General features: G+C 42.0%; 5 protein-coding genes across 6 annotated transcripts; 4 read left to right on the top strand and 1 right to left on the bottom strand.

The window, feature by feature from the left end:
- Positions 1-10,634: 10,634 nt before the first annotated feature.
- On the top strand, positions 10,635-29,037 carry LOC135503916 (TBC1 domain family member 22B-like). Of its 2 annotated transcripts, XM_064922103.1 has the most exons (13): positions 10,635-10,901; positions 12,975-13,031; positions 14,274-14,641; positions 14,809-14,976; positions 16,635-16,705; positions 17,246-17,374; positions 19,838-19,903; positions 23,304-23,418; positions 24,270-24,376; positions 24,531-24,606; positions 24,723-24,850; positions 24,991-25,086; positions 26,219-29,037. In XM_064922103.1, exons 1-13 carry the CDS (start codon positions 10,846-10,848, stop codon positions 26,345-26,347), a joined length of 1,566 nt encoding a protein of 521 aa, XP_064778175.1. In that variant the 5' UTR covers positions 10,635-10,845; the 3' UTR covers positions 26,348-29,037. The 2 variants fall into 2 exon arrangements, with proteins under 2 accessions (XP_064778175.1, XP_064778176.1); XM_064922104.1 differs by lacking the exon at positions 12,975-13,031.
- An 8,684-nt stretch (positions 29,038-37,721) lies between these two features.
- LOC135503915 (small nuclear ribonucleoprotein G) lies at positions 37,722-42,065 on the top strand. Its single transcript, XM_064922102.1, has 4 exons — positions 37,722-37,818; positions 41,213-41,235; positions 41,602-41,726; positions 41,861-42,065. Exons 1-4 carry the CDS (start codon positions 37,787-37,789, stop codon positions 41,909-41,911), a joined length of 231 nt encoding a protein of 76 aa, XP_064778174.1. The 5' UTR covers positions 37,722-37,786; the 3' UTR covers positions 41,912-42,065.
- A 297-nt stretch (positions 42,066-42,362) lies between these two features.
- LOC135503913 (pyridoxal phosphate homeostasis protein-like) lies at positions 42,363-53,438 on the top strand. The gene is made up of 8 exons (XM_064922099.1): positions 42,363-42,495; positions 45,655-45,762; positions 45,863-45,898; positions 45,983-46,058; positions 46,355-46,495; positions 52,295-52,437; positions 52,549-52,647; positions 52,793-53,438. Exons 1-8 carry the CDS (start codon positions 42,406-42,408, stop codon positions 52,946-52,948), a joined length of 849 nt encoding a protein of 282 aa, XP_064778171.1. The 5' UTR covers positions 42,363-42,405; the 3' UTR covers positions 52,949-53,438.
- Positions 53,439-53,790: 352 nt separating this feature from the next.
- Positions 53,791-56,216, bottom strand: LOC135503914 (transmembrane emp24 domain-containing protein 4-like). The gene is made up of 5 exons (XM_064922101.1): positions 56,028-56,216; positions 55,621-55,721; positions 55,350-55,475; positions 55,091-55,237; positions 53,791-54,908 (listed from the first exon to the last, which is right to left on the bottom strand). Exons 1-5 carry the CDS (start codon positions 56,164-56,166, stop codon positions 54,759-54,761), a joined length of 663 nt encoding a protein of 220 aa, XP_064778173.1. The 5' UTR covers positions 56,167-56,216; the 3' UTR covers positions 53,791-54,758.
- An 89-nt stretch (positions 56,217-56,305) lies between these two features.
- On the top strand, positions 56,306-68,925 carry fam50a (family with sequence similarity 50 member A). Its single transcript, XM_064922098.1, has 13 exons — positions 56,306-56,625; positions 56,792-56,876; positions 56,992-57,091; positions 57,244-57,380; positions 57,481-57,557; positions 66,504-66,570; positions 66,725-66,786; positions 66,927-67,003; positions 67,328-67,382; positions 67,470-67,518; positions 67,679-67,749; positions 67,861-67,971; positions 68,527-68,925. Exons 1-13 carry the CDS (start codon positions 56,515-56,517, stop codon positions 68,533-68,535), a joined length of 1,011 nt encoding a protein of 336 aa, XP_064778170.1. The 5' UTR covers positions 56,306-56,514; the 3' UTR covers positions 68,536-68,925.
- The last annotated feature ends 973 nt before the right edge of the window (positions 68,926-69,898 follow it).

The following is a 69,898-nucleotide window of genomic DNA, read 5'->3' as shown; positions in this document are numbered from 1 at the left end:
CACGTTGTGTCATTATCGTGTTGTTGTCGTGTTGTGTTGCTACCATGTTGTGCTGCTACCACGTTGTGCTGCTACCACGTTGTGTCATTACCGTGTTGTTGTCGTGTTGTGCTGCTACCACGTTGTGGCATTACCGTGTTGTTGTCGTGTTGTGCTGCTACCATGTTGTGTTGTTGTCTTACGTTTCTCTTTATGCAATGTTGTGGTGTCTCTCTTGTCGTGATGTGTGTTTTGTCCGACATTTTTTATTTTTAACCCCAGCCCTCCTCCCTCCTGGAGGCCTTCTGCCTCTTCGTAGGCCGTCATTTGTAAATAAGAATTTGTTCCTAATTGACTTGCCTACTTTAAATAAAGGTTCAATTTAAAACTAAACTAAACCAGAATGTAAGCGTGTGAGATCAGGATCATTCATATGAGGCTACCATGTTGTACCCCCAAATGAAAACCGAAAAACCTAACGTGTCAGCAGCACACGACATGTTCTCTGCAATGATGACGTTATGACTGGGAGGCGAATGGCCTCTGAGATTATCCTATCCTTTATGATCATATCTTGTACCAGTGACATACTGTACGCACATGAAGGGCAATGGCCTATAGAAATTATGTTAGAGAACAGAGAAATGGAGCAGATGGGTAAATGAATTTCCACTCACAAAAAGAATGCTTATACTTGACACACACAGACAAGAATTGGTCATTATAGCAACAATTTACTTTATTTTTAACATATGGGTTTGCTGCTCTTTGCCAAGAGTATCATCTTCTGATTCTTGTTGTTGGGTATGTTTACAGTACATCAGCACAAGGATCCTACCTATCTCGGGTTAATTCACAGTCCTCCATGACCTGGGCAGAGTCCTCTATGACCTAGGCAGAGACCTCCATGACCTAGGCAGAGTTCTCCATGACCTGGGCAGAGTCCTCCATGACCTAGGCAGAGTCCTCTATAACCTGGGCAGAGTCCTCTATGACCTAGGCAGAGACCTCCATGACCTAGGCAGAGACCTCCATGACCTGGGCAGAGACCTCCATGACCTAGGCAGAGTCCTCCATGACCTGGGCAGAGTCCTCCATGACCTAGGCAGAGTCCTCCATGACCTGGGCAGAGTCCTCCATGACCTAGGCAGAGTTCTCTATGACCTAGGCAGAGTTCTCCATGACCTAGGCAGAGTCCTCCATGACCTAGGCAGAGTCCTCCATGACCTGGGCAGAGTCCTCCATGACCTAGGCAGAGTCCTCCATGACCTGGGCAGAGTCCTCCATGACCTGGGCAGAGTCCTCCATGACCTGGGCAGAGTCCTCCATGACCTGGCCAGAGTCCTCCATGACCTGGGCAGAGTCCTCTATGACCTAGGCAGAGACCTCCATGACCTGGGCAGAGACCTCCATGACCTAGGCAGAGACCTCTATGACCTAGGCAGAGTCCTCCATGACCTGGGCAGAGTCCTCTATGACCTGGGCAGAGACCTCTATGACCTGGGCAGAGTCCTCCATGACCTAGGCAGAGTCCTCCATGACCTGGGCAGAGACCTCTATGACCTGGGCAGAGTCCTCCATGACCTGGGCAGAGTCCTCTATGACCTAGGCAGAGACCTCCATGACCTAGGCAGAGTCCTCCATGACCTAGGCAGAGTCCTCTATGACCTAGGCAGAGTTTCCATGACCTAGGCAGAGTCCTCCATGACCTAGGCAGAGTCCTCCATGACCTGGGCAGAGTCCTCCATGACCTGGGCAGAGTCCTCCATGACTTGGGCAGAGTCCTCCATGACCTAGGCAGAGTCCTCCATGACCTAGGCAGAGTCATCCATGACCTGGGCAGAGTCCTCTATGGCCTAGGCAGAATCCTCCATGACCTAGGCAGAGTCCTCCATGACCTGGGCAGAATCCTCCATGACCTAGGCAGAGTCCTCCATGACCTGGGCAGAGTCCTCCATGACCTGGGCAGAGTCCTCCATGACCTAGGCAGAGTCCTCCATGACCTGGGCAGAGTCCTCCATGACCTGGGCAGAGTCCTCCATGACCTAGGCAGAGTCCTCCATGACCTGGGCAGAGTCCTCCATGACCTGGGCAGAGTCCTCCATGACCTGGGCAGAGTCCTCCATGACTTGGGCAGAGTCCTCCATGACCAGGCAGAGTCCTCCATGACCTAGGCAGAGTCCTCCATGACCTGGGCAGAGTCCTCCATGACCTGGGCAGAGTCCTCCATGACTTGGGCAGTCCTCCATGACCTAGGCAGAGTCCTCCATGACCTGGGCAGAGTCCTCCATGACCTGGGCAGAGTCCTCTATGACCTGGGCAGAGTCCTCCATGACCTGGGCAGAGTCTCTGCGTAGTGTTACAGTTGAACCCTTAACCTTCAAATTCAGCTCGGCATCACCGACCGACCACCTGAAGAGAAGACACATGAAGTAAACTGTTCTGTTCTGTGTCACAACTCCTTGCACTGCCCCTGTTGTACAGGCTAGTATATTTGAGATTCTTCAAAGTAGCCACCCTTGGCCTTGATGACAGCTTTGCACACTCTTGACATTCTCTCAACCAGCTTCATGAGGTCGTCACCTGAAATGCATTTCAGTTAACAGGTTTGCCTTCTTAAAAGTTAATTTATGGAATTTATTTGAGCCAATCAGTTGTGTTGTGACAAGGTAAGGTTGGTATACAGATGATAGCCCTATTTGGTAAAAGACCAAGTCCATATTATTGCATGAACAGCTCAAATAGGCAAAGAGAAATGACAGTCCATCATTATTTTCAGAGATGAAGGTCAGTCAATGCGGAAAATTTCAAGAACTTGAAAGTTTCTTCAAGTGCGGTCGCAAAAACCATCAAGCGCTATGATGAAACTGGCACTCATGAGTCCTCCATGACCTAGGCATGACCTAGGCAGAGTCCTCCATGACCTAGGCAGAGTCATCCATGACCTGGGCAGAGTCCTCTATGGCCTAGGCAGAATCCTCCATGACCTAGGCAGAGTCCTCCATGACCTGGGCAGAATCCTCCATGACCTAGGCAGAGTCCTCCATGACCTGGGCAGAGTCCTCCATGACCTGGGCAGAGTCCTCCATGACCTAGGCAGAGTCCTCCATGACCTGGGCAGAGTCCTCCATGACCTGGGCAGAGTCCTCCATGACCTAGGCAGAGTCCTCCATGACCTAGGCAGAGTCCTCCATGACCTGGGCAGAGTCCTCCATGACCTGGGCAGAGTCCTCCATGACTTGGGCAGAGTCCTCCATGACCTAGGCAGAGTCCTCCATGACCTAGGCAGAGTCCTCCATGACCTGGGCAGAGTCCTCCATGACCTGGGCAGAGTCCTCCATGACTTGGGCAGTCCTCCATGACCTAGGCAGAGTCCTCCATGACCTGGGCAGAGTCCTCCATGACCTGGGCAGAGTCCTCTATGGCCTAGGCAGAGTCCTCCATGACTTGGGCAGAGTCTCTGCGTAGTGTTACAGTTGAACCCTTAACCTTCAAATTCAGCTCGGCATCACCGACCGACCACCTGAAGAGAAGACACATGAAGTAAACTGTTCTGTTCTGTGTCACAACTCCTTGCACTGCCCCTGTTGTACAGGCTAGTATATTTGAGATTCTTCAAAGTAGCCACCCTTGGCCTTGATGACAGCTTTGCACACTCTTGACATTCTCTCAACCAGCTTCATGAGGTCGTCACCTGAAATGCATTTCAGTTAACAGGTTTGCCTTCTTAAAAGTTAATTTATGGAATTTATTTGAGCCAATCAGTTGTGTTGTGACAAGGTAAGGTTGGTATACAGATGATAGCCCTATTTGGTAAAAGACCAAGTCCATATTATTGCATGAACAGCTCAAATAGGCAAAGAGAAATGACAGTCCATCATTATTTTCAGAGATGAAGGTCAGTCAATGCGGAAAATTTCAAGAACTTGAAAGTTTCTTCAAGTGCGGTCGCAAAAACCATCAAGCGCTATGATGAAACTGGCACTCATGAGGACCGCCACAGGAAAGGAAAGCTCAGAGTTACCTCTGCTGTGCTGCAGAGGATAGTTTCATTAGAGTTAATGGCACCTCAGATTGCAGCCCAAATAAACGCTTCACAGAGTTCAAGTATCTGACACATCTCAACATCAACTGTTCAGAGGAGACTGCGTGAATCACGCCTTCATGGTCAAATTGCTGCAAAGAAACCACTACTAAAGGACACCAATAATACGAAGAGACTTGCTTGGGCCAAGAAACACGAGAAATGGACATTAGACCGGGGGAAATCTGTCCTTTGGTCTGATGAGTCCAAATTTGAGATTTTTGCTTCCATCCACTGTGTCTGTGAGACATGGAGTAGGTGAACGGATCATCTCAAGTATGTGTGGTTCCCACTGTGAAGCATGGAGGAGGAGGACATGTGATGGTGTGGGGTGCTTTGCTGCTGACAATGTCTGTGATTTATTTGGAATTCAAGGCACACTTAACCAGCATGGCTACCACAGCATTCTGCAGTGATACGCCATCCCATCTGGTTTGTGCTTAGTTGGACTACCATTTGTTTTTCAACAGGACAATGACCCAAAACACACCTCCAGGCTGTGTAAGGAGTATTTGACCAATGAGAGTGATGGAGTGCTGCATCAGATGACCTGGCCTCCAAAATCACCCGACCTCAACCCAATTGAGATAGTTTGGGATGAGTTGGACCACAGAGGGAAGGAAAAGCAGCCAACAAGTATTCAGCATGTGTGGGAACCCCTTCAAAACTGTTGGAAAAGCATTCCAGTTGAAGCTGGTTGAGAGAATGCCAAGAATGTGCAAAGCTGTCATCAAGGCAAAGGGTGCCTACTTTGAAGAATCTAAAATCTAAAATATATTTTGATTTGTTGAACACTTTTTTGTTACTACATGATTCCATATGTGTTATTTCCTAATGTAGGTGCCTTCACTAATAATATACAATGTAGAAAATAGTAAAAAAGCCCTTGAATGAGTAGGTGTGTCCAAACTTTTGACTGGTACTGTAGGTTCTCAGTTTTACAACAAAGCTTTCACTTTCTCATACCAACAAAATATTTTTTTTTTCTCCTAAAACCACATCTGACACTTCCCCCTTCCCTCCAAAACATACATTAAACTTACAGTACAGTTAGCTGAAGTGTAGTTAAATGTTCAGTTAAACAGAAGGTGTTGTCTGTCAACAAATAAAATAAATGTAAACTTTCCTTTAAAAGCTTACCTCGGCTGTGGTGGAGGCTGCTGAGGGGAGGACGGCTCATAATAATGGCTGGAACGAAGTCAATGGAATGGCATCAAACACATGGAAACCATGGAAACCATGTATTTGATACCATTCTACTGATTCCGCTCCAGCCATTACCACGAGCCTGTCCTCCCCGATTAAGATGCCACCAACCTCCTGTGCTCGGCTGATTTATTTTGTGAAAAACTTGAACGTTAATTGCCACTTGAGGGAAAAACGTTATGTGATTTCTTCACTCTGTCTTCACACTAAACCATGGCTAACAACATCCAGCGTAGTAACCTAACAGGACAAAATAAGAAAACGTTTTAGTATTTTCTGAAAGAACGCTGTCAGAGTGGTTGTGTTGGTAGTTAAACATTCAGGAAGAGAAAGTCCCAATGCTTTCCTTTCAGAGAGGAGCGTGAAAGAGAGAGAAACAAGGGGCTCACACAACCCAAAACATGTCTGGGGGCTTTAATGCTACTGAGCATGTCTCTTCGAAAAGAAAAGAAACCCATACAGAATCCACCTCTTCATAGACCAAGACCCCCACAATTCAAAATCCCATCAAGCCTGAACTACACAAAGTCATGTTTTAGTTCAGGCGAACATGTAACAACAGCTGGTATTGTATTGATTTTTGTCTCTAAACTTCGAAAGCAAAATGACTTAATTGACACAGTACAACTTGGCTGTGATTCTATGACATTTATGGAACTATAAAAGGTGTGATTGTACTCGGATTATATTATACATGTGGGCCTAAATATGTTCTCGTAGTATGTCATAGCTCTTAAAAAAGAAATAGAATGAGTAATATGTCATCATTTCCTCCCTAAAAGACAGTTATAAAGACCGTTATAAAGAACGTTATAAAGACCGGTATAAAGAACATTATAAAGACCGTTATAAAGACCGTTATAAAGACCGTTACAAAGACTGCTATAAAGACCGGTATAAAGAACGTTATAAAGACCGGTATAAAGACCGTTATAAAGACCATTATAAAGACCGTTACAAAGACTGCTATAAAGACCGTTATAAAGACCGTTATAAAGAACGTTATAAAGACCGTTATAAAGAACGTTATAAAGAACGTTATAAAGACCGTTATAAAGAACGTTATAAAGACCGGTATAAAGAACGTTATAAAGACCGTTATAAAGACCGTTACAAAGACTGCTATAAAGACCGTTATATAGAACGTTATAAAGACCGTTATAAAGACCGTTATAAAGACCGTTACAAAGACTGCTATAAAGACCGTTATATAGAACGTTATAAAGACCGTTATAAAGACCGGTATAAAGACCGTTATAAAGACCGTTATAAAGACCGTTATAAAGAACGTTATAAAGAACGTTACAAAGACTGCTATAAAGACCGTTATAAAGAACGTTATAAAGACCGGTATAAAGAACGTTATAAAGACCGTTACAAAGACTGCTATAAAGACCGTTACAAAGACTGCTATAAAGACCGTTATAAAGAACGTTATAAAGACCGGTATAAAGAACGTTATAAAGACCAGTATAAAGAACGTTATAAAGACCGTTATAAAGACCATTATAAAGACCGTTACAAAGACTGCTATAAAGACCGTTATAAAGGACGTTATAAAGACCGGTATAAAGAACGTTATAAAGACCGTTATAAAGAACGTTATAAAGACCGGTATAAAGAACGTTATAAAGACCGTTATAAAGAACGTTATAAAGACCGGTATAAAGAACGTTATAAAGACCGTTATAAAGACCGTTATAAAGACCGTTACAAAGACTGCTATAAAGACCGTTATAAAGAACGTTATAAAGACCGGTATAAAGAACGTTATAAAGACCGGTATAAAGAACGTTATAAAGACCGGTATAAAGAACGTTATAAAGACCGGTATAAAGAACGTTATAAAGACCGTTACAAAGACTGCTATAAAGACCGTTACAAAGACTGCTATAAAGACCGTTATAAAGAACGTTATAAAGACCGTTACAAAGACTGCTATAAAGACCGTTATAAAGAACGTTATAAAGACCGGTATAAAGAACGTTATAAAGACCGGTATAAAGAACGTTATAAAGACCGGTATAAAGAACGTTATAAAGACCGTTACAAAGACTGCTATAAAGACCGTTACAAAGACTGCTATAAAGACCGTTATAAAGAACGTTATAAAGACCGTTATAAAGAACGTTATAAAGACCGGTATAAAGAACGTTATAAAGACCGGTATAAAGAACGTTATAAAGACCGTTATAAAGACCGTTATAAAGACCGTTACAAAGACTGCTATAAAGACCGTTATAAAGAACGTTATAAAGACCGGTATAAAGAACGTTATAAAGACCGTTATAAAGAACGTTATAAAGACCGGTATAAAGAACGTTATAAAGACCGGTATAAAGAAAGTTATAAAGACTGTTATAAAGACCGTTATGAAGACCGTTACAAAGACTGCTATAAAGACCGTTACAAAGACTGCTATAAAGACCGGTATAAAGAACGTTATAAAGACCGTTACAAAGACTGCTATAAAGACAGGTATAAAGAACGTTATAAAGACCGGTATAAAGAACGTTAAAAAGACCAGTATAAAGAACGTTATAAAGACCGTTATAAAGACCGTTATAAAGACCGTTACAAAGACTGCTATAAAGACCGTTATAAAGAACGTTATAAAGACCGGTATAAAGAACGTTATAAAGACCGTTATAAAGAACGTTATAAAGACCGGTATAAAGAACGTTATAAAGACCGGTATAAAGAACGTTATAAAGACCGTTATAAAGACCGTTATAAAGACCGTTACAAAGACTGCTATAAAGACCGTTACAAAGACTGCTATAAAGACCGGTATAAAGAACGTTATAAAGACCGTTACAAAGACTGCTATAAAGACCGTTATAAAGACTGCTATAAAGACCGTTATAAAGAACGTTATAAAGACCGGTATAAAGAACGTTATAAAGACCGTTATAAAGACTGTTATAAAGAACGTTATAAAGACCGTTACAAACCATATTCCTGTATCACTCTAAAGCTCAACCTGACTTAGTGAGGAGCCTCATTCGGGCTCAGGCACCACTAACAGTCCCTCGTTTCAGAAAATTTGTTAGCTATTGCCATGTCATGTGACATTCTTCCCAAGCACATTTTTGTTAAGTTAACCCATATCAAAAGGAAAGAAGGAAAGAGATCACAAGACCTGTTTGAGAAAAAAAACATTGAGAAAGTTTTCAAAAAGTTAACCCAGTTAATTTACATAGAGAGTAGGCTACTGAGTCAGGCAGAGGCACAGTAAAGAACAAACTTAGTCTGAGAAGGATGCTGTAAATTACCCTAAAACACACATAACAAACACATTAGTATTTTTGTTTGGAGGCTACATTAGCTACTCTTCTCAATGTGTACGAGAAATAAAAGGTTTCTACCGAGCTACAGTAGGTAGTAAAAACAGGCTCACCTGCATTTTGCCAGTTGAAGGCCGTCAACAGAATAAAGGGAAGATGTGTAAGATTGGAGTGATTTTCCTTAGCAACCAGACAGAGAGGTCTACCTGACATTTCCCTAAGCAACCAGACAGAGAAGTCTAGCTGATATTTCACTAAGCAACCAGACAGAGAAGTCTACCTGACATTTCCCTAAGCAACCAGACAGAGAGGTCTACTTGACATTTCCATAAGCAACCAGACAGAGAGGTCTACATGACATTTCCCTAAGCAACCAGACAGAGAGGTCTACTTGACATTACCCTAAGCAACCAGACAGAGAGGTCTACCTGACATTTCCCTAAGCAACCAGACAGAGAGGTCTACATGACATTTCCCTAAGCAACCAGACAGAGAAGTCTACCTGATATTTCCCTAAGCAACCAGACAGAGAAGTCTAGCTGATATTTCCCTAAGCAACCAGACAGAGAGGTCTACTTGACATTTCCCTAAGCAACCAGACAGAGAAGTCTACCTGACATTTCCCTGAGCAACCAGACAGAAAAGTCTACATGACATTTCCCTAAGCAACCAGACAGAGAGGTCTACTTGACATTTCCCTAAGCAACCAGACAGAGAGGTCTACTTGACATTTCCATAAGCAACCAGACAGAGGAGTCTACATGACATTTCCCTAAGCAACCAGACAGAGAGGTCTACTTGACATTTCCATAAGCAACCAGAGAAGTCTAGCTGATATTTCCCTAAGCAACCAGACAGAGAGGTCTACATGACATTTCCCTAAGCAAACAGACAGAGAGGTCTACTTGACATTTCCCTAAGCAACCAGACAGAGGTCTACTTGACATTTACCTAAGCAACCAGACAGAGGGGTCTACCTGACATTCAAATATAAGGTGATGTAGAATGAGGAAAGACCAACTCATTTATGAGCAGAATTGCAATTTCCCCACATTTGCATTTGAAAGTGCAATCTGTGAAAGCCATTGAGTATGGGGTCTTTGAGTATGTGCTCTATAGATTCAGATTATAAAAATATGCATTATTGAAGGAAATAAACTGAACAACAATATGCTGTATTGAAGGCAAAAGAATAATAGCAAAATGCTGTATTGAAGGCAATAGAATAGAAATATGCTGTGTTGATGGCAATAGAATAACAATATGCTGTATTGATAGCAATAGAATAACAATAGCCCACAATTTTGCATAGCATTAATCTACATCAGAAAATGCCTGCCCTCTTGTGGGAATAAGAACACAATGCAGTGCATGGAAATTATGAACAAGTAGCGATGGGGGAACAAATCGATAGTTACATATTGTGATATTATTTGGATGATATTATATTATTTGACTCCTAGTACCGACGTGTTTTCCATCTTCCTTTAAAATAGTGAGCCAATATGTTCTCAGCACTTTTATTTCCCCCGACTGATCAAAACTCTTTCTCTTGTGTGCTCTGCAGCAGACATATCGTGAGCAATAAGTTTGGAACATCAAATCGCAATACACATTGAATCGTGAGAATCGCAATTACATATCGTATCGGCACCTGAGTATCGTGAAGTGGACAATACCGTATCGTGATGTCTCTGGCAATTCCCAGCCTTAGGAACAAGGTCTACAAAATGATTGCTTCTGCTTTGAAATATATGGAAGTCTATGTATTTGTTCTCATGCTGATTTGTTTCTGTTTGGAAAAATAACCCTGTCCCTTACGAAGTACTAACTATGTAACATAAAATACAAGCCAAGAGAAGACCTCAGGCTAACTAGTTTACTATTTCTTACACCTTAGTCATAATAACATAATAATAACGAATGTTTATTTTCCCGGCTTCGTGAATGTTACTTGTGACACCACAAGATGAAGGATGCGTGTTCAAAGAAGGTTGACTCTCTTTCGCCATAGTATTCCTATTGGTAAGTGTCTATGCACCTGTTAAACCCGTCCGCCAATCACACGTCCATGTAAATGTGTCCAAGATGGCGACCTCCATCGTTCTGTATTATACGTTCTCTCCAATTGCAACAAAATAACATTATTGTCACATGTCAAAACGTTGTTGTTGGTCGCAGAAAATACAACACGGTTTAGTATATTGAATCGGAAACGTTAAAATCGTCTCCAATGCTTTGTACATTTGTAGAACTGCGCGCGGTGTTGGTCTGAGGGGATTTCCGAGCATGGCCACCGATAACAGAATTCATTTCTGGAGGAAAAACGCAAAGGTTCCAGGGAGGTAGGTTTCAGTTCTCCCTCTCGTCAATGATAACAATCTCGTGATTATTAATATTATAATTGTGTATTCAGATAAGGAGTTAACTCTGTATTTTAGTGGGCATAACGTCGTTGATTTTGCGTCATTACAGTGCCATTAAAGGTTAATAAAACATATGCTTAACCCTGTTTGATGGATAGTTTATACAGCCTTTGACAATAAAGAAGTGGTGGTCTTATTAGAGCTCATGTGAGGTCACAATCATGCCTTTGTCTTGGCTAACATATGTTGTTACCTAACGTTACATATGCAACCTATGGTTCATACAACATGTCAGGTGGTCTACGTAACGGGGGAATGTTGACATGTAGCATATGCAGCAGACTGAGAACAAAATAATTTCAGAAACGTCCCCAACTAATAGATTGGCATATAGCCGTTCTTGTGGAACCCCTTTACCGGTGGGAAAATCAACACAATGTGTCTATCTAATTATGGCCCATGATGAGGTATCACAATGTATCTCTTCAGAAACGATCATAAGGGGAAGTTGATTACAACACTGTAGCTATTAGAGTTGACAGTCATTTCTGGTCAAGAGTGAGGATCTTGATTTATTCATTTTAAACTCTTGAACCTAGTTTAAATATTTCAGCAGAACGCTTTTTGAAAAATCAAACGTTTTCATGTTGTTCTTGTGAACAATTAGCAAATAACGTTATTATATCCCAATAGGCTACATTTGAGTTGTTATGCACAGTTTTCTGAATTAATATGATCCATTATTTTCGATACATAATGTTGAATGGAAAGTACAACTCATTCTGGTTACAGGTTTATCCTCTGAGTTGGTGCTTTTCTTTAATACTCTCGAGCCATTCTAAGTCACTAATGGAGTCAGTCACATGGGGGATGGGAGAACACAGATGTCAGTCACATTGGAAATGCATGACCAAGGCCCATATTCACAAAGTGCTGATCCAGGATCAGTTTAGCATTTTAGATCACAATGAATACAATTATATGGACAGGGGTGACCTGATACTGAATCAGCATATCTACTCTAAAAATGCTTTGTGAATTACAGGCCTCAAATCAGCCCAGGCAGTTGAATGGCTGTTTTCCTGCCAGGCTGCCCGGGTCTGTTGAGGCTCCAGGGCAAGGGTAGGGTGTGGTGGGTACCAAGGTAATGTGAGGAGTCTCTAAGGAGTGGGTGTTGCCTTTGGTGAGGAAACAACACTGTTCCCAATCCTGATAGAACAAGTTACGTAATAAGCCACTATGAGATACCATCCAGACATGCTAGGGCATTACCATTGTGCCTTTTACACAAATATACAGTCTGTAAATAAATACATTATATAAAAGGTTTCTAGGTAAAGTCAAGATTCTACAAATATCCCCGAAAGACACAGCTGATGAGCCATTTTACTACAACATGAGCTATTATTGTGTCAAAGGCCCAGTGACTTGACTAATTCGGTTATCTACACAACGTAGCCTAGATAACATTTGGCTATTTCCCCCTCGGCGGAGCTTGGTTCACGTCAGAACACAAAGGGAGACAGGCACACAGGCGCCTTTGGACTGTGTTGCAGGTCACAGCTTTTGTAGCATCATCAGATGAGTGCTCAACATGCTAGCATCCGTTGAGCAGGATACTCTCTCCATGGGGTGGCAGTAAGTCTGTCACTTGCACTGGCAAGCTGCTCACAGAATCTCTTAAAGCTACGGTATATACCTACAGTACTACTGTAACAACCATTATTCAAAACCAAAACAGAATTTAGATTCATATTTTAGGAGCGAGCTAAGAAGTCCTCAGTATGCCCATTATGGTTGCTCTGGGGGGTCTATGCTTTTCAACCTGTAAAATTCATAATGAGTTGACTATAATTTTTTGTATTATTATTATAATAAAAAAAAAAAATAAACTTTTATTTAATTTGGTGCTTTTGTCAGTTAAAAACAAATTCTTATTTTACAATGATGGCCTTATGACCAACATTGTCAATGAATCATGAAAAGAGGCCTCAATGGGCCCACGTTCTCCCAGTGAAGTACAGCTAGGCTACTGCTCTTTCCCCTCTACAGTATACAGCCAGTTTATGGAGCACAGCATCCTCCCCTTGACCCCAGAATTCACCGCACGTAAGTCTCTGCATAGCTGATCTGCATGGAACCCACAGGCATTTATACTATATGTCATTCAGCAGATGTTCTTCTATTTAAACCTTTATTTTTTTTATTGATTCAACATAGATTTCCGCATGCTTAGTTTAGATTGTTGATGTTCGTGTCTTGTCTGTATTGCCAAGCCTTTGAATATGTGTGGATGGTAATTGTTTAGTTTGATTGTTCCACGTTATTATATTGATGCTTTTTTGTTTTACACTATTCCTTTTTATACCTTTTTGTTCAGCGGGTTCCTTTTTATATTATATATAGTGAGAATGCAAAACATTATGAACACCTGCTCTTTCCATGACGTAGACTGACCAGGGAATCCAGGTGAAAGATATGATCCCGTATTGATGTCACTTGTTAAATCCACTTAAGTGTAGATGAAGGGGAGGAAACAGGTTAAAAAATATTTTTTTTAAAGCCTTGAGATGGATTGTGTATGTGTGCCATTCAGAGGGTGAAAGGGTAAAACAAAAGATTGAAGTGCCTTGGAACGGGTTATGGTAGTAGGTGCCAGGCGCACCGGTTTGTGTCAAGAACTGGAACAGTTCCCGTGTTTATCAACAATGGTCCACCACCCAAAGGACATCCAGCCAACTTGACACAACTGTGGGAAGCATTGGAGTCAACATGCGCCAGCATCCCTGTGGAACTTTTACAACACCTTGTAGAGTCAACATGGGCCAGCATCCCTGTGGAACGCTTTCAACACCTTGTAGAGTCAACATGGGCCAGCATCCCTGTGGAACACATTCAACACCTTGTGGAGTCAACATGGGCCAGCATCCCTGTGGAACGCTTACAACACCTTGTAGAGTCAACATGGGCCAGCATCCCTGTGGAACGCTTACAACACCTTGTAGAGTCAACATGGGCCAGCATCCCCGTGGAACGCTTACAACACCTTGTAGAGTCAACATGGGCCAGCATCCCTGTGGAACGCTTACAACACCTTGTAGAGTCAACATGGGCCAGCATCCCTGTGGAACGCTTACAACACCTTGTAGAGTCCATGCCCCGACAAATTGAGGCTGTTCTGAGGGCAAAAGGGGGTACAACTCAATATTAGGAAGGTGTTCTTAATGTTTTGTACACTCAGTGAATATATTGTATCATTGTGTGTTTATCATGAGACAGCTGTAGCTGCTCAATGGTTTCTTCTTTATACCAGTGGCACGTAGATTAAACGTTTTCATTTTCTCTCTGCAGGTTTCCTAAAGACACTCCAAAGGCAAATAATCTCAAGTCCAAAAAGGCATCGAGTTTCCACGAGTTTGCCCGCAGCACAAACGATGCCTGGGACATTGACGATGAGGAGGATGAGGACTTCTTAGCTCCCATCCATCCCTCATCTCTCCCGCCCACCCTGCCCTCCACACACCAGGTACCTCCTCTTCCTCCACAACAACCCATTAACACCACCATTGAGCCAGACACAGGGCCAGGGCCTGCAGACCGGCTGGCTCCCCCAACAGCAGAGGTCCGCCTTCAGCATGAGGAGGCCACAGACTGTGGACAGATCAATGGCAGAGTGGTGGTGAAGTCCAGCAGTGAGGCCCAGCTCAACACCAATACAGGTAATGAACAGGACACTGAAGTCAGAGGTGGGTTTTAGGGAACATGTGTTATCCCATTTAAGATATTGCTCATTATCAACTCAATACTGCCTTGATATGGTCAGTAATCTGCTCTTTGTGACTTGTCACTCTGCAGTCCCATGATCCTCCACTCTCTTCCTACACAGTGCATTCCACTCTGCAGAAGCAACAGTCTCTCCCAGTGCGCCCCATCATCCCGTTAGTCGCCAGAATCTCTGACCAAAATTCATCGGGGGCCCCAATCATGACAGTGCGAGACAAGAGTCGATTGGACAAATTCAAATACCTTCTGTCCTGTCCTAACACCGACCTTGGTGAGACTCAACACCCTATACATTGAACAAAAATATAAACACAACATAGAAAGGTTTGTTTCCATGTTTCATAAACTGAAATAAAAGATCCTACAAATGTTCCATACGCACAAAAAGCTTATTTCTGTCAAATGTTTTGCACAAATGTATTTACATCCCTGTTAGTGAGCATTTCTCCTTTGTCACGATAATCCATTCACCTGACAGGTGTGGCATATCAAGAAAACTGATTAAACAGCATGATCATTACACAGGTGCACCTTGTGCTGGGGACAATAAAAGGCCACTCTAAAATGTGCAGTTTTGTCACACAACACAATGCCAATAATGTTTCAAGCTTTGAGGGAGCGTGCAACTGGCATACTGACTGCAGGAATGTCAACCTGTTACCAGATAATTTAATATGAATATCTCTACTATAAACCTCCAACAAACATAATTTTAAAAGATTTGGTAGTATGTTCAGCCCGCCTCACAACCACAGACCACATGTATGGCGTTGTACGGGCGAGCGGTTTGCTGATGTCAATGTTGTGTGGTGGTGGGGTTATGGTATGGGCAGGAATAAGCTACAGACAACGAACACAATTGCATTTTATCGTTGGCAATTTGAATGCAGAGAGACACCAGGACGAGATGCTGAGGTCCATTGTTGTGCCATTCATCCTCCACCATCACCTCGTGTTTCAGCATGATAATGCACGGCCCAATGTCTCAAGAATCTGTAAACAATTCCTAGAAGCTGAAAATGTCCCAGTTCTTCCATGGCCTGCACACTGACCAGACATGTCACCCATTGAGCATGTTTGGGATGCTCTGGATCAACGTGGACGACAGCATGTTCCAGTTCCCACTAATATTCAGCAACTTCACACAGCCATTGAAGAGGAGTGGAACAGCATTCCACAGCCCACAATCAACAGCCGGATCAACTCTATGCAAAGGAGATGAGTCACACTGCATGAGGCAGCTCGTGGTCACACCAGATACTGGCTGGTTTTCTGATCCACACCCCTACCTTTTTTTAAGGTCATTTAAAGTCATGTGAAATTCGTAGATTAGGGCCTAATCAATTTATTTCAATTCACATCTTTCCTTATATGAATTGTAACTCTGTAAAATCTTTGAAATTTGTTGCATCTTGCGTTTATATTTTTGTTCAGTGTAGATTGAGGAAGCTAATAGAAGGCCAATGTTCTATTTACAATGTTTGTATTGTCATTCTATTATTTACAATGTGCAGTATGTATTCTCATTCTATTATTTACAATGTGCAGTATGTATTCTCATTCTATTATTTACAATGTAAAGTATGTATTCTCATTCTATTATTTACAATGTAAAGTATGTATTCTCATTCTATTATTTACAATGTAAAGTATGTATTCTCATTCTATTATTTACAATGTACAGTATGTATTCTCATTCTATTATTTACAATGTACAGTATGTATTCTCATTCTATTATTTACAATGTACAGTATGTATTCTCATTCTATTATTTACAATGTAAAGTATGTATTCTCATTCTATTATTTACAATGTACAGAATGTATTCTCATTCTATTATTTACAATGTACAGTATGTATTCTCATTCTATTATTTACAATGTACAGTATGTATTCTCATTCTATGTCCTGGGCCTTGTGATCCACAGAGGAGCTCCGGAAGCACAGCTGGTCAGGCATTCCACGAGAAGTGAGGCCCATCACATGGAGGCTCCTCTCTGTAAGTACCATGATGACCTTTGACCTACTCTCTGTAAGTACCATGGTGACCTTTGACCTACTCTATGTAAGTACCATGATGACCTTTGACCTAGTCTCTGTAAGTACCACGATGACCTTTGACCTACTCTCTGTAAGTACCATAATGACCGTTGACCTACTCTGTAAGTACCATGATGACCTTTGACCTAGTCTCTGTAAGTACCATTCTGACCTTTTGCTAAGCTGGAGATAACACACAAAGGAGTATGACGATATGTTGGGGTGGGTTTCACATCCTATCTTTTTAAAATATATTTATTTTATTATTACTTGTTCAACAAAATGTCTTTCTCTGAGCAATTGTAGCAGTGTGAAATAATATCACTTCCCAAATAATCACTGCAAGTATGTGACAACTGCACACACATTTGGTATTATTTGCAATATGTTCAAAATTCTCTTATCACACTTCCTGTTCCAGTACTGTTAATATCTTCAAGAGTATTTCCTCTTGATTAATAAATAACATGTTTTCTTCTCGTCATTTCTATCATGGCAGGGTTACCTCCCAGTCAACATGGAGCGCAGAGACCTGGTGCTGAAGAGGAAGAGAGATGAGTACTTTGGTTTCATTGAACAGTATTACCACTCCAGGACAGACGAGACTTACAAAGACACATATAGACAGGTAATAGATGAATCACCAAATTCTAATATATCAATGTTTACAAGTGTTTAAGTAGCATATGCCTACTGTAGTGAGTCAGTGTTTAAGTAGTTTATACCTACTGTAGTGAGTCAGTGTTTAAGTAGATCATACCTACTGTAGTGAGTCAGTGTTTACATAGAACATGGCTACTGTAGTGAGTCTGTGTTTAAGTAGATCATACCTACTGTAGTGAGTCAGTGTTTAAGTATATCATACCTACTGTAGTGAGTTAGTGTTTACATAGAACATGCCTACCTACTGTAGTGAGTCTGTGTTTAAGTAGATCACACCTACTGTAGTGAGTCAGTGTTTAAGTAGTTTATACCTACTGTAGTGAGTCAGTGTTTAAGTAGATCATACCTACTGTAGTGAGTCAGTGTTTATGTAGCATATACCTACTGTAGTGAGTCAGTGTTTAAGTAGCATATGCCTACTGTAGTGAGTCAGTGTTTAAGTAGATCACACCTACTGTAGTGAGTCAGTGTTTAAGTAGTTTATACCTACTGTAGTGAGTCAGTGTTTAAGTAGATCATACCTACTGTAGTGAGTCAGTGTTTATGTAGCATATACCTACTGTAGTGAGTCAGTGTTTAAGTAGCATATGCCTACTGTAGTGAGTCAGTGTTTAAGTAGCATATGCCTACTGTAGTGAGTCAGTGTTTAAGTAGATCATACCTACTGTAGTGAGTCAGTGTTTACATAGAACATGGCTACTGTAGTGAGTCTGTGTTTAAGTAGATCATACCTACTGTAGTGAGTCAGTGTTTACATAGAACATGCCTACCTACTGTAGTGAGTCTGTGTTTAAGTAGATCATACCTACTGTAGTGAGTCAGTGTTTAAGTAGATAATACCTACTGTAGTGAGTCAGTGTTTAAGTAGATCACACCTACTGTAGTGAGTCAGTGCTTAAGTAGTTTATACCTACTGTAGTGAGTCAGTGTTTAAGTAGATCATACCTACTGTAGTGAGTCAGTGTTTAAGTAGATCATACCTACTGTAGTGAGTCAGTGTTTAAGTAGATAATACCTACTGTAGTGAGTCAGTGTTTAAGTAGATCACACCTACTGTAGTGAGTCAGTGCTTAAGTAGTTTATACCTACTGTAGTGAGTCAGTGTTTAAGTAGCATATGCCTACTGTAGTGAGTCAGTGTTTAAGTAGCATATGCCTACTGTAGTGAGTCAGTGTTTAAGTATTTTATACCTACTGTAGTGAGTCAGTGTTTAAGTAGTTTATACCTACTGTAGTGAGTCAGTGTTTAAGTAGTTTATACCTACTGTAGTGAGTCAGTGTTTAAGTAGATCATACCTACTGTAGTGAGTCAGTGTTTAAGTAGCATATGGCTACTGTAGTGAGTCAGTGTTTAAGTAGCATATGCCTACTGTAGTGATTCTGTGTTTAAGTAGTTTATACCTACTGTAGTGAGTCAGTGTTTAAGTAGTTTATACCTACTGTAGTGAGTCAGTGTTTAAGTAGTTTATACCTACTTTAGTGAGTCAGTGCTTAAGTAGTTTATACCTACTGTAGTGAGTCAGTGTTTATGTAGTTTATACCTACTGTAGTGAGTCTGTGTTTAAGTAGTTTATACCTACTGTAGGGAGTCAGTGTTTAAGTAGCATATGCCTACTGTAGTGAGTCAGTGTTTAAGTAGATCACACCTACTGTAGTGAGTCAGTGTTTAAGTAGATCACACCTACTGTAGTGAGTCAGTGTTTAAGTAGATCTCACCTACTGTAGTGAGTCCGTGTTTAAGTAGATCATACCTACTGTAGTGAGTCAGTGTTTAAGTAGATCACACCTACTGTAGTGAGTCAGTGTTTAAGTAGATCATACCTACTGTAGTGAGTCAGTGTTTAAATAGATCTCACCTACTGTAGTGAGTCTGTGTTTAAGTAGTTTATACCTACTGTAGGGAGTCAGTGTTTAAGTAGCATATGCCTACTGTAGTGAGTCAGTGTTTAAGTAGATCTCACCTACTGTAGTGAGTCAGTGTTTAAGTAGCATATGCCTACTGTAGTGAGTCCGTGTTTAAGTAGATCATACCTACTGTAGTGAGTCAGTGTTTAAGTATATCATACCTACTGTAGTGAGTCAGTGTTTACATAGAACATGCCTACTGTAGTGAGTCTGTGTTTAAGTAGATCATATCTACTGTAGTGAGTCAGTGTTTAAGTAGATCATACCTACTGTAGTGAGTCAGTGTTTAAGTAGATCATACCTACTGTAGTGAGTCAGTGTTTAAGTAGATCATACCTACTGTAGTGAGTCAGTGTTTAAGTAGATCACACCTTCTGTAGTGAGTCAGTGTTTAAGTAGATCACACCTACTGTAGTGAGTCAGTGTTTAAGTAGATCATACCTACTGTAGTGAGTCAGTGTTTAAGTAGATCATATCTACTGTAGTGAGTCAGTGTTTAAGTAGAATATGCTTTGTTTCCACAGATCCACATTGATATTCCGAGGACAAACCCACTAATTCCACTTTTCCAGCAGCCTGCGGTGCAAGAGGTGAGTTTCTCTCTCTCAGCTCTTCATACTATTTGCCTGGCTTGGATAGGCAACAATTCATTTTTTAATACACTCTTAGAAAAAATGGTTCCAAAAAGGGTTCTTCAGCTGTCCCCATAGGAAAACCCTTTTGGTTCCAGGTAGAACCCTTTTTGGTTTCAGGTAGTTTAGTTTAGTTTATTAATTCAACCATTTAAAAAAAAACAAGCACACATACAACTCAAAAGCCATATATGCACATGAATAAAATCATAGAGGATAACACACAATACAGTCTGGGACTTATTTCCATTGTGGTCCTCTTGAGACAAGATGGCTAGACAAGATCCAACACAGTATGGCAGTGAAATAATGAAACAAAAACATAGAAGAAGAACATCTATCTCATCAAAAACAGAAGAAGAACATCTATCTCATCATTCCAGTTACATCATAGGGGTTATTCATATGATGACACAGAAGACATCAAACATGTTTTTACTTTATTTTTAGAACTGCCCAGAGAGGATGTTGTTTTTATAGGCAGAGGCAAGTCATTCCATTCTGAGGCTCCAGTATACTAGACAGTACCTTTCCCAGCATTACTCCTGAACCTGTATAAGCGCACATCAGCAACACCTGATCTGGTGCTGTGATTGTGTGCATACCTAACACGAGGAAAATAATCACTTAGATATCTGGGCGCAGGACCATAAATACTCCTGTACACCAAACCTAGTCTAATCTAGGACACCATAGCCTCAACAGGCAGCCAGTTTAGTTCCTGAAAGCAGCTCCTGCCTCAGCTCCTGAGTACGTGGACTCACCTTCAATACCACCCTGATCAGCTTATTCTGGGCTATCTAGAGCTTCCCCTACATAAGTTTAGATAAGCCCCCAAACCAGGAAGTACTAGCATAGTCAAAATGGCATTGAATGAGGGCAGTAGCTAGCACTTTCATGGAGTCCTTATCTAGCAGCTTGGACTTTCTAGCCAAAAACTCCTGGCATTAACCTTCCCTAGCACCTTATTGGCCATGCTCACAACTCCCAAGCTTCCATCAAGGATATATCCATCAAGGATACATCCCACTCTCATTTCAGACGACCTACACAATTTACACAATAATTGCTTCAGTTTTCCCTAAGTGCAGAGATAGCTTATTATCTCCAAGCCATTTGCTTATGTTAGTAAGCTCTGTGCTAAGTATGCTCTCCAACATTGTTTTACTTTTGTGAGACACCAGAATTGTGGAGTCATTTGCATAAAGAAAAAGACGGCATGAACAAACATCTTTCATATCATTAATGTACAACAAAAACTGCAGAGGCCCAAGCACGCTCCCCTGCGGAACGCCACAACTCATTGGTTTTGCCTGAGACAGTGAACCATTAACCCTCTACTACTTGCTCCCTTCCTGATAAATAGGACTTTACCCAGCCTAGAGGGATACTGCTTAACCCCAGTACCTCCAGTTTGGAGATTAGGAGACAGTGGTGAACTGTATCAAAGGCCTTCTGTAGCTTAACCCCAGCGCCTCCAGTTTGGAGATTAGGAGACAGTGGTTGACTGTATCAAAGGCCTTCTGTAGCTTAACCCCAGCGCCTCCAGTTTGGAGATTAGGAGACAGTGGTTAACTGTATCAAAGGCCTTCTGTATCTTAACCCCAGCGCCTCCAGTTTGGAGATTAGGAGACAGTGGTGAACTGTATCAAAGGCCTTCTGTATCTTAACCCCAGCGCCTCCAGTTTGGAGATTAGGAGACAGTGGTTGACTGTATCAAAGGCCTTCTGTAGGTCAAGCAGTACCATTCCACACAGAAGTCAGTCAAGTAAAGTAGACATGAATCAGTGGAGTATGTTTTTCTAAAAACCCGACTGAAAATCATATATTAGGCCTGTGGCTTTGGAGCATGTAAGCTCTGCCAGCATACTGACTAGTTTGGATGTTGCTTCCTTTGCAAAAGAAAAAGAGTTTGGCTGAACCCTCAACTCTACATAATACTTCTTGACTTGGTTGCTTCCATACAAACCAGAACTGGTGGGCAGGTTGCTCACCAGCTTGCTGGCAACAGAAGTAAAAAAAGAGTTGAATTCATTGGCAACCTCTGCTTTTTCATATACCATCTCCTCCTTGATGTTCAGTCCAATACTGTTTAGTTTGTTTTTGGTAGTACTACTACAGCCTAATTCCTTAAATGATTTCCCAAGATTTTTAGGGTCATTTTTGTTCTCAATTATTTTATCAGCAAAGTAACCCCTCTTAGCTTCATCCATCCTGCTCTGTGCTTCATTTCTGTGACGTTTATATAGGACAAAATCATGCTGCTCTTGAGAGTTCTTACATTTTTTAAAGGCCTTATTCCTTGCATGGATAGATTCTAGAATCAAATGATTAAACCAAGGGCTAGATTGGGCGGCCTATAACACAACCCCAACAAAATCGGTTTGGTTTTGGGAAGGCAGATATCCAGCCAGACAGATCAGCGCTTAAATCCGATCTGACATTAAAAGCAATATCGGATCTTACAAACGCACATATCCCACCACCATTCCGATTCCGATCCTTCCTGACAACAGAGTAATTACCCATCTCAATTTCTAAGTCACAAACAGATGAATCCAACCATGTCTCAGTAAAACATAAGACACCCACATCTGATTTGCAAACCAACAGGCGTATCTCATCGATCTTCGGTAGTAGACTTCTGACGTTTAAGTGCACAAAATGTAAGCCTTTCTTCCCAAAGGCCTCATTGAATTCCCGATCCACTTGTAACTCGCCTCCCACTGCTCTGCCATCTTCCCACTGCACTACCTCCCGTGGCGCCTCTGTTGCCATGGAGCACCCCTCCCCAGGTGCTACTCCATCGTCCTCACCACCGTGTCCCCGTCACTCGCCTCTGGTGTTCTCCACTCCGCTGTGGACCCCCCCCCTCCTGCGATGCACTCTCCACCCTCAGTAAGTCCTCTGGTCCCACTCCACCTTCAATGCTCATGCACCCCGTGGGTACAGCACACCGACAGCAACGGTAAGCTTCATTGACCACATGTCCAAAGCTAGAATTCGCTGCATTTTAGAAGAATCCACTGCGCGCGTTCCAAACATACCAAAGCTTTGCTGTTACTCTTCATCCAACATTCACAAGAGGAGCCTGGGTGCAGTTTGATGGGGTTCGTGATAAAGTGAGGTACAGGGCATTGATGGATATCACCCGAAATAGGTAGAACTATTTTGGGTTCCATGTAGAACCCGCTGTGGAATGGGTTCCACACGGAACCCCTTTCTTCAAAGGGTTCTCTTATGGGGACAGCTGAAGAACCCTTTTTAGGTTCTAGATAACACCTTTATTTCTAAGAGTGTATATGTGTAATATCTCGTTGGATTGTATCCATGCCTGTCTGTGCCTTGTGTTCATCAGGTGTTTGAGAGGATCCTCTTCATCTGGGCTATCCGCCATCCAGCCAGCGGCTACGTCCAGGGAATCAATGACTTGGTCACTCCATTCTTTGTGGTATTCCTTTCCGAATTTGTTGGTAGGTTGGCTGATGTGAACCAGACGAGGCTTTTCCATGTGAAATGAAAATGGCCACTGAATCCTCTGACAGGGTGTCCAATAATATTGTCTTATATTACATTTCCGAAGGATTAATATACAGCTCACTGCCAAAATAAAGGAAACACTTGAGTAAATGAGAGATACAAAATATATTGAAAGTAGGTGCTTCCACACAGGTGTGATTCCTGAGTTAATTAAGTATTTAGGGCCATGTATAAAATGCCCAGATGCCCTTTATTTTGGCTACCATGGCTAGAAGAAGAGATATCAGTGAGTTTGAAAGAGAGGCCTCAGAGTGTTTAAAGGGTTTGTATATCTCTCAAATCTGTCGTTCTGCCCTGAACAAGGCAGTAAACCCACTGTTCCTAGGCCGTCATTGAAAATAAGAATTTGTTCTTAACTGACTTGCCTAGTTAAATAAAGGTAAAAATAAAATTTTAAAAAGTCACCAGATCTCAACCCAATTGAACACTTATGGGAGATTCTGGAGCGGTGCCTGAGACAGTGTTTTCCACCACCATCAACAAAACTCCAAATGATGGAATTTCTCACAGAGAATGGTGTTGTATCGCTCCAATAGAGTTCCAGACACTTGTAGAATCTATGCCATGGTGCATTGAAGCTGTTCTGGTGGCTCGTGGTGGCCCAACAGCCCTATTAAAACACTTTGTTGGTGTTTCCTTTATTTTGGCAGTTACATGCATTCATTTTTATTTTATTTTTTCCCTGCGTAGTTATTTTTCAGCATTGCAAACCAGCACCTCTGCTTTCATGAGTGTGTTGGATGTAGGGGTGGATGACTGTGATATTTAGGGTTTGTTTCTACAGAGGAGGATGTGGAGAATTTTGACGTAGCGTCCTTGCCTCTTGACACCCAGAGGAACATTGAGGCAGACAGCTTCTGGTGCATGACCAAGCTGCTGGACGGAGTACAGGTTGGTATCTAGAATGTTATTCAGTTATTTTCTCCATCTGTGCCAATGGTATTTATTCCGAACCTCTGTCTCCAGCAGCCCCCCCCACCCCACAATCACAAATAAAATCCCCTTGTGATGTGTTGTTGGTATTATTGTTGCTGTATCCGTACAGGACAACTACACGTTTGCTCAGCCAGGGATACAGAACAAAGTTAAAGCTTTGGAAGAATTGGTCAGCAGAATCGATGGTGAGATATGGTCTCCTCGTGTTGTTTACAGTATCTGAGGCCAGTGTGTATTATTTCAGATGACCTCAGGGTCAGTTTTCATCTCTCTGTGGGGCTGTGTCCTTTTTCTCTCACAGAGGACATACACAACTACTTTAAGAGGTATGAGGTGGAGTACCTGCAGTTCGCTTTCCGCTGGATGAACAACTTGCTGATGAGAGAGCTGCCTCTACGCTGCACCATACGCCTCTGGGACACCTATCAGGTGACACACACACACACACACACACGCATATATATAGATATTTGCATTCAACGTTTGCATGTAGATCTGAATGTTTGTGGGATTTACATAGATGATGTGTACGTGTTCATCACATGCTGACCTGTCGTTTATCCCTGTAGGCTGAACAAGAGGGCTTCTCCCACTTCCACCTCTACGTCTGTGCTGCTTTCCTGATCGAGTGGCGCAAAGAGATCCTCTCCATGGTCGATTTTCAGGTACCGTTAATTCTGTCGACTGTTGAACTGTTTGTACAGTACTCGAGCAGGTTCTGTTGATCAAGTTATTATAAAACATATGACCTTTTTTTCTATGGCCTGACAGACCCTCCAGTGAAAAGTTCTCATAAAAAAAATGATCTGCATATTTCAGTGTTCATGACACTTTGCAGATGGTGACTGTGACTGAGTCCCATCAGGGATTATCAGATGGTGACTGTGACTGAGTCCCATCAGGGATTATCAGATGGTGACTGTGACTGAGTCCCATCAGGGATTATCAGATGGTGACTGTGACTGAGGCCCATCAGGGATTATCAGATGGTGACTGTGACTGAGTCCCATCAGGGATTATCAGATGGTGACTGTGACTGAGTCCCATCAGGGATTATCAGATGGTGACTGTGACTGAGAGTCATCAGGGATTATCAGATGGAGACTGTGACTGAGTCCCATCAGGGATTATCAGATGGTGACTGTGACTGAGTCCCATCAGGGATTATCAGATGGTGACTGTGACTGAGTCCCATCAGGGATTATCAGATGGTGACTGTGACTGAGTCCCATCAGGGATTATCAGATGGTGACTGTGACTCTGAGTCCCATCAGGGATTATCAGATGGTGACTGTGACTCTGAGTCCCATCAGGGATTATCAGATGGTGACTGTGACTGAGTCCCATCAGGGATTATCAGATGGTGACTGTGAATGAGTCCCATCAGGGATTATCAGATGGAGACTGTGACTGAGTCCCATCAGGGATTATCAGATGGTGACTGTGACTGAGTCCCATCAGGGATTATCAGATGGTGACTGTGACTGAGTCCCATCAGGGATTATCAGATGGTGACTGTGACTGAGTCCCATCAGGGATTATCAGATGGTGACTGTGACTCTGAGTCCCATCAGGGATTATCAGATGGTGACTGTGACTCTGAGTCCCATCAGGGATTATCAGATGGTGACTGTGACTGAGTCCCATCAGGGATTATCAGATGGAGACTGTGACTGAGTCCCATCAGGGATTATCAGATGGAGACTGTGACTGAGTCCCATCAGGGATTATTCACACACATCCCATCCAGTTCCAAAAATGCTGCTTATGTCATAAAATGTGTCTCTGCCTTTCCAGGGTCTTCTCATGTTACTCCAGAACCTTCCTACAATCCACTGGGGGAACGAGGAAGTGGGTCTTCTCCTGGCTGAAGCATACAGACTCAAGTATATGTTCGCTGACGCGCCCAATCACTACAAGAGATAGGCCTTCATGCCACTGTTTCTTAAACTCTTTTTTTAACCATGGCACACCTTGATAGGATAAAACATTGTGCTGCACACCTGCAATTTCCCTATTCATGTAGTGGTAATGGCATGCATCTTACATGATCCATACTGCAAATCATCTATTTTCTGTGACAAATGTTTTTTTATAGGTAAAATGGAGTTAATTTGATCGTTCCTTAATCTGAATGTGTGTCTACCCCTTAAAGAGTGTCCTGTGAATCCGAGTTAGAATTGTTTATTTATAGGTCCGGTAATATATATATATATATATATATATATATATATATATATAGTCTGTTACAAATATATATATATATATTTTTTTTTACGGTTTGGGCTACATATGAACAGTTGTCTGCATTGTTAATGGTGCAACCACGGACACAAAGCCACGCTCCGTTTGTTTCTACGGCAACGGCTGTGGTACAGCTAAACCTAATCAGACTTGGTTATGCTAATTGTTCTCACAGGCGAAGTAAAGGGATATAAATGTCTTTTCTCGTGATGCGCGCCCCTCAAATGATACAAAATGTAACAACAGCCTGAGCGCACTGGACTTGAAACAGCCACGCAGATGGAACCATGTGCCATTCAATGTATTATCTGAACGGCGCTCCCAAGTCCAAATTCCACAGTTTACATTCGTTAGTGTTTCCCCCCCCCCAAAAAATAATAATAATTAAGATTAGGAAAAGTTTCACTGCACAGCTGAAAGTTCCTCAAGGCACAACAGTGTGCTGCGTCACACAGGTTGAAAACCACTGCTATATGCACTGGTGAACAGATTGTAAAACAAGAGTTTGATATGTAGGTTTTTAATCCTCTGACCTGACTGACGGACATACTGTAAAATACCTTGCACACGCGTATAGATTATTCACTCAAAAACCCTGGCCTGAACTACCATTTGTACAATATTTTTTTACTGTCTTTCTCTGTTAATAATTCTTTTTTTATTTTACCTTTATTTTACAAGGCAAGTCAGTTAAGAACAAATTCTTATTTTCAATGATGGTCTAGGAACAGTGGGTTAACTGCCTGTTCAGGGGCAGAACGACAGATTTTGTACCTTGTCAGCTCGGGGAGTTGAACTTGTAACCTTTCGGTTACTAGTACCAACTAGTACCAATGCTCTAACCACTAGGCTACACTGCCGCCCCATTGCATTGGCAAGTTTCATTCCACTGACTCTGCAGTGTATTATCTTAGAGCCAGTGGCTTGAACGTCTCAGTAGTAGACTGTGACAATTCACGCCGTAGGCATCGAGTAGGGTCCTGGCATACAGCTGTGAGTTCTGCTGTTGAAACTCTATTGTGTACTGTGTAAATGACTGGTATTTTAGTCTGGAAGGGATAAGTACTTGGCTAATCGGTTAGTGGCTAGTTCAAATTCATTTATACTGGCATTAAATCAGTATTGTTTGTCTCAAAAGTTTTAACCGAACTCTGAATGGATGATGATGACAGTTTGATCATCCTTTAAGTTTCAGAGAGAATATACTTGAGTTATTTTGTTTATCGTTTGTTTATAACAAGAGTTCTGTGGTAAAGCTTGCCCACATATATTTGACCACTTTGTCCCCACTTGTTCCCTTCGTGGATATATTGAGTCCAGCAAAAGGCCAGTCTGAATATCTAGTGAAGAAATGGTACACCGTGATACGAGAGGAGTCACAGCTGCTACCTATAGCCGCTCTGTAGACCAGGAAAAGGTACTTTATTTCAGGGCTTATCTATAGGGGTGCCATATTGAATCCCAAGGCCTCAATGTGAATCGGATGAGAATAGCGACCTTTAATTGTTGATGTATTGTTGTAAAGTTTGGACTAGATATAAAGTATTAGTTGAACTAGATATAGCTGGATTTTATCATCTGATTATTTGCTATTTTGTTTAGTAATCATCAGACTTCAATTTTCTTTCTAGATTATATGAAACTGTGGCACGTATGAAGGTTGATCAATTGGATCAAAAATGAATTTGTCATTTGCAACTGAATGAGGCTTGTCTACCCTTCAAATAGTGTAAACCTGAAGGGGATCTGACACTTTACCAAATGTATATTGTGTATGTTTGTGGTGTTCATAACAATGCGATGCAAATGTTGCTTTGTCTATTTCCTCTTCCTGAAGAAATATACAAACCAGTGCAATCTAAATCAACAATCTGCAACACAATATAACAACCATCCAGGAAGCTCTTCAGATAGGAGAGAAAATGACTGTTGTACTTCCCTGTTTGTTGTTTGCAACAGCATCTACTCTTATTTGGTATGGTTAACTTAAACCGTTGTCTGTAAACTTTATAGAAGTGCAAATTGTGTATATTAAGAATTCAAATGTTCAGATTTGTTATATAGTAATTGACTGTGTTTTGCCTTGACTCTGAGGGTTGCTAATGCTGATGGGGATTTTCAGAGGAAACTTTTAGTAACCCTCCCTACACAGTTACTTGATCTATTGAAAACGGTGTCCTGTGATATCAACACAGCTGTATTTCAAGCCTTTGTTATAAGAATGTGTAATGCTCTCTTTCATTTACTGTCTAACATGGAAAACTGAAATGTTGTCATTTGACCTTTTGTTTTGTGTCAGTTGATATTGGGGTTATGTAGTAGCCTACCAGTTGATATTGGGGTTATGTCGTAGCCTACCAGTTGATATTGGGGTTATGTAGTAGCCTACCAGTTGATATTGGGGTTATGTAGTAGCCTACCAGTTGATATTGGGGTTATGTAGTAGCCTACCAGTTGATATTGGGGTTATGTAGTAGCCTACCAGTTGATATTGGGGTTATGTAGTAGCCTACCAGTTGATATTGGGGTTATGTCGTAGCCTACCAGTTGATATTGGGGTTATGTAGTAGCCTACCTGTTGATATTGGGGTTATGTAGTAGCCTACCAGTTGATATTGGGGTTATGTAGTAGCCTACCTGTTGATATTGGGGTTATGTCATAGCCTACCAGTTGATATTGGGGTTATGTAGTAGCCTACCAGTTGATATTGGGGTTATGTAGTAGCCTACCTGTTGATATTGGGGTTATGTCGTAGCCTACCAGTTGATATTGGGGTTATGTAGTAGCCTACCAGTTGATATTGGGGTTATGTAGTAGCCTACCAGTTGATATTGGGGTTATGTAGTAGCCTACCTGTTGATATTGGGGTTATGTAGTAGCCTACCTGTTGATATTGGGGTTATGTCGTAGCCTACCAGTTGATATTGGGGTTATGTAGTAGCCTACCAGTTGATATTGGGGTTATGTCGTAGCCTACCAGTTGATATTGGGGTTATGTCGTAGCCTACCAGTTGATATTGGGGTTATGTCGTAGCCTACCAGTTGATATTGGGGTTATGTAGTAGCCTACCAGTTGATATTGGGGTTATGTAGTAGCCTACCAGTTGATATTGGGGTTATGTCGTAGCCTACCAGTTGATATTGGGGTTATGTCGTAGCCTACCAGTTGATATTGGGGTTATGTAGTAGCCTACCAGTTGATATTGGGGTTATGTCGTAGCCTACCAGTTGATATTGGGGTTATGTCGTAGCCTACCAGTTGATATTGGGGTTATGTCGTAGCCTACCAGTTGATATTGGGGTTATGTCGTAGCCTACCAGTTGATATTGGGGTTATGTCGTAGCCTACCAGTTGATATTGGGGTTATGTCGTAGCCTACCAGTTGATATTGGGGTTATGTCGTAGTAGCCTACCAGTTGATATTGGGGTTATGTCGTAGCCTACCAGTTGATATTGGGGTTATGTCGTAGCCTACCAGTTGATATTGGGGTTATGTCGTAGCCTACCAGTTGATATTGGGGTTATGTCGTAGCCTACCAGTTGATATTGGGGTTATGTCGTAGCCTACCAGTTGATATTGGGGTTATGTAGTAGCCTACCAGTTGATATTGGGGTTATGTCGTAGCCTACCAGTTGATATTGGGGTTATGTAGTAGCCTACCAGTTGATATTGGGGTTATGTCGTAGCCTACCAGTTGATATTGGGGTTATGTCGTAGCCTACCAGTTGATATTGGGGTTATGTCGTAGCCTACCAGTTGATATTGGGGTTATGTCGTAGCCTACCAGTTGATATTGGGGTTATGTCGTAGCCTACCAGTTGATATTGGGGTTATGTAATAAATAATATAATAATAATATATCCCATTTAGCAGACGCTTTTGTCCACCAGTTGATATTGGGGTTATGGGGCCACCTTTTACCAGTTGATATTGGGGTTATGTCGTAGCCTACCAGTTGATATTGGGGTTATGTCGTAGCCTACCAGTTGATATTGGGGTTATGTCGTAGCCTACCAGTTGATATTGGGGTTATGTAGTAGCCTACCTGTTGATATTGGGGTTATGTAGTAGCCTACCAGTTGATATTGGGGTTATGTCGTAGCCTACCTGTTGATATTGGGGTTATGTCGTAGCCTACCAGTTGATATTGGGGTTATGTCGTAGCCTACCAGTTGATATTGGGGTTATGTCGTAGCCTACCTGTTGATATTGGGGTTATGTCGTAGCCTACCAGTTGATATTGGGGTTATGTCGTAGCCTACCAGTTGATATTGGGGTTATGTAGTAGCCTACCAGTTGATATTGGGGTTATGTCGTAGCCTACCTGTTGATATTGGGGTTATGTCGTAGCCTACCTGTTGATATTGGGGTTATGTCGTAGCCTACCAGTTGATATTGGGGTTATGTCGTAGCCTACCAGTTGATATTGGGGTTATGTCGTTAGCGTAGCCTACCAGTTGATAGTTGATATTGGGGTTATGTCGTAGCCTACCAGTTGATATTGGGGTTATGTCGTAGCCTACCTGTTGATATTGGGGTTATGTCGTAGCCTACCTGTTGATATTGGGGTTATGTCGTAGCCTACCAGTTGATATTGGGGTTATGTCGTAGCCTACCAGTTGATATTGGGGTTATGTCGTAGCCTACCAGTTGATATTGGGGTTATGTCGTAGCCTACCTGTTGATATTGGGGTTATGTCGTAGCCTACCTGTTGATATTGGGGTTATGTCGTAGCCTACCAGTTGATATTGGGGTTATGTCGTAGCCTACCTGCCTTGACTTCACTTAGCTGATGTAAATCAGGAATAGTAATTACATTTCCAACTTTCATGCCCTTTTTTCTGCTATGGTAGGAAAGATGTGAGTCATTCTTGTATTCATGGTTGCTTGTTTCGACACAATATGGTTTTGAACGTTTGTTTTGAATTGATGCCCGACTGAGCATTCTACTCAATGCATTTTAGATCAAGGGCAGATGGAGAACGTTCATAAGAATGGTATGGCGCGACCGAGTGATGGAGGTGCAGCCAATGAATTGATTGGCATTTAGGTTCAGTTTCAACAATATGGCTCAAATTAGTTTTGTCAGGTTTTTTGTGACCCTATGACAACCTAACATAATAAAACTGAAGTACATTTTTTCATGCATCAGTTTTTCTGGCACAATATGAAGATCCTGGTTAGTTTTTCAATAATCAGTGCTAGAACAGTGAACTTGGTGGTATTGGATGTGCAATCATGATAATGAGAAAACTGAAGTGCCATAACTTCTGTACCAGTATAATTTTCATATTGGTTTTTAAGATCACTATGTAGTTCAATTAGGATTTTTCTGCAATTAAATAATCTGATTGTCATTCTACTTTAGATTTCTGCTTGTTCCAGGTACATAGTTTACCATGTCTTCTGAAGTCAGTGTTTTTGTAGGCAAAATGCAGACTTGTGTTCTTAGTTGGCATTTTCACATGTTATAATGATTTGTTGGTGTATTTAAGTAGTTGCCTTTCAGCCTTAAACTGTGCTCTGTCCTCATTTGTTTATTTGCTCAAAAAAATCTGACTTTGTGTAATTTTAATTTAATTCATTCTACGATTGTATTATTCACTCCATGTCGCGTTGTTTTATGGTCATGCAAAGGTTCACTGCATTTTGATTTTAAAAACAGAAGATATAGGACAATGAAACCTGAAGTCATTGTCTAAATTCAAATTTCCAATCATTAATTTGTCTTTTTCTAATGTTCAATGCCAAACTATTCAGCCAATAATGTTTTCTTTCAGTTCCATACTTCTGTAGTCATTACTGGTTTTAGCCTTAAATTGAGGAAATATTACAGTATTCTGCTGTATATTAACTTTTTGTTTATATTAAACGATTGTTACCCTTTGTTTTGACTGAGCCATGTTGTTACGTGTTGTGCATTAGGGAGGGGGGGGGGGGGTTAGTGGGAGTGATCGATGCACACATCACCTCACTGACATGCACCCAAAAGGCTCAGATTTATACTCCTCTCTGGCTAAGTCGAATATTTGTACATTTTACATTCCACTTAATTCTCTAATCATAAACTTTGGGGTTCATCCAATGATATATATATATATATATATACATGCACACTAGATAACTGATAGGGGTTGCTGTTTTGAAGCCAACGCGCCTCCATTTTAGTACTTCTCCACTGGTGTAACAAATATTTTGCAAGGTATAGATTGGTTGATTGTTTAGCAACCAAACCGATGTGCGCGCAACCATGGGACAAAACAGACTGGTTTGGCTTTGATTTTTGACAACATGTAAACTATATTTCATCTCCATGTTTATTGAAAACATGAATAAATTGGCACAATGAGCACTTGTTGTCTCTCAAATACATTGTTTCAGTTGTTGGTTAGCGAGGGAATTCTTTGCCATATTAGCATCAGTCAAAACACCTCAAAACAGGACATGGTATCAAGGACAAGATAAAACTAGCTGAAACAAGTCACTTGTGATTCCCCCACATGGCAGTTTCTTGTCATTGTTGATAGCTATCTGGCCATCTAGAATCACAACAACTTGCGGACTTCTGCCAGAAGTCAAGAGACCTGGCAGTGTGGTGCCAGGACAAGACAGCAACCTCCCCCTCAACGTGATCAAGACAAAGGAGATGATTGTGAACTAGAGAAAAGGAGGACCAAGCACGCCCCCATTCTCATCAATGGGGCTGTAGTGGAGCAGGTTGAGAGCTTCAAGCTCCTTGGTGTCCACATCACCAACAAACTATCATGGTCCAAACACACCAAGACAGTCGTGAAGAGGGCACGACAATACCTATTGCCCCTCAAAACACTGAAAAGATTTGGCATGGGTCATCAGAAAGTTCTACAGCTGCACCATCAAGAGCATCACTGGTTGCATCACAGCCTAATATGGCAACTGCCCAGCCTCTACAGAGGGTAGGGTGTACAGTCCAGTACAACACTGGGGCCAAGCTCTTACCATCCAGGACCTATTTATTTTTTACCTTTATTTAACTAGGCAAGTCAGATAAGAACAAATTCTTATTTTCAATGACAACCTAAGAACAGTGGGTTAACTGCCTTGTTCAGGGCAGAACAACAGATTTGTTTTACCTTGTCAGCTCAGGGATTCAATCTTGCAACCGTTTAGTTACTAGTCCAACGCTCTAACCACTAGGCTACCTACCACTATATACTGAGTGGTGTCAAAGGAAGGCCCTAAAAAATGCCAAAGACTCCAGCCACCCAAGTCATAGACTGTTGTCTCCGGAGCTCCAAGCCTCGGACCAAAAGGCTCCTAAACAGTTTCTTCCCTCAAAGCCATAAGACCGCTGAACAGCTAATTAAATGTCTAACTGGACTATTCGCACCGGACTACCCCCCCCCCCCCCACACACACACACATTTTTACCCTGCTGCTACTCGCTGTTTATTATCTATGTATAGTCACTTTACCCCTACCTATATGTACATTACATCATTGGGTTGTTCTCTAACATTACCAACTTTCCTGAACCCGTTCGTGTTCTTGAATGACTCATTGGTGGAAACGGAAGTACCAGAATGCTAGGTTTTGTAGTCTTATCTAAACTCAAAGTACACAAACAACTTGGCTTCACTTTGGAACACATGGCAACGGTGCTACATGGAAATGAAAACAAAGTTTTGGTAACGTTAGCCAAGTACTTCTCTTGAAAAATTACTTCTACACTTGTTGGAAACGAATATGTTGCCTGTGTTCAAGTTTGTTTGACAAAAAAGGTACGCTCATTTCGTTGTAGGAGTACTTTTAACATTCGGTCTTGTTTAGCTAGCTAGCTAACACAACTAGCTAACGTTATAGCGATTTCCTGCTATTTGTTTTATTACCACTGCGTGTAGACTTTGTTAAATACTCAACTACCACATTTTCAGTACCTGCTATAGTTTGAGATGCGAGACGCCGTAGGTAGTTAAGGGATTTATATATGAAATGTAGCAGACACTTTTATCCAAAGCGAATTACAGTCATGCGTGCACGCATGGGTGGTCTCGGGAATCGAACCCACCACGGTGCATGCACCATGCTCTACCAACTGAGCTACAGAGGGTGACAAATGTACAGCCGACTCTGCAGCCAACCATTGTACTATAAAAAGAGAGGACAAGGAAATGTTTTGTAGGTTATAGCTACGTTTTCCCGTGTATTAGGATGATGAATTTCCTATATTTACTTTATTCATTAACGTGTCTAATAGACTGTCCTCTGTACCTCCAACTAGGTGCCTTGGTTGAAGATGGATGCAGTTCCCTGCAGTTGGAACACAACAAGAGTTCAGGAGTCATTTGCTCGGACTAAGCCTGCATCAGACGCGCTAACAAAGCTGGCAAAACTTGTGGCACAAAAGCAAGAGAGTAAAAGCCAAAACCAACTACTGCCCGATGTGTGTCCGTGTGTGTGTGCAGAGTGCGGTCAGGGATTCTCTGACATGGCCGAGTTATTGCACCACCAGCAGGGAGAACATGCCTTACCTAAGCGTCACCGATGCCTTTCCTGTGGCAAGGAGTTCTCTCTCCTATCCTCTTTGCAGTTGCACAAGTGTATTCATGATGCAGCCCCTTGTCAGGTCTGTTGTGGTAAACCTCAGCTAGATGCTCCATGCAATGCATGCAAGGCTTCAACCTCAGACTCTCAGAGTGTCCAGGATAAGTCCCTTCATCACCAGTCCCACCATCATGATAGTAGATCATATGCCTGTGCTCCGTGTGGTAAAAGCTTTAGCCAAAAGCAAGCGCTGCTTCACCATCAGCAGGCTGGCTGTAGTAAATCTGCCTCACGAACTGCAAAGGTTGTCAGCCCTCCTGCTGACTCTCCCTCGCCTGAATCTGCCCTGTCTGACTCTTCTCTCCCTGACTCTCCCCCCTCGGACTCTCCTTCCCCTGATGCCACTAGTGCTCCAGTTCCTGACAGGCCAAACCAATGCCCACTTTGCTCCAAGAGCTTTCGCTCAGGGGCTGGCCTTGCCTGCCATCAGCGATCCTCACATCAGAAGGAGTGGAGTATCTCTAAGTATATCCCGCCAAAAGGAGGCACAAATGGGGTAAATAGAAAATCCAAGCAGAAGAGTCAACTCCTCTCCTGTCGTTCCTGTGACAGGGTCTTCCCAAGCACTGCCAAGCTGTACTTGCACAGACAAGAATCCCACAGCAGAGAGAAGGATATCAGAAGAGATCCAAGGCCACTGATTAGCAAGCGGAGGAAAAGAGAGACTTACCCATGTGATGTTTGTGGTAAAGTGTTCTTGCACCATTTGTCACTTAAAGCACACGTCAAGAATCATAGTCAAGAACCACCAAGCCATGTTCAGCAGGTTGGGAAAGCAGCCAAGGAGCCCAAGTTAGCTGAGAAGATGCCAAAAAAGACTAAAAGCAACCTATCACGGAAGATGAGAGGAACTTTGGTCAAGGTGAGCAGAGGGAGACCAAAGAAAATTCCCATGAAAGAGGAAGAGGGAGAGTTTCCTTGCCCGTCTTGTGCTGAGGTGTTTTCTTTGCAGTCTGCCCTGAAGGAGCATGAGGAGTTGCATCAGCCGACAGGGAGTATGAGACACTGCAGCGTGTGCAGTCAGGGCATGAGTATCTCTAAGAAGCCTGGGGCCAAGCTTCGGAGGGCCTACCATTGTGTGCCCTGCTTGAAGGCTTTTCTAACACTGGCCACTTTCTTACAACACTGCCAAGATCACCTCGTTGTCAGTGGCGATGAGGAGAGGAGCTATTCAGACACTGATGGCAAAATCTGAGATGATATACTCTTCTTTTTTTTTTAACAAGCTGTACTGAGTTCCCAAGAGAATATTATGTGTACATGTACATTTTAAAGTGTGAAATATTTAGACCACTCGCCAGAATAGTTGTTTGGATGTAACTCGTGTCAACATGCCATTCCAGTTGCAACAATACATTGAAACAACAAAAATGTGTGTGTTGTCTGATACCTTTTGTGACTGACCAACAATGGTACACTGGAAGCGATGTAGACACAATCTTCCTAGGCCTATATCCTCGTCATGTTAATTCTTGATTTCTACATTTTATATCCCATCACAAATCAGATCCAACCATCCATTTGTTGATTTAGTTTAAATGAAATTAATATACGCAAGACCTAATTTAGCATGTTGCTGGAGCATTGAAATATATTACTTTCAATCTTTATAAACAACCCAATTCAACTTCCAACAAATCTGGGTTGCAATATTAACTGCACTGTTACAAATAACATGGCCTAAGATGTGGTTTCAAAAAGCTTTTAAATAAAGTATTTTTTATGTAACATAGAAGTTGGAATGGACAGTGATATAGTTTACTATAATATTGACAGGTTTTGATTTGATGACTCAGAAGAAGACCATATTTCCATTTAATGTGATTTTTTTTTCAACTCTTGATGGCATTGTACTTGTAAGTGTGACACTGGTTTAGCATCAATTTCATGATTATTTACCTGTGTGTGTGTGTGTGTGTGTGTGTGTGTGTGTGTGTGTGTGTGTGTGAGAGAGAGATATATGCATACTCATGGAGCCACTAAAGGCCGTCTAGCAATGTGACATAACAGGTTCATTTTCTCTGGAAGAAGCTTTGTCTTGGATATTATTATGCAAAACAAGCAGTGATAGCAACCTTCCTGCAATTGTTTGTTAGCAATTGGTGTACCAGGTTATCAATTTTCTGCTGTTTTGTAAAAAAAAATATATAGAATAAAATATTAAAAGAATGTCAAATGTTATTTTTAAAAAGGATTTTAGGTTTCAACTTAGGAAAGTGCCTTTGTATCCGAGTTAGCAAACTTTTCTTAGAACATACCTCATTAAAAGTATTCTCCCATGAAAATGTTTTGTGTTTACTCCATTCGTGTTGTTACAGAATTCAACATGGCAAGTCACTGGTAAGGAATATGTTCTCAATGTTTTGTACACCGTGTGTATACGAAGAGTAAAAACAGGCTGCAATTCCATCTAGTCAGTAGGCGGCGATGTGCCCACTTATGTTAGAGGAAGTCTGCATGACTGTTTCCGGTTCGGCTTGTTGCGCATTCTTTCCGCTTTTTCACGAACTGAAGGAACCACTACAAAAAGAAACATGAGTAAAGCACACCCACCAGAGTTGAAAAAGTGAGTTCCTTTTTTAATACACATTTGGTCTACGATCATATTTCAATTCGCTTTACTGGCATGACGTAACAATGTACATATTGCCAATATTACCGTATTTCACGGTCCATTGTAGATCATGTGCCTTGCAAGCTAACATGATTAGCTACGCGCTAGCCAACAAAGCTACCGGTAGTCGGTAACGTTAGCTAGCTGCTGTTGTGCGGCTAGTCAAATTGCTAACTAACTTAATGAATGAAAATGTCAGCTAGTTAAACCATGCAAACATTTACAGTGAATATGATTTTTTTTTTAAATCATGTTTTACAAACGAACGTGTTTTTTTAATGGGTGGGGTCTCTGTTTTTGGTTTATTAATCTTGTGGTAGGCTCGTTCTGGTCCCATTGCACGACGCTCTGCGCTCAGTCGTAGTTAAAGGAGTCCCCCACATGTGGGTTAGTGTCCGGCTTCATGTTCAATGGTGGTTGGAAAGATTATGGATATACTGACAAGATACATGTCTCTCCGTCCATCCTTCCTTTGGATTGGTGGATACAGTATTGTAATCTTATTTTGAATGTTCGTGTTGTTGACGTGAACCCGCTTGTATTCAATGGAAAGACGATATGATATTAGCCTCAAATCCTTTAATATGCATAGCCATCTCGAGGAAACTCTGCTATAAAGTGTTTTTTTTTTTCTCAAAGTTGCCAGGATGTCACGTGTCCTACTGATATCAGTACACTCGTAATAATTTAAGTGTATACAAAATTACAAAAAACCCTTGTTTGGTGGATTTCCACCGAATTGGGCCGCTCAGCCTCTGGTGGTGGTGAGGAGTCAACCCAGGGGGCTCTGGTCTAAAAGCACGGTTTCGACGTTTTTTTGTTTTCGTTACTGCAGTTTAACTGAAGCCTGACCCAGAAAGAAAATTTTCATACACAGTCACATTTGAAATGTCCTATTAAGACACTTTAGTCATCACCTTTGTGCACAAAACATCCATACAATTATTCAAATGTAGCTGAGGCCAAAGATATTTACATTTTATATTCATCCAATGTAGGGCTGGATGATATACATTGTGTGACGATAGAAAAATGTCTTATCGTTTCATATTATGCTGTATAATTTATTTTGTGTCACAAATCACTCTTTACGGCAATATTTTTAGTCAATTGGATAACGCTTTGCACAAACAAACACGGAGGAGAGTGAACGTGACGCAGAGCACGGAGACCGTACCTAAAAAAGGGGCAACTTCGGTCTCATGGACGTAGCTTGGGTATGAAAAGTCTGACACGGACCAGAAAACTGTCCTCTACAAAATATGCAGCAGGCTCAAACACCACTAACCTCTTTTACCACCTACGCAAGAATCATGTGAAACAGAACGGAAAGAGTCTACGGATGAGACCCAAAAAAGTACAGTCGCTCAAAACAAACCCCCGTCTCAGACGCTGCAAGAGGCTTTTGCCCGCGGCACACAGCAAGAAACCATGAAGATGGAAGGAGATAACAGCTGCAGTTACAACTTACATCTGCAAAGACATGGCCCCAATTTACACGGTCGGGGAAACGGGGGTTTCGTGAGTTGGTGCCAACACTCAACCCAAGGTACCACATGCAAATTGATATGTACACGTATTAATGCCAAAATAACATGCAAAACAGGCAAGCCCCCAAAAAATAGATATGTATTGTAATGAAACAGGCAGGGAGCAGGCCTCGAACCCTCAACCTTCTAGCCCGAAGTCCAGCTCGCTGTCGACTCTGCCCCAAAATCATACTCAAGCGGCAGAGTCCATTTCCGTGCTTATAAACCCAGGTTCGTTATATATATATTAGTATTTTAGGCCTATACTTATTTTTGTTTGCAACTATAGTTGACGTGTTTTCTATTTACTTTTTTAAAATTTTATACATTAATATTTTGTTTTGTTACATGCTTAATTGAAAATTTGCATGGGTTTTAAATAATATAATATGAGTAACATGTTGCTATAGAATCGGCATTATGATTCCACCCTTTATCTTTGTGTGCGTGTGTAATGGAATTTTAATATTTGTGCTTTTCTTATAACTTATAACTAATTTCTGTGTTCATGCAAGTGGCTGACTGTACAAATCCTCACTATCAATAGCTGCAATTTCGCAGTATGCCCAGACCTTGTTTTGAGAACGAACAAAAATATCTCAGTTTCAAGGTTAGGTTAGAGAGGAGAAGTCTGTCACATGTTATGAAACAGTATTGGTCATTCACATGAATGAAAAAAACCCAGTAATGATTAATTAATTATGCTAAATCATGCAAATATAACTTGTCTGTGTATAGCCGTATATAAGACAGCTGCAGAGCTCCCAATGAACATGTAATATGGTGCATTGACTTAGTTGGAACCTCCAGCGCGCTGACAAATAAACAATGACTCATTTAATAATGACTTCGAGTGTCCCTGTGTAAGAATTTACACGACAGGTCCTAAAGCTCCGACCTGGCTGCACTCCTCTTTCCGCAGTTAAGGTTCCGGAACTGAGACACCCACTCATTTTTTTCATACAAAAACACGTGGTTCTTAACGTTGAATAGGTATATCAATCTCCGGGGTGAAGCATTAATACAAAAGATAAGAAATCGCATTTAAAAAAAAAAGTAATATGAAAGAAAAGTCAAGACTCTGTACCTACCAGAGCTAGTTGGCAAACAAACTAATCATCCAATACAGCATTGCTGTCTGTTTTGTCCAAGCACAGAGCAGATACAAGTCACGTGATCGCTAACAGATCACATGACTTCTATCTGCTCTGTGATTGGACGATAGTGACCACAAGGCTCATGGTTAGTGTACGTGTTGGTGCTCTTTGAGACGGAAACTGAAGAACAAAAAAAACAATGTATTTTTACCAACACTGATGGGCTCTACATCAACATATGAATTGTTTTGCGATCTCTGTAGAAAATAGAAAGTCTACGTTGCACAGTAACATTGCTAATATTTTATCACCACGGGTTTTGAGGTTTGAGGGGCTCCTGAGTGGCGCAGTGGTCTAAGGCACTGCATCTCAGTGCTAGAGGTGTCACTACAGGCCCTGGTTTGATCCTGGGCTGTATCACAACTGGCCGTGATCGGGAGTCCCATGGGGCACAATTGGCCCAGCGTCGTCCATGTTAGGGGAGGGTTTGGCTGGGGTAAGGCCATCATAAGAATTTGATCTTAACTGACTTGCCTCGTTCAATAAAGGTTCAATTTAAAAAATGACCATGCAGCTCGTTGTGCAAATCAGACGTATGTGTGTGGACCAGAGCTAGTCTGGCACACTCCCACATAGCCAATCCCTCTCTGGTATGGCCATACAGTTTGTGGTGTAACTATCTTTATTAGCAAATAATAATATGTTTTCTGCTAATTTCAGGTTCATGGACAAGAAGCTTTCTCGTGAGTACTGATTCTGAATATCGATGGTTCTGCCGAGTTGAATTGACAAATTGCTAATTATCTATTTGCATGCAAAGCCAACCAAGGCTTTGATTACATGAATTGACAAACCCAATTTACAATTTCTTAGCCATAACTTCAAGGACTGACATAGAATGTGTCTCCAATCTGGCTTGCCTCATTATTACTGTTGTTGAAATGTTGTCCACGGGTGTAATCATTAGTCCAAACGGAGAGTTTCTAGCGGACAAATTCTGGTATGTCCTTCCCTGTTCACTTTGCTAGCATTTTTATGAAACTTTTTGGAACAGAAGCTGTGTAATTAATGCACCCCGGGTCTTCAAAGTTCTACGTCTTGTTCCTCAGTGAAGCTGAATGGTGGCAGGCAGGTCCAAGGAGTCCTGCGAGGTTTTGACCCCTTCATGAACTTGGTGATGGATGATTGCTTGGAGATGGCCCCTGGGGGAATACAGAACACCATAGGCATGGTGGTCAGTACCAACGGCGTTGTCAACTACATTTACACACTACCTCTGGGGACAGACACATTTAGTTTTTATTCATCAATGTCACCACACTTTTTTATGCATGAAAATCATTTTTTGTTGTTGTTTACTTTCTGTAGGTAATCAGAGGAAACAGCATCATCATGTTGGAGGCACTTGAGAGAGTATGAGGGCGGGGATGACAGAACGGCTTGAAAGAAGTGGATTTCCTTGTTTTTGTTTTTCCTGTTGATATATTATGTATTTGATACGTTTAGACAGATATTTCAGTTGGAAATGTTTTAATTTTGAAATCTTGTGAATAAACTGGGTATTTTGTTTTTATTTTTGCGCAAATGTGTTTTTTACCTCTACATGTTTCAAGCACTTGATTGATTACATTTAAAGGTAAAATTATAGTTAGGTGATATCTATTCAAACGTTGAGGCTATTATCCCTAATAAATTCGTGTTACTGACTGCCCCAATTTCTCACCTTTCTTTACACACGTGACTACAATTAATGGACGCGGTTGATTTCTCTGCAGTCAACACAAGGGGTCGCCGTCTCACTTCACACAGGCTTTCTATGGTAGAGAAAGGACTTTTATTTTGACGGGTTGATCACGTTTGTGTTGATTACGCAGAGCCGGTCTCTACCATTGGTTGCACAGTGTATTGAGGGTATGTGGAAAGTAGGAATGTCGGAGGAGGTTGGAAAAGCGTTACACGCGGTGGTAGACAGGGTAAATCAAGCGGCGGCACGTCGCCCCAAGGTAAGTCAAGTTGGGAAGAGCCCGTATCTACTTTAGAGTCGTGCGAAATTATCATATTTAAAAGCGGGGGTGGACCAGTTGTATGTCAGGCAAAACACCTCAACCTTTGAGACGTTACACCATAAAATGCACATTGCATTTTGATATCACCTAATTAGCTAACAAATTTAGCGCTTTCCTATCACATGGCCCGTGAAGCCAACTCTTTTGAACCATCTCTGTACCACGCGGAGGGTTGTACACGATCTGCTCGCTGCTGCTGCAGTGATTATTCCACTATCATGTTGTTAACGTCAATGTTTCGTAAGTATTGCAAAACATTTATTCGATCAACTTCCGTGCACACCTGTTTAGTAATTGAATTAACGTTTGTATTGGTTCAATCGACACCATCCCAATACAATTGAACTAGTCTAGGCAGCCTATGATCGTGAGCGCTAGATCTGCACCAAACACAGTAATGTAGAGATCCTAAAATTGCTTCTCCAAATAGAAATCCCCGATGACACTTGTAGGCGATGTCGTGCTGACGTTGGCCATCTAATCTCATGCGTAGATACACGTCATTGGGTCACAACGGTTGTATCGCGCCGAACTGCGCATGTGTAGGCCGTCAACTCAAAGGCACCCCTTTCGATATATTTGTAAAGTTGATGTTGATTTGAAGTTGTTTTTGACGGGGGGGAAAAACACTTTCACGAGGTTGGAGTTAATAACATGTTCAACTACATTATTTAAGATATTGGCTCGAATCTAGGTTGTCTTTTTAAATTTCGAGAAAATTAACTAAGGAATAATTGTTCACTTCTCATTGACTTATCAAACCCCGGCCTGGTAAATTTGGTATGTTTCGCAAGCGTTCCCGGAAGTGTTGCGGTGTTACGCCTCTGGGTTTAGAAACTGCACCATCGTCTAAGGTTGATTTTCCCAGCCGTTAGGTAATACCAGAGAGGAAGAGATGCCCAACTCGACGGAAAATCTATCTCCATCCAGCAGGTGGCGCTTTTTTGTTGTTTAGCCCACCAAGCAAGGACTTTCTGTGTGGAGGTCAATGACCACGTTACATGCACACCAATATCCCGTTATTCGGGATACTCAAGTATTCTGTTTTTGACTTGACACATATAAACATATCACGTTTACACTAACCCCCAGAAGCTTGTATCCCGGTTATGAGAAACTCGGATAAGATGCATGGGATATGCTGATCTTAGATGGGATACCGTGGCATGCAAACATCTTACCACATTTACTGCTGTTTTTCGCAGGCGGTCTGATACGGCTCAGTTTAACGTCATGAGTGTTTAGAAAAAAAAATATTCGCCTGATTGTCAAGCAAATCACTTTGTAGGCTACGTGCGCAGTTCGATACACCATAATTCCATAATGTATTTTGTTGGTACTCCGTACATCACCGTATATGCTTCTGGCTACATTCAACCGTAATTTAGGCCACTTTCAATTTATAATTTCAGACATTTGGTAGGCTATATTATAATTGGTAGGCCATTTTTACATGTATCTTGTCTTCTGTCATAACTTGTTGCCCCAGAAGACTAAATAAAGTAGTGCTCACCAAAATAATATATTGCATTGATATAATTAATGCATTAGTAATTGGGGAGAACGCAAAAACACTGGAAAGATTGATCCTGTGGAAAATGTCCAAATGTTATCAGTTTGACCGGTTTTAATGAAATGGAAAGTTGAGAAAATGATAAAACACGTTTCTGATAAGACTTCAGTTCGTCTTGGCTGCATATTTTATGTGGTTGAAATACTGTCTGCTTGCATAAGAGTCAAAGATAACACTACACCGAATTCGCATTTTCTCAAGAGATGCTGAAAGTAATAAATCATAATTCTCCACTCTCTTCCTGAGACAAAATTAACATTTTGTTGTATAATTTTTACTGCAAGAAATATATCATTCTGCAAGAGTTAGGATACATGTGAAAGGTCATAGATCTAAAGACTGTCCATATTTAAATTACTATTTAACCCATATTAGGAATATTCTGTTTAGTCACGGATAAAGGGATACTCGTGAGCGGGATATGAAAGGTGCATCCAAACATCTTATCCCAAATAAGACCTGAAGCGGGATATTAGCTACTATCTGGAAATACTGTGCGCACGTAAACTTGAACTCGGGGGTCCCGAGTTTCCGACATTAACGCAGCATTATTAAATATTGATTTAATTTTATATTTGATAAACAATACAGAACATACACATACAAACGACAGCTACATCACACCTGCCCAGACCCACTAGCCTCCACCCACATCTCCAGCGCCCGCATCATTTTCCTCCACATGGCCTGAAACTGCACCATTTGGTTTCTTGCCGTAGCCCACGCACTTAAAATATTTAAATAATAAATCATATTTTTCCATTGTGTTAAAGATGAGCGATGAGAAGCGAATCGATCAACCCATCGGATATCTCACTAATAATTTGAGTTCATTTGAACTCATTTCTGACACGACTAACGCGACATAATATCCAACTGCATGGACAGACGCAGACAACCATATCCGATTTCAATGACAGGTTGTCATCTTGTAAGGAAATTTCAGCAGGCTAAAATAAGTGCATTTGGACAGTATATCTGGGTAGTGTTGTAAACGTTGCCACAGCAAACCCTAATGCCTAACCTTGACCACACTGCCAACCCTAATGCCTAATCTTGACCACACCGCTGACCCTAATGCCTAATCTTGACCTCACTGCTAACCTTAATGCCTAACCTTGACCTCACTGCTAACCCTAATGCCTAACCTTGACCTCACTGCTAACCCTAATGCCTAACCTTGACCTCACTGCTAACCCTAATGCCTAACCTTGACCACACTGCTAACCCTAATGCCTAACCTTGACCACACTGCTAACCCTAATGCCTAAACTTGACCACACTGCTAACCCTAATGCCAGCGAGCACAATTCTTCATTGTCTACACCATCTATTTCTCTTCGTTCCATATTGTTCCCCCAATATGCCCTCCTGAAGGAGCACCAGATATGTACTGGACTGTTCTGAAGTAGTTTATCAAGATGTGACTATCCCTTTGTCTATGATGATGTCATCCACACATCCATTCATTTATTCACCATATATTATATGGCTCTTCTTTTTCCTCTGCTCTCCCATTCAAGACGTTGCCTGCGGTGCCGCCCCGCCTGGTAGCCGTAAGTAAGACCAAACCACCTGACATGGTGATCGAGGCATACCGAAAAGGGCATCGCAATTTTGGTGAAAACTATGTGAGTATTTGTATTGAACATGTTATACAGTTACACATCACTTTTATTGCTAGTGTTACGACATTGGTGGGTTTTTTAAACTTTTTATTTTGACTTTTAGGTGAATGAACTTGTGAATAAAGCATCAAATCCTCAGGTTGGTTTGAAGTCACATTATTCTTCATCTCATGACATGTCTATCCGACATCCGTTAAAAATATTTATTTATGTCCTAATGTAGATTTTAGAATCATGCCCAGAAATCGAGTGGCATTTTATTGGCCATTTACAGAAGAATAATGTCAACAAACTTTTGGGTAAGTTACATCTTGTGAAACATGTTATGTTTTGTGTTTCATATTTTTAATAGTGTAGTGTTCTGCTCAGGTGCACCAAAGGCCTCTATATTTAGCGCTTTCAACATCAACTTGCATGTCTCCCAAAACCCGTCAATCTACTCACACATTAAAAATTAAAAATACTTTTTTTTTAAAAACCTGATATGTTTCATCTTTCCACCTCAAAATCGGTCTTTGTCAAGCTTTGAACACGTGTCCATAGAAACCTTTAGTAGAGCCGACAGATCTTAATTCTACTCACACACATCCCATAGGTGTACCAAACCTGTTCATGGTGGAGACTGTGGACTCAGCCAAGTTGGCCGACAAGGTGAACAGCTCCTGGCAGAGGTTAGGAGCAGCTAGTACGCAGAAGTTAAAGATCATGGTTCAGATCAACACCAGTGGGGAGGAAAGTAAGTGTACACACACACACAGGTTGGGTTTTATTGATGGCTCATGTACTGGAGGCATTTGTTGAGATGGCTCATGTACTGGAAACATGTATTGAGATGGCTCATGTACTAAAGGCAGCTCTGCAGAGAGGCTAACCCTAATGCCTGACCACAACCACACTGCTAACCCTAATGCCTAACCACAACCACACTGCTAACCCTAATGCCTAACCACAACCACACTGCTAACCCTAATGCCTGACCACAACCACACTGCTAACCCTAATGCCTAACCACAACCACACTGCTAACCCTAATGCCTGACCACAACCACACTGCTAACCCTAATGCCTAACCACAACCACACTGCTAACCCTAATGCCTGACCACAACCACACTGCTAACCCTAATGCCTGACCACAACCACACTGCTAACCCTAATGCCTGACCACAACCACACTGCTAACCCTAATGCCTAACCACAACCACACTGCTAACCCTAATGCCTGACCACAACCACACTGCTAACCCTAATGCCTAACCACAACCACACTGCTAACCCTAATGCCAGACCACAACCACACTGCTAACCCTAATGCCTAACCACAACCACACTGCTAACCCTAATGCCTGACCACAACCACACTGCTAACCCTAATGCCTGACCACAACCACACTGCTAACCCTAATGCCTGACCACAACCACACTGCTAACCCTAATGCCTAACCACAACCACACTGCTAACCCTAATGCCTGACCACAACCACACTGCTAACCCTAATGCCTGACCACAACCACACTGCTAACCCTAATGCCTGACCACAACCACACTGCTAACCCTAATGCCTGACCACAACCACACTGCTAACCCTAATGCCTGACCACAACCACACTGCTAACCCTAATGCTGACCACAACCACACTGCTAACCCTAATGCCTGACCACGACCACACTGCTAACCCTAATGCCTGACCACGACCACACTGCTAACCCTAATGCCTGACCACGACCACACTGCTAACCCTAATGCCTGACCACGACCACACTGCTAACCCTAATGCCTGACCACGACCACACTGCTAACCCTAATGCCTGACCACGACCACACTGCTAACCCTAATGCCTGACCACGACCACACTGCTAACCCTAATGCCTGACCACGACCACACTGCTAACCCTAATGCCTGACCACGACCACACTGCTAACCCTAATGCCTAACCACGACCACACTGCTAACCCTAATGCCTAACCATGACCACACTGCTAACCCTAATGCCTAACCTTGACCACACTGCTAACCCTAATGCCTAACCACGACCACACTGCTAACCCTAATGCCTAACCACGACCACACTGCTAACCCTAATGCCTAACCACGACCACACTGCTAACCCTAATGCCTGACCACGACCACACTGCTAACCCTAATGCCTGACCACGACCACACTGCTAACCCTAATGCCTGACCTTAAAGGTGAATGGAAACACCAGGATTTAGAACGTCAGCTAACCCTAATGCCTGACCTTAAAGGGCAATGGAAACACCAGGATTGAGAACGTCAGCTAACTATAACTGTAAATCTCCATATTGACATTGTTGCATCACTGACAGGAGAGAAGATTTTGGAACTCCCCAAAATGTCTGAATTTACAGAGTAGCTCCGAGACTGAGAATGAGTTCATAACAGAGAATTAAATCACTTTAGTTAGGGAGCCAATAAACCTACTGAAGCCGTTCATGTTTGAGCCAATCGTTGCGCCAGATCAGAGTTTGTTCTCGTAGCAGTAACAACACAGACATGCCGCCTGAAACACCTCAGCTAGAGGGTTTGCCAAACACAAACTGGTGTGAGTGGGGATGCTGCCAGATAATGGCTCGAGTATGAGTGTGTGTGTCGTAGAGAAATGGTGGCGATACAGCACAAAATCCCACTGTATTACATCCAGGTCAGAGGTTCCTGTCAGTCTGTCTGGATGGTGACTGTATTACATCCAGGTCAGAGGTTCCTGTCAGTCTGTCTGGATGGTGACTGTATTACATCCAGGTCAGAGGTTCCTGTCAGTCTGTCTGGATGGTGACTGTATTACATCCAGGTCAGAGGTTCCTGTCAGTCTGTCTGGATGGTGACTGTATTACATCCAGGTCAGAGGTTCCTGTCAGTCTGTCTGGATGGTGACTGTATTACATCCAGGTCAGAGGTTCCTGTCAGTCTGTCTGGATGGTGACTATTACATCCAGGTCAGAGGTTCCTGTCAGTCTGTCTGGATGGTAATGTATTACATCCAGGTCAGAGGTTCCAGTCAGTCTGTCTGGATGGTGATGTATGTATTGGACGTGTCATTAATCCTTATGAAGGACCTCCTGGTAGAAGAGGTTACTCAACCAGTCAGCAGCCGATATGCCAGTTAAATAATTGGTGAACTTTTGCTTGATTATAAATATAAGGTTAATATCAGTAGTAGGTAGGTGCTCAATATATATAATCAGTATCCTATAAAGATGTTTATTATCAGCGCTGTTTGGCGCTATGGTAACACGTTTACCTTTTTAAATTAGACGACCGGAGTTCGAATCGCAGACAGATTCACGAAATCTGTGACATGCTCATTATGCACTGCTCAAAAAAATAAAGGGAACACTTAAACAACACAATGTAACTCCAAGTCAATCACACTTCTGTGAAATCAAACTGTCCACTTAGGAAGCAACACCGATTGACAATAAATTTCACATGCTGTTGTGCAAATGGAGTAGACAACAGGTGGAAATTATAGGCAATGAGCAAGACACCCCCAAAAAGGAATGGTTCTGCAGGTGGTGACCACAGACCACTTCTCAGTTCCTATGCTTCCTGGCTGATGTTTTGGTCACTTTTGAATGCTGGCGGTGCTTTCACTCTAGTGGTAGCATGAGACGGAGTCTACAACCCACACAAGCGGCTCAGGTAGTGCAGCTCATCCAGGATGGAACATCAATGCGAGCTGTGGCAAGAAGGTTTGCTGTGTCTGTCAGCGTAGTGTCCAGAGCATGAAGGCGCTACCAGGATACAGGCCAGTACATCAGGAGACGTGGAGGAGGCTGTAGGATGGCAACAACCCAGCAGCAGGACCGCTACCTCCGCCTTTGTGCAAGGAGGAGCAGTAGGCCACACATGTGCATGTGTCTGCTCAAACGGTTAGAAACAGACTCCATGAGGGTGGTATGAGGGCCCGACGTCCACAGGTGGGGGGTTGTGCTTACAGCCCAACACCGTGCAGGACGTTTGGCATTTGCCAGAGAACACAAAGATTGGCAAATTCGCCACTGGCACCCTGTGCTCTTCACAGATTAAAGCAGGTTCACACTGAGCACATGTGACAGACGTGACAGAGTCTGGAGACGCCATGGAGAATGTTCTGCTACCTGCAACATCCTCCAGCATGACCGGTTTGGCGGTGGGTCAGTCATGGTGTGGGGTGGCATTTCTTTGGGGGGCCGTAGACTTTAATAATATATACCATTTAGCAGACGTCTTTAACAAAAGTGAACTGGGTACATGGTAGTGGCAACAGATCATAGAAACAGGATTACAATGTTGATGTCATGGATGGTCAGTCATTCTATCTATAACTCTGTCTATGCATTTGAGAGTGGTTATATTTCTCCAGCCCCATCCCTCAGCTTCTTATCAAAAGAGTAGCAGGGAGACACTTTGTAATTGTTTCTACTACTACAGATTAAATACGCAACAACATATGTTACAGATACTATAAACATGTCCCATCACTTAGACAGTGAATATCCAGCACAGCAAACAATCAATCAAATGTATTTTACAAAAGCCCTTTTTACATTAATATACTAACCACAAGGCCTCCCAAGTGGCGCAGTGGTCTACGGCACTGCATCGCAGTGGGTTCGAGCCCAGGCTCTGTCGCAAGCGGGAGGCCCATGGGGCAGCGAACAAATGGCCCAGCGTCGTCCGGGTTGGGGAGGGTTTGGCCAGTAGGGATATCCTCGTCTCATCGCGACTCCTGTGGCGGGCCGAGCGCATAGCACGATGACACGGTCGCCAGGTGTGCGGTGTTTCCTCCGACACATTGGTGCGGCTGGCTTCCGGGTTGGATGGGAATTGTCAAGAAGCAGTGCGGTTGGTTGGGTTGTGTTTCGGAGGACGCATGGCTCTCAACATTCGCCTCCCCTGAGTCAGTATGGGAGTTGCAGCGATGAGACAAGACTGTAACTACCAATTGGATACAATGAAATTGGGGGGGAGGGGTGAAAAATTAAAAAAAAGAACTACTAACCACAGTGGTTATAGATGGTGCAAGAGTTCAACACCTCAGGAGCAAATGTCAGTTGGCTTTTCATAGCTGAGCATTCATAGGCTGAGAGAGAGAGTCGAAACAACAGAACCGGGACATGGTAGCACGTCCACTCCTTTATGGATGGGTGTATCTTTTGAATTCGCAGTTGAATGGCCAGCCCCTTCTCCATTTTCAGAACACCTTGGCACTGTGATTGTGATTCTGAGCTCTCGGGTTCATACAGCAGGTTATGGTCTTCACTGATCTCTGTCTGTGGTGTATCGGGGCAGGATTCGGCTGTATACTGATGGTTGTGAGCGCAATCTAGCTGGACCCCGAGCTCTTTGGCGATGGTCCCGGTGGACCTCTTCTCCACCGCAGTACAGGACCACTCTGGCACCCAGGGGTCCGTTCGGCATACTGTACTAACCATTCCTTCCTGTTGGTAGAAAGAAATGAAGGCGTCTATTTGGCTCTAGTTATATTCAAGAATCACTGCATATACTTGGAAATAAACAATAGCCTTTAGAAATAACATAGATTTGCATGAACCACCTCTGCTTAATGCACAGTCTCATCCAGGATGAAAACATGATGATGTCATCCTGAAAACAAACAAACGTTTTGTGAAGACAAGTAAACCCTCATATATCAGTTGGCGTTAACAAGCTACCTGTGTTGTATGCTTTGTCAACACACACAGCAAATACAGGGACATCTAACGCTAGCCTAGTCAACAACAGTTTGCGATGTTGATGAATGGTCGGTCGGTAACCCCTACACCATAACATTCAATTTCAAATGGAGGAGCAAGCAGAGGGCTTCAACGTAGGCATTACGACTCCTTTCCATTCGGAAACTCCCGGTTGCCGCATCGAACGTGCCCTTCATCGCGAAGTCTGCCTCCGCAAAGTGCTGTCTGCAGATCCTGCTTGCTCAATCTGGCACGTCCTTCCTTTTCAGGACATGGAGCCACTTCTTCAAAAGTTGTGGTTCCTTGGGCAGCCGATGGTAGTTTACCAAGGGATTGTTGTTGTTGTTGAACCAATTCATACAGCCTGGCACTGTACTGTTCATATTTCAATTACTACTTGGTTTTGCCATCTTCGTTGTCCGCACCTAACCTCTCTCTCTCTCCGATTAATTATCTGCGTGAAAACTCAATACCAGACAATTAGCTGGTTCCTGCCTGTGACGCGCTGACCATAGCTCAAATAAACCTTGTCGGCAATCAAAATACTAAATATAAGAGATGTTTTTTATGTTAAATGAACATGTTTAGTATTAGTAGATTGAGTACATCTCTTTACTTAGATTTACTTCCTAAAGTGTTTCCATTCACCTTTTTAAATTAAGACCAAAAAGCAAATGTTTGTTTTCGCATGTATTTTATTTGTTTACCATGTAGCCAATTGCAACTGGCCCATCTAGAGGAACCCGCTTGTCCTCCTGGGTAAGACTCCTGACGATAAACGTCAACCTGCCTGACAGACAGACAGACACACTAACTACCGTTCTGTCTCCTCTAGGTAAACATGGACTGCCTCCTGGTGAGACAGTGAACACAGTGAAACACATTTTATCCAAATGCTCTGCCCTACACTTCTCTGGACTCATGACCATTGGTCGCTATGGCTACGACCTAGCTGATGGCCCTAACCCAGATTTTCAGGTATTTGTCTGTTCTGATTACCCTGACTTGCCTAGTTAAATTAAAAAAATGTTTTATGTTAAGGTTTTTGGTAAAGATCTATAAGTGTGTCTGTTGTGCATCACCAACCAGGCTTTGCTGAGTCGGCGACAGGAAGTGTGTGCCAGTCTACAGCTGCCCCTTGAGGATGTAGAACTTAGTATGGGAATGTCCACGGACTTTGAACACGCTGTAAGTTCCACTGTCTCCGCCTTCTTAATGGCTAATACAATATGTTCTTAACATATTGATTTAGCTACCCATTACTACTCGAATGCTCATGCTGTTTGTATAAATGATACCCTTCTGAGGTATTCTTTTTCATTTCCTCCTTTAGATTGAGGTGGGTTCAACCAACGTTCGAGTGGGTAGTACTATTTTTGGTAATAGGGATTATCCCAACACTCCCACTCCCAGTCCAGAGAGAAAGTCAAAGGTTCCGACAGAAGAGGCAGCTAAGAAGATGGAGCGTCTCACTGTGACAGAACAGTGATGTTTCTCCTTCCTACACTCACAACAGGCTGAAAAGGAAGTCAGTATTTTATGAGAATTAACGGGGGGAAAAAATGTCTTTGGTTGATCTAGATTTTCAATTCATTTCTACGGAGCCCATTCATTTGAGCGTTTTTGGAAGGAATTCGATCTTCTTTACAAACTGAGATTTTTAAACTACTTCTCACATTAGGCATAGATTCTCATTACTCAATTGATGTTGGATATAAGAAGCTATAGCTCATATCTCGATCTTGTGCCAACCCTAGATTCAATAGATACCGTTTAACACGATAACATAAGAGTATATCGATCATTCAGAGAGTCAAGCAGAGATGGAGTTTATATCTAGCAAATGTTTTGATAATTAATATACTGAACTCTTCACTGTTTTGAATATCCCAGTGATTGGGAATCTTACATAGTAAAATGTCCTATTTTTCTGGAAAAATACTTGTGATTTAATAAACATAACCCCCCCCTTTATGATGGATGGTATTGTGAGTCAATTCAATATGGTGTTAAATACTTAGTTTAAAATTCTTGATAAACAATTACAAAACTGCAGGTAGATTCACTCATACAATATGTTTACACTAGTATTATTTGTGATAGTGATTATTTGTCTGAGTTGTGTGTTGGTGCAAAGAAAGTTTCATAGTTATGGATTCAGTTTTACATTGATAACTAAGGGAACTGCAAATAAACAGCAAAACATTCACTTAAATGAGACACAGGATTAAATTGATAATGCAGAAGGTGACAAACAAAATAATTGAAAATAACTTGGGTTTTGTATTTTTCCGATACAGGAAATGTACAGTAATTTTACAAAGAATCACAACCAATTACTTCTTTTTTAATTGCATACATTGAAAATGACAGCCAACCAAAAGTAAAAACCTTCATAATTACAAATTAAGTCTGAATTTATACCGCATCATAATATTGTACTCACATCTTACTGATATCTAGATCAGTTTGGAATAACTTGAGGGTATTTTATCATAGGCCTTCATTTCATAACATTCAAAGGTAATCTGCACCTGATTCAAAGATATGTTGGTCTTTGGAAGAAAATAAAATTGGTACTGCTTGGACCATCCTCTAAAAATCAATAACACCCTGCTTCCTGGAATGATACTGCTCTTCAACAGAAGTTACGGATGTTTGTGAACAGGTTAGTCATTGAGCTAAAACTATTATTAGCTCTGCTATAATTATGTTATCAGACTAAATCACGATAATCGAAAGGAAAGGGGGATAACTAGTCAGTTGTACAACTGAATGCGTCTTCCACATTTAACCCGACCCCTCTGAGTCAGAGAGGTGCAGGGGGGGCTGCCATAATCTTCACGTCTTTGGCACACGGGGAACAGTGGGTTAACTGCCTTGCTCATGGGCAGACTGTCAGCTCGGGGATTCGATCCAGCAACCCCTCGGCTACTGGCCCAACGCTCTAACCACTGTTTAAACCACCACCTGTTTAAACCAAAAGTATACAGTATGCAGAATGACAAATCTACAAAACAAAGTGGAACAAAATTGAACGTTACCTTGGGTACATTTGCCACTCCTTATGTGCAGTCCAACAAAGTTGACATGAAACAATACAAAAGTAGGAAAAATACAAGGAAATGGACACAGGTGCTTGCTTTCTGATCACAATAATTTAAGTCACGGAATAATTAATAATGGACAATACATAACACACTGGATGTTCTTAATTAATTTGCTTCCCGGGTTGAAGCGTCTCTCTCTGCATGGTTGTCACTCCTGTCTTGAACTCAATCAGTGATGTCCTGTGAGCATTACACCAACTTCTTGGCCTCAAAGAAGCTCTTGAGGTGCTTGAGCTGCCAGATGCCAGTGAAGATGAGGATAAGTGTCTGAGCTATAGACCACCAAAGCACATGCTGATTGGTGCTCTCACTCGTCATGCGGAACCGCTCCTCACGATACTATTGAGAGAGAGAGATACACAGACAGTCACTAGATCGTTAAAAGACAAGGGTAAGATGTGGATTCCACAACAGCTTTGTGTGACATTATACAGGTTAAAATAAATGTAAATATTTATTATCCTCTTATGGCTGTGGTGTAGTTACTCAACTCAAAATGTAGATGTTCTCTTTCAACCCACCTGCTGATAGTTCTGCTCTTTCTGGATTTGTTCTACTTGGTCCAGTAATTGTCGAGCTCTCAATTGCAGCTCTGTGAGCTTGTCTTTTGCTGCGATTTCGGGGTAGTTGTTGGTATGTTCACCAACCTGAATATCCAGGTGGACTCTCTAAGATGGAACACAAGGTTAGAATGCCAGACTATGCATATTTACTGCTATGCGACATGTTTTATTTTTCATTGTGAGAAGAAAATGTCCAGAACAAACATTCTATTCATACCAGTTTGCCACCAGCGAAAAGGACCATTTTGGTGGAGTTGGAGTGCAGGCAGATCTGGTGCTCGCCTGGTGTATGGGAAGTAAAGGTGAACCGTCCATCTGACCCATACTGACGAGACAGAATTATCTAGAATAGAGGGTTGGAGAGAGAGACATACCAATGAAACATACGTAGAGGCATTGTGTGTATGAAGATTCATTACAGTTTATGTATGTCTGTTCACGTTTGAGTGTGGTAACCTTGTATCTAATCTTCTCATTGTTTGACTGACCTTAGTATCCGGATCTTTGATCTCCACATGCATTCCAAGGCCAGGGGTGGTTTGGAGGAAGGATCCCATCTGCTTGTCCCACAGCTGGGTCCTGTATTTCCCTGATAATTAGAGAGATGCCAGATGAAAAGGATATTCCTCGCATATTTCATATCAAATAACACGGTGGCTAATCCCACAATCACATACTGTATAATCTTCTCATCTTTTGTAGCTAGCCAGCAAAACATTTTTATTTATTAATACCCATGATATATTTTTTTATCCATCAAATCTAGCTACATCTGTCAGGAAATGAAAGACATTCACGCACTAACTGACTGGATTAATCAAAATAGCCTATGAGCCAGAAACAGCTGACTAGTTAACCAGTTTTAACGTTATCTAACGCAAAAATAATAATTTACCAATAACCATGGTCTCATCTGGAATTTCCTCTATAAAGCATTTTTTCTCCGTCTCTCCAATGTGAAAATAGAGAGCGTAACTTGGAGAGAGCCAAGCAAATAGTATGACAATTCCAGCGCCAGGTGCAGTGAGCATCATGTCAAATCAGCTTTGTTGTCCCCTGCAGCAGGGTCAGTGTAGTAAATGCAACCAGCTGCTACTTTACTTTTATTTTGAAATGATTGAAACCCCGCCGGAAGTGGTTGCACGGGCCTTTTTTTTTTACTGATTCGCACACTACCCAGAATGCACTTCACCGAGACCATTTTCGGTTGTGTTTGTTATGATGCGAGGACATTTCAGCATCTAGCTACAATAACGTTTCGCTCTACACTGTTATAAAAACAGTGATTAGTTGTTGTTTAGACAAGTTGTCTGTGACTGTAGCGTTTAGCTACTTTTTTTCCCAGATTATTATTGCTGTTTGATTCTCGGGAAGATATAGGCATGGCGCAGTACAAAGGTGCAGCAAGCGAGGCTGGAAGAGCCATGCAGTTAATAAAAAAGCGTGAAAAGGAAAGAGAACAACTTTCACAGCTAAAGGAGAAAATTGCTCAGGTCAGTCACTTGTTAGCTAAGTAATAGTATTGCTTATTCACTGCTATCTAGTTACTGAAATATATCAAACGAGCAATCTATAGCCTTTGCGCTAGACTGTTTACAGGAGTAGCCTTAACGTTCCTTGCTATGTGTCCCCCTCTTACTACCTGAATAACTCCTACAGGACAACATGGTCAAGTCCAACATAGACAAGAAGTTCTCAGCTCATTATGATGCGGTGGAAGCAGAGCTCAAATCCAGCACTGTTGGTAAGTATATTATGGAACTTTTTCCATGTCAGACTTGCCTTTTTTAAATGCTGAATGTTTGAATACATAATTGTGAAGAACACAATCTTACTGCAATACGGTCTTCCCTTGTCAGGTCTGGTGACACTCAATGATATGAAGGCCAGGCAGGAGGCTCTTGTGAAAGAACGAGAAAAGCAACTGGCCAAGAAGGAGCAATCAAAGGAGTTGATGCTGTGAGTTACTGTATTCCGCAAGTTACTTGATTCCCTGACACTTTTTAAAAATCTCTTTAATGATCTCTCAATGACCCCTGATTATGGGTGAAATCCTCAGTTGAAAGCTATTGTCAGTGTCTCATCTTGGCTCTCTTTCTGTCTGCCTTCAGAAAGCTGGAGAAGCAGAAGGAGAAGAAAAGAAAGGAAGAGCAGAAGAGAAAGATTGCCAGTTTATCCTTTAATCCTGAAGATGAAGAGGAGGAGAAAGAGGAGACTGAGGAGGAAGAGGAGGAGGAGGAAGAGGACTGTGAGTGGTGTTCATAATAAGTTTGTTGTTTATAGCCACAATACTTGTGTATATTATTGTCTAAGAACAATCAATAAATACTGACTTTTATCTTCCAAAGATTTCCCAGCTAAGAAGAAGAAGCTAGGGAAGAACCCAGATGTGGACACCAGTTTCTTGCCGGACCGGGACAGAGAGGTGAGCCTTTATGTATATACAACCAGTCACACTTATTTTCTCCAAATCAAACCTCCCTTACATTGAGGGAGAGTATTTGTATCTATTAATGATCCCTATTAGCTGCTGCCAAGGCAGTTTAAAATCCAGGTTTACCCCAAGCAGTTTAGTCACAGCCTTATTCTAAAATTGATTGGAGTCCACATGTGGTAAATTCAATTGATTGGTCCCCAAGAACACAGCGGCCTCCATAATTCTTAAATGAAAGAAGTTTGGAACCACCAAGACTCTTCCTAGAGCTGGTCGCCTGGCCAAATTAAGCAATCAGAGGAGGATCTTGGTCAGGGAGGTGATCAAGAACCCGATGGTCATCTTGACAGAGCTCCAGAGGTTCTCTGTGGAGATGGGAGAACCTTCCAGAATTACAACCATCTCTGCAGCACTCCACCAATCAGGCCTTTATGTTAGAGTGGCCAGCCGGAAGCCACTCCTCTGTAAAAGGACTCTCAGCCCATGCGAAACAAGATTCTCTGCTCTGATGAAACCAAGATTGAACTCTGGTCTGAATGCCAAGTGTCACGTCTGGAGGAAACCTGGCACCATCCCTACGGTGAAGCATGGGGTTGGCAGCATTGTATTGTGGGGATGTTTTTTAGTGGCAGGGACTGGGAGGCTAGTCAGGATTAAGGGGAAAGATGAACAGAGCAAAGTACAGAGTGATTATTGATGAAAACCTGCTCCAGAGTGCTGAAGACCTCAGACTGGGGCGAAGATTCAGTTTCAACAGAACAACGACTCTAAGCACACTGCCAAGACAACACGGGAGTGGCTTTGGGAGAAGTCTCTGAATGTCTTTGTGTTGCCCAGCCAGAGCCCGGACTTGAACCCGATCGAACATCTCTGGGGAGACTTGAAAATAGCTGTGCAGCGACACTCCCCATCCAACCTGGCAGAGCAGGAGAGGATCTGCAGAGAAGAATGGGAGAAACTCTTCAAATACATGTGTGCCAAGCTTGTAGCGTCATGCCCAAGAAGACTTGAGGCTGTAATCGCTGCCAAAGGTGCTTCAACAAAGTACAGAGTAAAGGGTCTGAATACTTATGAAAAAATGTCCGTTTTATTTTTAAATACAGTTTAAAAAAATTATATTAAGCTGTTTTTGCTTGATCCTTATAGGGTATTGTGTGTAGATTGTTTCCCCCCTAATCAATGTAATACATTTTATAATAAGGCTGTAACCTAACAAAATGTGGAAAAAGTCAAGCGGTCTGAATACTTTCAGAATGCACTGTACATAGACACACTGGCTTTACTTTATGTCATTGGTAAATATTGAAAAAGTAAGGGGCCTAGACAGCTACCCTGGGGAATTCCTGATTCTACCTGGACATTGTTGGAGAGGCTTCCATTAAAGAACACATCCACAGTATAGCAAGGTGTGTAAAGCCATAACGCATACGTTTTTTCCATCAGCAGACTATCGATTATGTCAAAAGCCACATTTTCACTCAGCCAATCATCAGTCATTTGTGTAAGTGCTTGTTGAATGTCCTTCCGTATAAGCATGTTGAAACTGTCTTTCTTTTTTTTCTTTTTTTTTACTGTAAAATAGCATTGTATCTGGTCAAACACCATTTTTTTCCCCAAAAGTTTACTAAGGGCTGGTAACAGGCGGATTAGTCAGCTATTTGAGCCAGTAAAGGGGGCTTTCCAATTCTTGGGTAGTGGAATTACTTTAGCTTTCCTCCAGGCTCGAGGGCACACACTTTCTAGTTGGCTTAGATTGAAGATATGGCAAATAGGAGTGGCAATATGGTCCACTATTATCCTCAGTAATTTTCCATCCAAGTTGTCAGACCCCGGTGGCTTGTGTCATTGTTGATAGACAGACAACAATACTTTTTTCACCTCTTCCACACTCACTTTACAGAATTAAAAATGACAATGCTTGTCTTTTAATAATTTGATAATTTATACTTGGATGTGTGGTGTCAGTATTTGTTGCTGGCATGTCATGCCTGAATTTGCTAATCTTGCCAAAGAAAAAATAATTGAAGTAATAGGCAATATCAGTGTTTTCTGATGAATGAGCCACCTGATTCAATGAATGGTGGAGCTGAGTTTGCCTTTTTGGCCAAAATGTCATTTAAGCTTCTTCTTTTTTTTACTATCATTCATTGTTATTTCTTTGTTTCATAGTGTAGTTTATTCTTTATTCAGTTTAGTTGCAGGATTTCTCTATTTGCAGTACATTTGCCAATCGGTTGTAACCAGACTTATTTGCCAATCCCTTTGCCTCATCCTCCTCAACCATACCATTTTTCAATTCCTCATCAATCCACAGGGATTTAACAGTTTTTTTTTTTACAATCGTTTTCTTAATAGTTGCATGCTTATTAGTAACTGGAATAAGCAATATGTCAAGTGCAGCATCTGGTTGCTCCTCATTACACACCACGGACCAACAAATATTCTTTACATCAACAACATTGGAATCACTACAAAACTTATTGTATGACCTCTTATACACTATATTAGCCCCAGCCTTTGGAACTTTGGTTTTCCTAGATATGGCTACTGTATTGTGATCACTACATCCGATGGATCTGGATACGGCTTTACAGCACCTTTCTGCAGCATGAGTAAAGATGTCATCAATATATGTTGATTTCATTTCTGTGCTGTTTGACTAGCCTGGCAGGTTGACTGATTAGTGCCAGTGACCTGGTTCAGTTTGTTACCGTTTGAAGCTTTTTCTTGAGTGGGCAGCTTGAGAAAAGCCTGTCAGTATTTAAATCACCCAGAAAATATACCTCTGTTGATATCACATGCATTTCACACATGTTGTCTAGATACTGACTGTTAGCACTTGGTCTATAGCAGCTTCCCACAATAATGGGCTTTAGGTGAGGCAGATGAACCTGTAGTCATATTACTTCAACAGTATTTAACATGAGATCCTCTCTAAGCTTTACAGGAATGTGGTTCTGAATATAAAACAGCAACACCTCCACCTTTGGCATTTCTGTCTTTTCTGTATATGTTATAACCTCGTATTGCTACCACTGTATCATCAAAGATATTATCTAAGTGAGTTTCAGAGATTGTCAGAATATGAATGTCATATGTTAGTAACAAATTATTAATTTCATGAACCTTGTTTCTTAAGCTACATATTTTGAGAACTTTTCTGGGATGCTTGCTTGTTTTCATTGTTTAACCGGGAAGCTTAGCTGAGGTAGATTAGCTCTTGTTATTTCTGTCAGTGCAGGGTGAGCTGCACACAGTGGACTTCCTACTAAAAATCAAATCAAATCATCAAATCAAATTTTATTTGTCACATACACATGGTTAGCAGATGTTAATGCGAGTGTAGCGAAATGCTTGTTCTTCCAGTTCCGACAATGCAGTAATAACCAACAAGTAATCTAACTAACAATTCCAAAACTAATTTCTTATACACAGTGTAAGGGGATAAAGAATATGTACATAACGATATGAATGAGTGATGGTGCAGAGCAGCATAGGCAAGATACAGTAGATGGTATCGAGTACGGTATATACATATGAGATGAGTATGTAAACAAAGTGGCATAGTTAAAGTGGCTAGTGATACATGTATTACATAAGGATGCAGTAGATGGTAGAGTACAGTATATACATATGAGTTGAGTATGTAAACAAAGTGGCATAGTTAAAGTGGCTAGTGATACATGTATTATATAAGGATGCAGTAGATGATAGAGTACAGTATATACGTATACTTATGAGATGAATAATGTAGGGTATGTAAACATTATATTAGGTAGCTCTGTTTAAAGTGGCGAGTGATATATTTTACATCCTTTCCCATCAATTCCCATTATTGAAGTGGCTGGAGTTGAGTCAGTGTGTTGGCAGCAGCCACTCAATGTTAGTGGTTGCTGTTTAACCTGTCTGATGGCCTTGAGATAGAAGCTGTTTTTCAGTCTCTCGGTCCCAGCTTTGATGCACCTGTACTGACCTCGCCTTCTGGATGATAGCGGGGTGAACAGGCAGTGGCTCGGGTGGGTGTTGTCCTTGATGATCTTTATGGCCTTCCTGTAACATCGGGTGGTGTAGGTGTCCTGGAGGGCAGGTAGTTTGCCCCCGGTGATACGTTGTGCAGACCTCACTACCCTCTGGAGAGTCTTACGGTTGTGGGTGGAGCAGTTGCCGTACCAGGTGGTGATACAGCCCGCCAGGATGCTCTCGATTGTGCATCTGTAGAAGTTTGTGAGTGCTTTTGGTGACAAGCCGAATTTCTTCAGCCTCCTGAGGTTGAAGAGGCGCTGCTGCGCCTTCTTCCCGATGCTGTCTGTGTGAGTGGACCAATTCAGTTTGTCTGTGATGTGTATGCCGAGGAACTTAACTTACTACCCTCTCCACTACTGTTCCATCGATGTGGATAGGGGGGTGTTCCCTCTGCTGTTTCCTGAAGTCCACAATCATCTCCTTAGTTTTGTTGACGTTGAGTGTGAGGTTATTGTCCTGACACCACACTCCGAGGGCCCTCACCTCATCCCTGTAGGCCGTCTCGTCGTTGTTGGTAATCAATCCTACCACTGTTGTGTCATCCGCAAACTTGATGATTGAGTTGGAGGCGTGCGTTGCCGCGCAGTCGTGGGTGAACAGCGAGTACAGGAGAGGGCTCAGAACGCACCCTTGTGGGGCCCCAGTGTTGAGGATCAGCGGGGTGGAGATGTTGTTGCCTACCCTCACCACCTGGGGGCGGCCCGTCAGGAAGTCCAGTACCCAGTTGCACAGGGCGGGGTCGAGACCCAGGGTCTCGGGCTTGATGACGAGCTTGGAGGGTACTATGGTGTTAAATGCCGAGCTGTAGTCGATGAACAGCATTCTCACATAGGTATTCCTCTTGTCCAGATGGGTTAGGGCAGTGTGCAGTGTGGTTGAGATTGCATCGTCTGTGGACCTATTTGGGCGATAAGCAAATTGGAGTGGGTCTCGGGTGTCAGGTAGGGTGGAGGTGATATGGTCCTTGACTAGTCTCTCAAAGCACTTCATGATGACGGAAGTGAGTGCTACGGGGCGGTAGTCGTTTAGCTCAGTTACCTTAGCTTTCTTGGGAACAGGAACAATGGTGGCCCTCTTGAAGCATGTGGGAACAGCAGACTGAGATAGGGATTGATTGAATATGTCCGTAAACACCAGCCAGCCAGCTGGTCTGCGCATGCTCTGAGGGCGCGGCTGGGGATGCCGCCTGGGCCTGCAGCCTTGCGAGGGTTAACACGTTTAAATGTTTTACTCACCTCGGCTGCAGTGAAGGAGAGTCCGCATGTTTTCGTTGCAGGCCGTGTCAGTGGCACTGTATTGTCCTCAAAGCGGGCAAAAAAGTTATTTAGTCTGCCTGGGAGCAAGACATCCTGGTCCGTGACTGAGCTGGATTTCTTCTTATAGTCCGTGATTGACTGTAGACCCTGCCACATACCTCTTGTGTCTGAGCCGTTGAATTGAGATTCTACTTTGTCTCTATACTGACGCTTAGCTTGTTTGATAGCCTTACGGAGGGAATAGCTGCACTGTTTGTATTTGGTCATATTACCAGTCACCTTGCCCTGATTAAAAGCAGTGGTTCGCACTTTCAGTTTCATGCGAATGCTGCCATCAATCCACGGTTTCTGGTTAGGGAATGTTTTAATCGTTGCTATGGGAATGACATCTTCAACGCAGGTTCTATTGAACTCGCACACCGAATCAGCGTATTCGTCAATGTTGTTGCCTGACGCAATACGAAACATGTCCCAGTCCACATGATGTAAGCAGTCTTGGAGTGTGGAATCAGCTTGGTCGGACCAGCGTTGGACAGACCTCAGTGTGGGACCTTCTTGCTTCAGTTTCTGTCTGTAGGCAGGGATCAGCAAAATGGAGTCGTGGTCAGCTTTTCCGAAAGGGGGGCGGGGCAGGGCCTTATATGCGTCGCGGAAGTTAGAATAACAGTGATCCAAGGTTTTGCCAGCCCTGGTGGCGCAATTGATATTCTGATACATTTTAGGGAGTCTTGTTTTCAGATTAGCCTTGTTAAAATCCCCAGCTACAATGAATGCAGCCTCAGGATGTATGGATTCCATTTTGCAAAGAGTCAAATAAAGTTCGTTCAGAGCCATCGATGTGTCTGCTTGGGGGGAATCTACACGGCTGTGATTATAATCGAAGGGAATTCTCTTGGTAGATAATGCGGTCTGCATTTGATTGTGAGGAATTCTAAATCAGGTGAACAGAAGGATTTGAGTTCCTGTATGTTTCTGTGATCACACCACATCTCGTTAGCCATAAGGCATACGCCCCCGCCCCTCTTCTTACCAGAAAGGTGTTTGTTTCTGTCGGCGCAATGCGTGGAGAAACCCGCTGGCTGCACCGCCACTGAAAGCATCTCTCCAGTGAGCCATGTTTCCGTGAACAAAGAACGTTACGGTCTCTGATGTCCCTCTGGAATGCTACCCTTGCTCGGATTTCATCAACCTTGTTATCAAGAGACTGGACATTGGCGAGAAGAATGCTAGGAAGTGGGGCACGATGTGCCCGTCTACGTAGTCTGACCAGAAGACCGCCTCGTTTCCCTCTTTTATGAAGTCGTTTTTTTGGGTCACCGGCTGGGATCCATTACGTTGTCCTGGGTGAAAGGCAGAACACAGGATCCGCTACGCGAAAGTCATATTCTTGGTCGTACTGATGGTGAGTTGACGCTGATCTTATATTCAGTAGTTCGTCTCGGCTGTATGTAATGAAACCTAAGATGACCTGGGGTACTAATGTAAGAAATAAAACGTAAAAAAACTGCATAGTTTCCAAGGAACGCGAAGCGAGGCGGCCATCTCTGTTGGCGCCGGAAGTGTAATACTAGGGCACACCGCCTCAGTGCTAACAGTATAAATCTGGTTGATAGGCACATGATTACTGCATACAATAGCTGTAGGATCAGCCGAGGCATTCGGGGCAGTCAGAGGGACATGATATGAGGTTACTTACGTTGTGTCTTCCAACGCCCCTGGGATTATGACAACTCAGCAACACCAATAGTTGGGATTAATTGAGCTGCACCTGGGCCATTGATAAATCATTGTCTCAACGCAGCCTGATAATGGTGTAAAAAAATCCAGGAACCCAAATGATTTGGGAGGATCCCATCCTCCTTTATAAAACAAGCTTTGTTTCCAGAATGTATTATCATTGTCAATAAATGTTACACCCACAGAGCTGCAATAGTCTGGTAGCCAGTTATGGGAGGTTGAAACGTTCAGTGCCGTGATTTGGCTGAGGGCCAGATATTATGGGGAGTTTGTTGGTGTCAAGCAGAGACCCAATCAGTTCTTTAAAATCCATTTCCAGCTGTTCTGAGTGGCCCTTCATAATGTTCTTGAATCTTTTTTTTTTTTTTTTTACCTTTATTTTACTAGGCAAGTCAGTTAAGAACAAATTCTTATTTTCAATGACGGCCTGGGAACAGTGGGTTAACTGCCTGTTCAGGGGTAGAACAACAGATTTTGTACCTTGTCAGCTCTGGGATTTGAACTCGCAACCTTTCGGTTACTAGTCCAATGCTCTAACCACTAGGCTACCCTGCTGCCCCATCCTACATGAACTATGATGGCCTCAATTTCCTTTTTCTCCCGGGACTGAGTCATTTCTCACCATTGAACTGCCCAATACAACGGCCGGAGAATGGGATGGAGAAATCTGCCCATTCCTACCCCTTTGACTCCTGTCCATTATGCACAGGGTGTACACTATATAAATGTGCCTTTATACACACACAGGGCATACACTATATAAATGTGGTATGTGGGCATACATGCATATATATACACACACACACACACACACACAACCGTTCAAAAGTTTGGGGTCACTTAGAAATGTCCTTGTCTTTGAAAGAAAAGCAAAAAAAGAAAATGTGTCTGTCAAAATAACGTCAAATTGATCAGAAATACAGAGTAGACTTTGTTAATGTTGTAAATGTTGTGATTTGATTTGAAATGACTAATGTAGCTGGAAACGGCTGGTTTTTAATGGACAGCTGAAAACTGTTGTACTGATTTAAAGAAGCAATAAAACGGGCCTTCTTTAGACGAGTTGAGTATCTGGAGCATCAAATAAAATCTCATTTATTCATATAGCCCTTCGTACATCAGCTGATATCTCAAAGTGCTGTACAGAAACCCAGCCTAAAACCCCAAACAGCAAGCAATGCAGGTGTTGAAGCACGTTGACTAGGAAAAAATCCCTGGAAAGGCCAAAACCTGGAAAGGATTTGTCAGCATTTGCATTTGTGGGTTCAATTACAGGCTCAAAATGGCCAGAAACACAAAATTTTCTTCTGAAACTCGTCCGTCTCTTCTTGTTCTGAGAAAGGAAGGCTATTCCATGTGAGAAATTGCCAAGAAACTGAAGATCTCGTACAACGCTGCGTACTACACCCGTCACAGAACAGCGCAAACTGGTTTTAACCAGAATAGAAAGAGGAGTGAGAGGCCCCAGTGCACAACTGAGCAAGAGGACAAGTACATTAGAGTGTCTAGTTTGAGAAACAGACACCTCACAAGTCCTCGACTGGCAGCTTCATTAAATAGTACCCGCAAAACACCAGTCTCAACGTCAACAGTGAAGAGGCGACTTCGGGATGCTGACCTTCTAGGCAGAATTCCTCTGTCCAGTGTATGAGTTCTTTTGCCCATCTTAATCTTTTATTTTTATTGGCCAGTCTGAGATATGGCTTTTTCTTTGCAACATTAACAATGTCTACACTGTATTTCTGATCAATAAGATGCTATTTTAATGGACAAAAAAAAAGGACATTTCTAAGTGACCACATTTTTGAACGGTTGTATATACACACACACACACACACACACACAGAGCCCAGGTTATGCACTATATAAATGTCGTGTGTGTGTGTGTGTGCTTAAAATGTGTATATTATTGGGAGTGCAGGAGGAGGAGAATCGGCTTCGAGAGGAACTGCGCCAGGAGTGGGAAGGAAAGCAGGAAAAGATCAAGAGTAAGATTTTGATTACACGCGACAATCACACATGACGATTACATCCAGTGCTCTTTTTATATTGGTCCCTATGGTAATGATGAGCTTAAATGAATAGTTCACTACCGTTGCCATGATAATGACACTTATTGATAATGGCACATCTTCTGTGCAGGTGAAGAAATTGAGATCACGTTCTCCTACTGGGATGGATCGGGGCATCGTAAGACTGTCAAGGTACAGTAAGAGAGAACCGGTTGCTTAGCAATGGATGTGCTGCCGGAAAGCAAATGGAGCCATACATTAACTTTGGTTGCATGAGATACACCTGTATACTATAGCATGTATCAGTGTGCACTGTTGTGTGTTTACTGCAGATGAAGAAGGGCAATACCATGCAGCAGTTCCTTCAGAAAGCACTGGAGGTCTTGAGGAAAGATTTCAGTGAGCTCAGGTAAGAGTAGATGTGACTGAAGTGGTGGCTTTGGTTTTATCTAGGCGGGTGTGTATTCACTAGAAAACAGAAGCAAACGAAATGAAACGGGGAGGGACCCTACCTGAATTTGTCAAGTAAAAAACTTTTAAGCGTTTTCATCGCAAAGCATTTTCCGTTTTGGAGTAAACGGTTTCCATTGTAAAAACGTTTTGCGACTGTTTGCTACATTCTTCGTCTAATGAATACACCCGAGGTGCCCATTGGCACTAACATTTTATAGGATTTCCCTTTAATGTTATTCTTTATGAAGGAAGGTGGTAAAAGGTTGGGGGGTCTTTGTAGGGCTGCTGGTGTCGAGCAGCTGATGTACATCAAAGAGGATCTGATCATCCCACATGTGAGTGCTGCTGTACATTGATTTGAACTATTATAAATGTCTCTTCTTCATATTAAACTGAACAATTGTCTCTGTTTTATGTTCTAGCATCACAGTTTCTATGACTTCATTGTGACAAAAGCTCGAGGCAAATCTGGTGAGCCAGTGGTGACTTCAAAGGTCATCTAAAAATCGACGTTATATTTAAACATTTATGTAACTTCACTGATGGCATTATATAAAATATATATGTATGTGTGTATGTATGTATGTGGGTGTATTTTTATTTTTTTTATATATACTTTATTCCTCTACAGGTCCACTCTTCAGCTTTGATGTCCACGATGACATTCGGCTGGTGAACGACGCCACTGTTGAAAAAGACGAGGTGAGGAGATCCATATTGTCTTAATATTCAATATCCAAGTGTGTTTTGAATCCCAAGTTATTTGCCAGTGCAGCAGCGTTAACAACAATGAGTGTCCTTGGTGTGTCGTAGTCTCACGCAGGTAAAGTGGTGCTGAGGTGCTGGTATGAGAAGAACAAGCACATCTTCCCTGCTAGCCGCTGGGAGCCCTACGACCCAGAGAAGAAATGGGACAAATACACCGTGAGTGGTGATCTCTAACCTTAACACACTTGTCAATATCTACGTAGGAATATTAGAATTGCTTTCTTATAGTTTTATCAAACTATCTGATTGGTATTCTAGGTTTATGTAGAGTGTGATGTAATGTGTTCCTCTACATTATTTCCTGCTGTGGCCAATCACAACGTCACGGTGTACAAATGAAACAGCAAAAGAATGTAGCATCATTGGCTGGATAGATCATTGTGCATTTTAATGGCTTGTGATTTATACCCTTTTCTAACTTTTGGGCCGAAACGAACAGGATAGTTTCATAAATAATCTCCACGTGACATTGTATGAGTGTCGATGCTACAGAGCTGCAAGCATATGGGCCTGTTCACTTTCAGCTGTTAGTTAGTTCATAAAACATGTAGGAAATAGCAAATATAGGCCTATTATCAATAATTGAATCATTATAGCCCAAAACCTTTATAAATAGGTAAAGAATGGATATGAAGTTGAGAGGTTTATCGTAAAACATGCAGATGATGCAACATAAATTAAATATATATTTTTTTATTTCTTGTTTTTCAGATCCGGTGAAAGTATTGTCTTCAGGTTCTTTCTGGACACACATTTTTTCCCCATGTTTTACTGTTAATGTATTGTCAGAAGCATTTTACTTTCACATTGATAAACTATATTAACTTTAAATCATTAAGTTTCTCTTCATTGTTACTCCTCAACTTTTTTTCTTCTAATTCCCCAAAGTGTTGTTGCCTAACAAACCATAGTGATTTCTTTACTATAACATAACCATTCTGTTTATGAAATATTACTGCTTTAATTTCTATGAAAATGTGTGATCCCAAATAATTTAAAAAAACAACACAAAAAAACAAAACAAACCTACACTTGGATGCTGTTCACTATGTTAATTAAATTCGATCAACTTTACTAATTTATATTATTAAAAACAACATTTTTATTTGGCCTTGTTTATTGTAATTTGTGTCCTGAATGTGGTTTGTTTGGCATCTCCGTTACTATTGTAAGACTCTGCTGTTAAAGATAATTGAAGAAATGGAACAAAACTGTCAACTTGCCGTTTGAGCTACAAAAGACACCCCGGCCTGCAAGTTGCCCATCCCTGCACATAGAAGAGGAATCGGGCCGTATCCTTCTGGACCACGACTTGTTGACTTGATATTAACTTTGGGCAATATTTTGGCAGCTTCACTGTTTCCAGGTCCTCTGGCAAAGTATACAGGTGAAATGCTAAAGAAATGCTTCTATTTCTGGTGCTATACACTTATATGCCAGGTTTTTATCATTAGCATTGCTGAAATGTTACCAGGGCAACTGCGACCAGTGAAGGATGGCCATGCAGGATTAAAGAACCTGGATAAGTGAAGGATGGCCATGCAGGATTAAAGAACCTGGATAAGTGAAGGATGGCCATGCAGGATTAAAGAACCTGGATAAGTGAAGGACTTTTTAAAATAATTCATTGTAGAGTTGATTTAGAGTAGAACTGTGATTTTTTTTAAACTGTCGTTTTTACCCTCGTATGGTCATTTCTCCCCTCTGTAGGACGTAACAATATGCCATTTAGCAGACATTTTATCCAAAGCGTGCAATGCTAGAGAGCATGATGGAGGCCATTAGTCTTCCTGCTATACTACCAAGCTGACAGTTGAAGGCCTTTGCCTCGGGCTGTTAATGTTTTCTCATTTACTCCAGCTGTGTTTTGTTCCCTCTTAGAGTATTTATTTAACCTTTTTATTTAAATAGGCAAGTTAGTTAAGAACAACTTATTTTCTATGACTGCCTAACCCGTGAAGCAGACGCGTTGGATTGTTCACCCACTAATAGGGAACGTGAGCTGGGTTTAGCGCCGTTTTACCCTACTGATGATGTGTTGTTGCAATGGGTAACAATGACTTCCAGATAACCGAGCGTAAAG

This window comes from Oncorhynchus masou, chromosome 18 (genome assembly GCF_036934945.1).
Source record: "Oncorhynchus masou masou isolate Uvic2021 chromosome 18, UVic_Omas_1.1, whole genome shotgun sequence".
NCBI classification, from domain to species: domain Eukaryota; kingdom Metazoa; phylum Chordata; class Actinopteri; order Salmoniformes; family Salmonidae; genus Oncorhynchus; species Oncorhynchus masou.
Note: the sequence above shows the minus strand (reverse complement) of the source record. Positions and strands in the feature narration are given on the sequence as shown.

Excerpts from the sequence above, each read along its gene's own strand:
- LOC135503916 (XM_064922103.1), top strand. The coding sequence starts at position 10,846 with ATGGCCACCGATAACAGAATTCATTTCTGGAGGAAAAACGCAAAGGTT. Across the intron at positions 10,902-12,974 it reads AACGCAAAGGTTCCAGGGAG|TATACAGCCAGTTTATGGAG; the intron begins GTAGGTTTCAGT and ends TCCCCTCTACAG. Across the intron at positions 17,375-19,837 it reads ACAAAGACACATATAGACAG|ATCCACATTGATATTCCGAG; the intron begins GTAATAGATGAA and ends TTGTTTCCACAG.
- LOC135503915 (XM_064922102.1), top strand. The coding sequence starts at position 37,787 with ATGAGTAAAGCACACCCACCAGAGTTGAAAAA. Across the intron at positions 41,236-41,601 it reads CATGGACAAGAAGCTTTCTC|TGAAGCTGAATGGTGGCAGG; the intron begins GTGAGTACTGAT and ends CTTGTTCCTCAG. Across the intron at positions 41,727-41,860 it reads AGAACACCATAGGCATGGTG|GTAATCAGAGGAAACAGCAT; the intron begins GTCAGTACCAAC and ends TACTTTCTGTAG.
- LOC135503913 (XM_064922099.1), top strand. The coding sequence starts at position 42,406 with ATGTGGAAAGTAGGAATGTCGGAGGAGGTTGGAAAAGCGTTACACGCG. Across the intron at positions 42,496-45,654 it reads CGGCGGCACGTCGCCCCAAG|ACGTTGCCTGCGGTGCCGCC; the intron begins GTAAGTCAAGTT and ends CTCCCATTCAAG. Across the intron at positions 45,763-45,862 it reads GCAATTTTGGTGAAAACTAT|GTGAATGAACTTGTGAATAA; the intron begins GTGAGTATTTGT and ends TTTGACTTTTAG.
- LOC135503914 (XM_064922101.1), bottom strand. The coding sequence starts at position 56,166 with ATGATGCTCACTGCACCTGGCGCTGGAATTGTCATACTATTTGCTTGG. Across the intron at positions 55,238-55,349 it reads TTTTCGCTGGTGGCAAACTG|AGAGTCCACCTGGATATTCA; the intron begins GTATGAATAGAA and ends GTTCCATCTTAG. Across the intron at positions 54,909-55,090 it reads AAGAGCAGAACTATCAGCAG|TATCGTGAGGAGCGGTTCCG; the intron begins GTGGGTTGAAAG and ends CTCTCTCAATAG.
- fam50a (XM_064922098.1), top strand. The coding sequence starts at position 56,515 with ATGGCGCAGTACAAAGGTGCAGCAAGCGAGGCTGGAAGAGCCATGCAG. Across the intron at positions 57,558-66,503 it reads TGCCGGACCGGGACAGAGAG|GAGGAGGAGAATCGGCTTCG; the intron begins GTGAGCCTTTAT and ends TTGGGAGTGCAG. Across the intron at positions 66,787-66,926 it reads GGCATCGTAAGACTGTCAAG|ATGAAGAAGGGCAATACCAT; the intron begins GTACAGTAAGAG and ends TGTTTACTGCAG.